This window comes from Erythrolamprus reginae, chromosome 6 (genome assembly GCF_031021105.1).
Source record: "Erythrolamprus reginae isolate rEryReg1 chromosome 6, rEryReg1.hap1, whole genome shotgun sequence".
In the NCBI taxonomy this organism is placed as follows: Eukaryota; Metazoa; Chordata; class Lepidosauria; order Squamata; family Dipsadidae; genus Erythrolamprus; species Erythrolamprus reginae.
Genome location: NC_091955.1, coordinates 97,808,291 through 97,869,238, shown reverse-complemented (window position 1 = coordinate 97,869,238; position 60,948 = coordinate 97,808,291). Strand labels below are relative to the sequence as shown.

Below are 60,948 nucleotides of genomic sequence, written 5' to 3'. Positions count from 1 at the left end.
CTCCCACTTTGATTAATTTCCCAGTACAGTATCTATTAAAATTTTGGTTGCTTTATAATTTTTTCTCCATACCTTATCTTTAATCTTGATTCTCTATCCAATTATATAATTTGTTCCAGGTTTTGCAATAATCCGTTTTTAAAATTGTTTTGGTATGTATGTTTGATTGATTGGACAGTTTTATTGAGGTTTAGCATTTCATATTTGACTTTTTATTATTGTATTGTATTGTACATTATTTTAAGCTGCCATGAGGCCCATGGGATTGGGTGGCATAGAACTCAACTAAATTAAATTACATTTTAACATTGCAGCCATTCTGGGCCTCTACCACTCCCGTTCTTTGTTTTGTTTGTTTCCTACACCACTGCTCAACTGTTGCTCACACCCCACATCTAAATTCTGAACCTTACTTTGAGCTGTCTCTTTGCTTTGGGATGATGGAATCTCGGCTACGAGACAAATGTTGCTTGCAGGTTCTTTAGCAAACAGGTAGAACAACAAAAGTGCAGGAACCACTGATTTTTCATTAGGATTCAAGGTCCACTTTCTCATGTCCTTACAACAACTGTGAGAGTTTTTTCCCCTCCTTCATGGAAACAACATCAACATTGAGAAAGTACTATCCTATCTTCCAACACCTGAAGAAGACCTTCCTCAGGGCCCCCTTCACCTCCTTGTTGCGGAGGCTGTAGATCAAAGGGTTCAGCATGGGGGTGACGATGCAAAATGATGTGGAGATTAGAGTGTCAATTTCTATGGAGTAGCCAGCACTGGGCTGGTTGTAGTTCAAGAGCCCATTTCCAATGTATAGAGTTACCACAGCAATGTGTGACGCACAGGTAGAGAAGGCTTTGTGCCTGCCGGTGTTTGAACGAATCTTCAAAATAGAGACCAAAATAAAAATATAGGAGAAGATGATGAAAAGGAAGGGACCAAAACCCCCAAAGATGCTGGCGATATGATTGGTAAATTCGTTGACCCAGGTATCACTACAAGCAATTTTCAGTAATGGAGGAACATCACAAAAGATGTGAGGAACATTGCTGTTTCCACAAAATTCCAACTTGGAGGCCAGAGCAATGTGGATAGCTGAATCCAGGAAGCCCCAGAACCAGATGGCCACAGATATCTGGACGCACAACTTGTTCCTCATCAGGTGGGCATAGTGCAAAGGTTGGCAGATGGCAGCATAGCGGTCATAGGCCATGACGGCCAGTAATGCTGGCTCACAGCCCGCAAAGCCCATCAGGAAGAAGGCTTGGGCCAGGCATTGGTTGTAGGAGATGATGTGTTGCTGTTGTAGGAAGTTCACCAGGATCTTTGGCACCACCACAGAAGAAAGGCAGATATCGAAGCAGGAGAGCTGGCTGAGGAAGAAGTACATGGGGGTGTGGAGACGGGAATCCAGGAGAACCATGGTGATGATCATGACGTTGCCCAGCAAAGTGACCAAATAGGCAGCCAGGAATGCCAAGGAAACTTGGACCTGGTGGCTCCGAAGTCTGGAGAATGGCAGGAATATAAATTCTGTCCTCTGTGTTTGGTTGTTGGAATTCATGAGGATCTCTATCTAACAAAATGAAATTCAGTGGTGAGAAAAGTCAGATTCTAGATTTAGGCAAGAAAAAATGAATGCAGAGGTTTAGAATAGGGGCTACCAGGCTAAATAGCATTAACTGTGAGAGAGATCTTGGAGTCCTAGTGGACAATCACTTGAAGATGAACCTGCCTTGTGCTGCACCAGCCAGAAAGGGCAATGCGATCCTAGGCTGTATTAACAGAGGGATAGAGTCAAGATCATGTGAAGGGTTGATATCACTTTATAATGCCTGGAATAGTGCATTCAGTTTTGTTCATAACATTATAGAAAAGATGTCGATACTCTGGAAAGAGTGCAGAAAGGAGCAACAAAGGCAATTAGAGGTCTAGAGACTAGAACATTTGGAGAACTGTTGCAGGAATTGGGTAGGTCTAATCTAGTGAAAACAAGGACTAGAGACAACAGGATATTTGATGGGCTGCTATAAAAAGTGGAGGTCAATCTATTTTCCAAAGCACCTAAAGGCAGAACAAGAAGCAATGAATAGAAACGAATCAAGGATTAAGTCCCTGAGTCCTTTGGGATTGGGCAGAAGTCGAATAACTAAAAATAATAATAATAAAAATTAGACATTTCCTAACAGTAAAGACAATCAACCAGGGAACAGCTTGCCTTCAGAAGGTGTGAGTGCTCCAAATCTAACAAAGTCCCGCCCCCCCCCATCTCAAATAAATAAACACATCAATACGAAGAGTCCTTTGTGCCCTCTGGGCTTGTTTTCTTGGACATGTTTCATTACCCAAAGTGATGGTGATATTATTCAGTCAGTTAGTCAAGTCTGACCTTTGGGCATTCTATGGTCCATGTCTCTCCACGTCTTCTGGTCTTTAACTGTTTGTTTGAACTTAAAGTAGCTAATTTCATTTGAGTCATAAAACATCTGCAAAAAGAACAAAGATCATAGATCATTGAGAACCCTTCATCCCAACCCTGACCTACAAATATTCTCCTTTATTAGTTAGTTGACTTATATTGCGTGCAGATACTGTCAGTTGACTATCTTGAATCTGGAATCTCCTCAGTAGTTTCCTTCTCTGCCCATAAGAAAAGAAGCGGGAATGACTACCTGTACATTTCTGGCTCCTAACTTTCAACCACGGAGCTCACTGGTCCAAGCAGCAGATACAGCTAACAAGGAGGGCAGATGCTGGATTGGTGTTTGTTACAAATTGTGGTCCATTATGAGTTTCAAACAGAAGGACTTGGCCACCTCTGAGATTCCCTGAATGTAGATTCCTGGTTTGAATTTTCCATCCCTGATATCTCCCCTCTAAAGCTCCAAATCTTACAAAGCCACCTCATCCCAAATGGAAGGAGAATCCTTGATGGACCACAAAGCAGCTCACCTTTATTTATTTATTTATTTTATTTATTACTTAGATTTGTATGCCGCCCCTCTCTGAAGACTCGGGGCGGCTCACAACATGTAAAAACAAATCATAAGCAATCAGACAAATTTAAAATATTTAAATATTTAAAAAAACCCATATGCTAACAGTCACACACACAGACATACCATGCATAAATTAAACGTGCCCAGGGGGAGATGTTTCAGTTCCCCCATGCCTGACGGCAAAGGTGGGTTTTAAGGAGTTTACGGAAGGCAGGAAGAGTAGGGGCAGTTCTAATCTCCGGGGGGGAGTTGGTTCCAGAGGGCCGGGGCCGCCACAGAGAAGGCTCTTCCCCTGGGGCCCGCCAACCGACATTGTTTAGTTGACGGGACCCGGAGAAGGCCCACTCTGTGGGACCTAATCGGTCGCTGGGATTCGTGCGGCAGGAGGCGGTCTCGGAGATATTCTGGTCTGGACCTTTGCTGGTTTTCCCACCTGCAGAAGATCAGTTGTGGATGAAGCAGAATCATTTTCTCCCCAAGTTCTCCCAAGGTTGGCCTCCAATGCAATGAACTTAGAGTCAACGCTCTGCCAAGAGAGAAGGAAGGGAGGTGTGTGGACATCCATCCTTAGAACAGAGCAAGTCTGGTAGCTGCCTGAATTATCCACAGCAGGTGGTACTCATGGGGGAGATTGTGCCTTGGCATGAGGGCCTGGCAGTATTCCTGCCTGGGATCCTTCAGGGAGCAGAGCTGGGAGGGCAGACAGCAGAGATCCTTGGGGAAAAAGCTGACTTCTCTGGGACTTTTTAGCAGGCCCAGGAAAGTTTTATTGTACAGTGATCCCTCTATTATTGCGAGGGTTCCGTTCCAAGACCCCTCGCGATAATCGATTTTTCGCGATGTAGGGTTGCGGAAGTAAAAACACCATCTGCGCATGCGCACCCTTTTTTTTCTATGGCCGCGCATGCATAGATGGTGGAGTTTGCGTTCCCCGCTGTTGTGGTTCAGCCTGGGACCCCTCCGGGAATGGCTGATTTGCTGTCGGTGTCCGGCTCAGAGGCTGAGGACCAGGAGGGGCAGACTGATGAAGAAGCTGAATCCCAGGCTGAAGATGAAGGACAGCCAGAGTTCCACCAGGGGGAGCTCTCCCCAGCAAGCAGCCTGGATTCCCTGGGGGAAGATGCTAGTGACTTCATAGATATGCGACAGAGGAGAGCTAACGAGAGAAGAACGCAATTGGCCAGATATTTCCAGCATTAGGGGTCGCAGCTGGGTTTGGGTGTGGTGCTTGGGAAAGGATAAAAGGCGGCCCCACCCTTCCTGGCTTGTGGAGTTTTATCTTGGAGATTCGTGAGACCTGTTTGTGAACTTTGGTGGCTACAATCCTGGTTTGTGCCTTGGACTCTTGAAACCTTGGGGGGGTGTGCCAGCAAGAAGCTTTTGGAATTGACTGGACATCAGGACCCTGTTGTAAAGTATTGTAACCTGTCTGCTGTGAAGACAGGTTTTCCTTTGTGCTTATTTTTTCCTGCTATAAATTACTTTTGGATTTTACCAGAGTGTCTGGCTATTTTTCAGTGGGTGTGGAGGTCTGGGAAAACCCAGACAGAACACCCGCCGCCCACGCAAAGGGGAAACCCCATTCGGCTCCTCGCTGCTGCTGCGCTACCGAGCAGATCAGCTGCTGGGCGGCCGAAGGAACCTTCCCTGGGTCTTCCCCCTCTTGCTGGCGGGCGGGCGAGCGGCGGGCATCAGCGAGGAGCCGGGGTTTCCCCTTTGCGTGGGCGGCCGGGAAGACCCAGGTTGGGGGTTCGGGGGGGTGCTGGGAAGCCCCCCAGGCCGGCTGCGACCTTTTAAAACAGCCGCGCCGCTTCCCAGCTGAGTCCTGAAGCGAAACGCGGAAGTTCGCCTTTGGCGTTTGGCTTCAGGACTCAGCTGGGAAGCGGTGCGGCTGTTTTAAAGGATCGCAGCCGGCCTGGGGGGCTTCCCAGCACCCCCCCCCCGAACCCGGGTTTGGGGTTCGGGGGGGTGCTGGGAAGCCCCCCAGGCCGGCTGCGACCTTTTAAAACAGCCGCGCCGCTTCCCAGCTGAGTCCTGAAGCCAAACGCGGAAGTGGTTTTTTTAAAAATTAATATTTTTTTTAAAATCGCGATATAGCGTTTCGCGAAGATCGAGATCGCGAAACTCGAGGGATCACTGTATTACATTCAGGGGATAATGTTAGAATTCTGTACAAGGCAGTTGAGTTTGCAATATATAAACAAGCAAACAATGAATGATTCTTTGTACTGAAGTACTATAGCTTTAAGAGGTAGTGTTGCAAAATTGCCATAAGAGGGAGCCAGAAAGCCTGATTCTCTCTCTCTGCTCTCTCTCTGTTCTTTCTGCTGATTCGCCGTGACCGATGTTGTAAGCTCTGTTTGTTCAATGATAATTTAATGTATTTGTAAGTTGTAATGTATGTCTGGAAAAAGAGTATTATGTAAGCAAATTAACCTAGACAACCTGCTGTTCACAAAGCACTTATTGGAATTTGTCAAACAAAAATAAGAACAAGAATAAAAGAATAAACATGATCAGAGGATGTACTATCACATGTGATGGACATGTCCAGAAGCAAAAAGAATATATTGGAGAAAGATTCAAAGGTGGATAGAGGAAATTATAGAATAAAAAGTAGAACTAAAACCAGAATTGTTCTGTTCTTTTACATTACATTATGTTTTATGTTATGTTATGTTTTATGCTATGTTATGTTATGTTACGTTACGTTACATTATGTTTTATGTTATGTTGTTTTATGTTTTATGTTATGTTTACATTATGTCATGTCACATCACGTCATTTAAAACTGTTTAATAAAAACATTTTTTAAAATAAGAGAATAAACATACAATGACAGGGATGATAGGCACATTAATACACTTGTGCATGCCCCCTCTACTAACCACTTAAGTATGAAGTAAGGGCCAGAGAAATCAATTTGTGACTGAAACTGAAAATAGCTGAGACAACTGAATCAGGTAGGGCATTCCAGATTTTGACCACTTTATTAAGTATTGTTTACAGTCAAATTTAGAACGATTTACATTGAATTTAAAACACATGTACTATTGTGAATAAAACAGAAAAGGTCTATTACAGGTAAAACATAACTATATATTATTTAGTATGCAATACCTAGGTCTGACTGCAAGTGATGCAGTTCTAATAAGTCCAAACTGAGAATTTTGAGCCTCGAAGCATAAGGAATTCTTTTTTGTACAGAAGAGGGCAAGACTTTTCTCGTGAAATACGTCTGAATCCGCTCGATTGTACTGATGTCAGATATATGGTGGGGATTCAGCACAGCTGAACAATACTCTAAAATTGGTCTAGCAAAAGTTTTATAAGTGCTAGTCAAGGTCCCTTGACTTTTGCGGGGGATGTGTTCCAAGACCACCTGCGAAAGTCAAATTTCAGCACCGGTGCTCAGGATCAGGGCAGAGGAATGGGAAGCTCAAGGCAAGAGGGATCCAGTCCAGGACTCAAAGCCAGGATTCCAGGCCGGTCAGCTGGGAGGTTGGACACTACCACTAAGGGAGACGGCGGGCGGCAGTAAGCAATGACGGCGGAAAGCCATCCCCGCAATTAGTGTGTGGCTGCGCATGCACAGAAGCAAAATCTCATTGGGATGCATACACGTGGACTCCAGTGACCCGAAGCTGCATGCACATCACACTGGTAGTGGTGGTAAGCAACAGTAGTAGGACTATGCTCACCGTGATTTGTAGGAGAGGTTGATATCCTTAGGAAAAGGGGATTGTGTGACTGTTGTTTGTTTGTTTGTTTGTTTGTTTGTTTGTTTATTTATTTGATTTGTACGCTGTCCTCTCCGAGGACTCGGGGCGGCTCACAACATATATAAATACATAGTAATAACATCACCTTTAAGGCCCTAACTTAGCCCATGTAGGGCTTTAAAGATGATGACCAGCATCTTGAATTGCACTCAGAAGAAACTAGAAGTTGGTGCAAGAAGCTCACACAACCAACGAGCTACATGGGAGACCCAAGGCAAGCCATCCCAGTGCAAAGCTGCTGCATTCTGGACCTGTTGAAGTTGTTGATGATGATGATGATGATTATTGTTGTTGTTGTTGTTGTTGTTGTTGTTGTTGTTATTATTATTATTATTATTTATTAGATTTGTATGCCGCCCCTCTCCGTAGATGGAGGCTCTTCAAGGGCTGCTCCAGGTAGAATGTATTGCAGTCACCCAAAGAGGAAGTGACTGTTCTGTCCAAGTGATGACCCCCCCCCCTCCAAAGAAATAAGTCCACACAAACGGAATTGACAAGATTTAAGCATGTAATTTCTAATAGTTTAGTAGCAAGCTGGGTTAAAATAAAAAGCCAGAATTAAGATTGTTTGTCACAGCTGCACACTAGAGTCTCACACAATAATGTAAACTCCCAAATAGTCTCTCTTTGCTCACAGATCTTTAATTAACATGATTCACTCTGTGTTGGTGGGAAGCCTGGAGACGCAGATTTCAGCTTCTTGCTTTGTAATTCACAAAAAAAGTCCCAAAGCACAATCATATCAGCCATTTCTCACATTCAGACATTGACTTCAGCACTAGCTCATCACAAGGCTCACCCTTAAGTAACCAAAAGGCATGGCCAAGTGTTCTAGAGATCTATTCATGCAGAGACCTCCTCCTGCTCAGCCATTCATGTCATCTGACAGTCCTGCACACTCTGGCATTGAGAAGAGGTTCTTCCTCTTCCTCTGAGTCACTCATGGGCACCTCTGGAGGTGCAACAGACCTTGGTTGTCTTTCAGCCTCTGACCCCACATCCTCTCCGACCTCCTTGCTATCAGACTAGGATACCAACCCACATCCATCCCTCAATCCTCAGAATCCGTGATCAGCTGTGCAGGATGTGGACGGGCCACAACAGTGATCAGGATTTCAGAGCTGGATCGCAGAGAACCAATAGGAAAGAGACAAAGAAGGTATTAAAGGCTGGAAATAAGATCAACAGAAGCATGTAATTCAATGCAATATATACCTTGGTCATTCAGTAATCATACTCTCCATTTTTTTTTTAACATTGCAGCCATTCTGGGCCTCTGTCATGCCCGTACTCTATCCATCATCTATCTATTATTTACTTATTTATTGTCCTTTTGTTTGTCTCTTTGTTTAACCGCTATGCCGCCCAATCCCATGGGACTCAGTTTCTTATGTCCTTACAACAACTGCGAGAGGTTTTTTTCTCATGGAAACAACATCAACATTGAGAAAGTACTGTGCTCTCTTCCAGCAGCTGAGAACCTTCTTCATGGCTCCTTTCACCTCCTTGTTGCGGAGGCTGTAGATCAAAGGGTTCAGCATGGGGGTGACAATGCAAAACGATGTGGAGATTAGAGTGTCAGTTTCGATGGAGTAGCCAGCACTGGGCTGGTTGTAGTTCAAGAACCCATTTCCAACATAGAGGATTACCACAGCAATGTGCGATGCACAAGTAGAGAAGGCTTTGTGCCTGCCGGTGTTTGAACGAATCTTGAAAATAGAGACCAAAATAAAAACATAGGAGAAGATGATGAAGAGGAAGGGACCAAGGCCAACAAAGATGCTGGTGACGTGACTCGTTAATTCGTTGACCCAGGTATCACTGCAGGCAATTTTCAGTAATGGAGGAACATCACAAAAGATGTGAGGAACATTGCTGTTTCCACAAAACTCTAACCTGGAAGCAAGAATAGTGTAGATTGCTGAGTTCATGAATCCCCAGAGCCAGATGGTCACAAACAGCTGGACACACAACTTGATCCTCATCAGGTGGGCATAGTGCAAAGGTTGGCAGATGGCAGCATAGCGGTCATAGGCCATGATGGCCAGCAGTATTGGCTCACAGCCCGCAAAGCCCATCAGGAAGAAGGCTTGTGCCAAGCACTGGTTGTAGGAGATGGTGTACTGTTGGCATAGGAGGTTCACCAGGATCTTTGGCACCACCACTGAAGAAAGGCAGATATCCAAGCAGGAGAGCTGGCTGAGGAAGAAGTACATGGGAGTATGGAGACGGGAATCCAGGAGAACCAGGGTGATGATCATGAAGTTGCCCAGCAGGGTGACCAAATAGGCAGCCAGGAACGCCAAGGAAACTTGGACCTGGTGGCTCTGAAGTCTGGAGAATGGCAGGAAGATAAATTCTGTCCTCTGTGTTTGATTGTTGGAATCCATGAGGATCCCCATCTAATAAACAAACAAATGAAATGAAATTCAATGGAGAGAAAAGTAAAATCCTACACCTAGGTAAGAGAAACCAAAGACATACATAAAAAACAGGTGAAACCACACTCAATAGCAGTGGCTACAAGAAGGATCTTGGAGTCTTGGTGGACAACCAACTAAATATGAGCCAGCAATGTACATTCCTAAGTTACATTAACAGAGGGATACAATCTAGGATTATGGAGGTATTCATACCACTCTATAAAACCTTAGTTAGACCACACCTACAGTACTGCTTTCAGTTTTGATCACCACACTACAAAAAAGACATTGAAACTGTAGAGAAAGTGCAGAAGAGAGCAACCAAGATGACAAGGGGACTGGAAACTAAAATGTACAAAGAGAGGTTTCAGGAACTAGGCACAGACAGTCTGGCGAAGAGAAGGACCAGGGGAGACATAATAACGGTGTTCCAATACTTGAGGGGCTGCCACAGAGGGGAGGGGGAGTCAGGCTGTTTTCCAAAGCACCAGAAGGCCAGACAAGGAATAACGTATGGAAGCTGACCAAGGAGAGATTCAGCCTGGAAATAAGGAGGAACTTTCTGATGGTGAGAGTGATCAACCAGTGGAATAGAAGTTGCCTGCGGAGGTTGAGAGAGCTCCAACACTAGAAGGAGATTGGACTGCCTGAATTTGTCTGGATGGATTTGTCTGAAATAATATAGGGTCTCCTGCTTGAGCAGGGGGTTGGACTAGATGACCTACAAGTCCCTTCCAACTTGAATGAATGAATGGATAGATAGATGATAGATAGATAGATAGATAGATAGATGATAGATAGATAGATAGATAGATAGATAGATAGATAGATAGATAGATAGATAGATAGATAGAAATTCAGTGATGAGAAAAGTCAGATTCTACACCAGCCAGAAAAGGCAATGCGATCCTAGACTGTATTAACAGAGGGATAGAGTCAAGATCATGTGAAGGGTTGATATCACTTTATGATGCTTTGGCAAGACCACATTTGGAATATTGCTCCCGGTTTTGTTTGCTACATTATAGAAAAGATGTTGATACTCTGGAATGAGTGCAGAAAGGAACAACAAAGAAGATTAGAGGACTAGAGGCTAAAACATCTGGAGAACTGTTGCAGGAATTGGGTAGGACTAGTCTAGTGAAAACAAGGACTAGGGATCAGAGTAGATTTGATAGGTTGCTACAAAAAATGGAGGTCAATCTATTTTCCAAAACTCCTGAAGGCAGGACAAGAAGCAATGAATAGAAACCGATCAAGCAGAGAAGTAACCTGGGATTAAGCAGACAATTCCTAACAGTGAGGACAACCAACCAGTGGAACAGCTTGTCTTCAGAAGTTGTGAGTGCTCCAAATCTTACAAAGCCCCCCCGCATCGCAAATGGAGGGAGAATCTTTGATGGACCACAAAGCAGCTCACCTTTGCTGGTTATCCCACCTGCAGAAGATCAGTTGGTGGATGAAGCAGAATCATCTTCTCCCCAAGTTCTCCCAGGGTTGGCCTCCAATGCCATGAACTTAGAGTCAATGCTCTGCGTTGAGAGAGAAGGAAGGGAGGTGTTTGGATGTCGATCCTTAGAACAGAACAAATCTCTTAGTTGCTTGCATTATCCATAGCAGGTGATGCTCGTGGGGGAGATTAATCCTTGGTATGAGGGCCCGGCAGTATTCCTGCCTGGGATCCTCCCAGGAGTAGAGCTTGGAGGGCAGACAGCAGGGATCCTTGGGGAAATAGCTGGTTTCTTTTGGACTTCTTAACTTTTCTTGTAGCATATTCAGGGGATGGGGAGAAATTGAGAGGGCAAAGCCGAAGAATCCGTTCCAGATCTCAACCTGAAATCAATGGTCTCATTTGCTTCTAGCTGGAAATAAATCAAGAGCCCATAGTGGTTAGAATTCAGTATTGCAGGCTAATTCTACTGTCTGCCAGCAGTTCGATCCTGACTGGCTCAAGGTTTACTCAGCCCATCCTTCCCTGGTCAGTCTGCTAGAGTCTTCGGAGAGGGGCAGCATACAAATATAATCAAATAATAGATAGATAGATAGATAGATAGATAGATAGATAGATAGATAGATAGATAGATAGATGATAGATAGATAGATAGATAGATAGATAGATAGATAGATAGATAAATAAATAGATAAATAGACAGACAGACAGACAGACAGACAGACAGACAGACAGACAGACAGACAGACAAGAAAGAATGCAAATTGTTGGGGGCAATGGGCTGACTCTGTAAAGCGCTTAGAGAGGGCTGGAAAAGCACTATGAAGACTATATGTCTAAAGGCTAGTTCTAGGAAGGAAGGGAGAGAGGGAGGGAGGGGAGGGAGGAAGGAAGGAAGGAAGGAAGGAAGGAAGGAAGGAAGGAAGGAAGGAAGGGGCATGGTGGCATAGTGGTTAGGGTGCAGTATTGCAGGTTGACTCGGCTGCCCATTCTTGGGAATTCGATCCTGACCGACTAAAGGTTGACTTAGCCTTCCATCCTTCCAAGGTCAGTCAAAGGAGAATGCAATTTGTTGAAGGCAATGGGCTGACTTTGTAAACTGCTTAGAGAGGGCTGGAAAAGCACTGTGAAGAGGTATATGAGGGCTATTGTCAGGGTTCCAAATACCATCGAAGCTCAAATCAGAGTCCGAGGCAAAAGTATTCGTCAGGCTCATTTAATAAAATGAAATCCATCCATCCCTTTCTGTACCTACTTGTATTTCTATTTACATTATTATTGTAAGCCGCCCTTCAGGATTAAGCAGCATACAATTAGAATAGATAGATAGATAGATAGATAGATAGATAGATAGATAGATAGATAGACAGACAGACAGACAGACAGACAGACAGACAGACAGACAGACAGACAGACAGGGAACCCCCACCTTCCCCTTATCCCAGCCCCTCCCCCTTTACAAACCTGTATCGGCCCCTCCTCTCCCCAAATTGAATGGGGCAGTCGGGCATTTGGCCATGCAGAGCTAGTGTGGCAGAATGAGAGTTGTGACAGTGTCTTTCATGTGTCTTTCCTGTCCTGACCATACTCAGGGGGGGGGGGGGAAGAATTGGCCTTCAAAGTTTGTCTTTAGAACTTCCGAGAAGAATCCCACTTTTTCCTGTGTCTTTCCAGGACCTTCCCCAGGGCCCCTTTCACCTCCTTGTTGCGTAGACTGTAGATCAGGGGGTTCATCATGGGGATAATAATACAATACATGGTGGAAATCAGGGTGTCGATCTCCAGGGAGTAGCCAGCACCGGGCTGGTTGTAGTTGACCAATCCATTCCCGAAGTAAAGGATGACCACCAGCAAGTGAGAAGAGCAAGTGGAAAAGGCTTTCTGTCTACCTAACTTAGAACGGATACGCAGGATGGATGCAAGGATGTAGAAGTAGGAGATGACCACCAAAAAGAAAGGGGCCATTCCTGCAAATATGGTGGCTATGTGTAACGTCGTCTGGCTCACGTGTATGTCACCGCAGGCAATTTTCAACAGCGGTGGGAGGTCACAGAAGATGTGGTGGATCTGATTATTTCCACAGAAGTGTACTTTGGAAGCCAAGGCTGTGTGAACTGCTGCATCCAGGAAGCCCCAGATCCAGATGGTCACAGCTGCTTGCATGCAAACATGTGGACTCATGAGGTGTGAGTAGCGCAAAGGCTGACAGATGGCAGCATAGCGGTCGTAAGCCATGATGGCTAGCAACCAGCATTCTGAGCCAGAGAAGGCCATGAGGAAGAACATCTGAGCAAAGCAAAGGTTGTAGGAGATGGTGTGTCTTTGGAGAAGGAGATTTGCTAGGATCTTGGGGACTGTGACTGTTGAGTAGCAGACATCCAAGAAAGATAAGTGGGTGAGGAAGAAATACATAGGACTGTGAAGGTGAGAGTCCACTAGGATGAGAGAGATTATCGTGCAGTTACCCAGAATGGTGACCAAATAGATGGTGAGGAACAACAGGATGAGATAGACCTGGCCAGGTGTGCTGTTGGAGAACCCCAGCAAAACAAACCCACTAACAAGAGTGTGGTTTCTGAAATCCATGGGAATTCAGGGATCCTGGGTAGCGAAGATCTTATATTACAGCAGGGAACAATTTGTAACACAATTTCTGTTGAGTTTGATTTTTGAGCTTTTTTTATAGTCAATTAGGCATGCTGGTTTCAAAACAGTAGTTAGGTTTTTCCTACCACGTCAAGTTATTTCTTCTCTACACCTTATATATATAATATATAATTAATTAAGCAATATGAGCATCAAATTGCATTGTTTACATAGCCCTCTTGCTCACTTCCCAGAAAATCTTGGTGCAGTTAGTGATGAGCAGGGTGAGCAATTCCACCAAGATTTGAAGGTCATGGAGGCACAGGATCAAGGTAGATGGGATGGACAGAGGATGGCTGACGACTGTGGGAGTGTGAAGTGAGAATGTCCACAGATTAAACACTCCAGGAAAAGCTATAAGCGAAATTTTTCAGCTTAATATGTATAATTACCATTCGACAAAAAACCCCAACTATTTCTATGAACACAATTTAACTTGCAGTAACTATTATAGCCTTTGTATGAATAAAATTATTCTTTGTTAACAGTATATTTGGTAAGTTTTTCCTTTCCTTTCCTTTCTATGCGCAATTTGTATGACTGTAGCTGAAAAAGTTGACATTATAGATAAAAACTGTGGTTATTTTTGGATCCAGAGGCCAAAGGTTAGTTAAAAACAAGTCACAGATTTAAGACAACAAAGTTGTGGTTCCCCAGTGTTATTTCTACATAAATGCCTTTTGCATAATATTATATCTGGAATCTTGAGGTTTTGTAGTGCAAGAAAGAGGCGATAGAAATGGTGGAAGGTCCACCTTCGTCTCATTTGATCCTCTCAGCTGAAGGATTCCACTTTCAGACAAGCGGCTGGGATGTTCCAGAGTCCAACTGGTGCCAAAATCAAAGACATTATTGTGTTTCTCGCTGCTTTGGAAATGATCTTTCTTTTGATAAAAGCCCACGCGTAGAAGCATTGTGACCTACCAGAAGAAAGAAAGAATAGTAAAACAATGTAATGATAATTGATTAGGAACCATGTTAACTTCTACCTCCTGGCCAGGTTAAGGATAAAGACATAATAGAATGGATATAAAATTAAGAAATTAAGAATTATAATTATGAAAGGTGCAAAGCTAAAGGTTAAGCTAAGTTTCAGCAAGGTCTTAGCACGAAGTGGGAAGCATCAACCTGAAGATGACAAGTGGGACCTCGTTAAAACATCACCAGGATTCTATCAACCTTACATGGGAAAAGACATGTGTGTGTGTGTGTGTGCGTATTCACATCATTGGCCTGAGCCCAGTTGTCTTTTGGAAAAGCACCTTAGGGACCCCATGACATGAATGATTGGGAATGACCCTATCTAACAAAATGAAATTGAAAGGGGGGAAAATGTCAGGTTCTACATTTAGGCAGGAAAAACCAAATGGCCAGGTAAAGGATTGGTGGTATCTGGTTCAATAATAGTAACTGTGAGAGGGATATTAGTGGACAATCACTTAAATGTGAGCCAGCCATGTACTGCAGTTGCCAAAAAGGCCAACATAGTTCTAGGCTGCATAAACAAAGGGATAGAATCAAGATCACATGAAATGTTAATACCACTTTATAAGACCTTGGTAAGACCAATTTTAGAATATACTGCATTTAGTTTTTGTCACCAGGATGTAAAAAGGATATTGAAACTCTAGAAAGAATGCAGAGAAGAGCAACAAAGGTGTTTGCAGGGGGTGAGGGTGGGTAAAACATACAAAGAATGGTTGATGGAATTGGGTATGGCTAGTTTAATGAAAAGAAGGACCTAGGGAGACATGATAGTAGGGATCCAATATCTCAGGGGTTGCCGCAGGGAAGGAGTCAACCTATTCTCCAAAGCACCTGCAGGTAGGACAAGAAGCAATGGATGGAAAGTAATCAAGGAGAGAACTAACCTAGAACAATTAACCAGACTTGCCTCCAGAAGTTGTGGGAGCTCCATAACTGGAGGTTTTAAAGAAGAGACTGGACAACCATTTCTCTGAAACGGCATAAGGTTTTCTAACTGAGGAGAGAGTTGGGCTAGAAGACCTCCAAGCTCCCTTCCAACTCTGTTATTCTGGAAAGAACTTCAAAAGGATGCTGGATGGGCCATAAAGTGACTCACCTTTGCTGCAGGAGACCAGCTGTGGCTGAAGGAGAATCACTGTCGCTCCATGTTGCATTCTGACACAATGAGATCTGATGTGACTTAGTCCCACAGAGCAGGAAGGGAGATGACTAGAAGCTCATTCTTGAAACAGAAGCCTCACTCGTGGTTCCTGCATTGTGCAAGGCATGTAGTGATCGTGGAAGAAAATGTGCCTTGGTGTGTGTATACTCTGGGGATACTCCTGCCCTGGATTCTACAGGGAGTAGAGCTGGGAGTAGAAACAGCAGGGATGCTCTGGGGGAAAATGATCTCTTGTAGAACTTACCAACCAGGTCTAGCTAAACTTTATTCATTCATTCATTCATTCATTCATTCATTCATTCATTCATTCATTCATTCATTCATTGGATTTTTGTAGCCACCCAACCAAGTGACTCTGGGTGGGTTACAATTCTAAAAATATCATAAAACCAATGAAAACAGATTTTAAAAAAACATTCACATGATTTAAAAAATGCTCAGCTTAAAAATAAAAATATTATTTGCTGTCATCCTTGGTTTTGGGCCTGGCCATCAGGCCATCAAGGTTACCAGCTCCTTGAGTTGCATCCTGAAACCTATTAGCTACTAGTGAGAAGAGAGGAGTAATCTTGCAGTGCTATGGATGATCCCTAAGGATCCATTTCATGGCATCTTGGACCTTCTGGAGGTCTTTTATTTTGATCAGGTGGGCTATGGCTTCAAAGGATTCCTAAGCAAACAGGTTAGCTAGACTCACTTCAGTTGGGTTTCCATATAGGGGCAACACTTATCATGTTCATTGGCTATCTCTGGTGGAATCAGGAGGAAGGTAGTCAACCACCATGGTGGTATCCTTCTGTATTTTGATGAAAACCACAAATGGGGATGGCATATTTATTTATTTATTTATTTACTGGAATTTTTTTTATGCCGCCCTTCTCCTTAGACTCAGGGCAGCTTACAACATGTTAGGACTTTTTAACAGAGCCAGCATATCGCCCCCACAATATGTTGTATGGTTTGCTGTATTTCCCCTTATGATTGTTTCTAGTTATTAGTGGGTGGGTGATTAGCATTGAGCTTGAATGTCTATATCAGGGGTGTCTAATCTTGGCTACTTTAAGACTTGTGGACTTCAACCCTCAGAATACTTAAAAAGGTTTCCAAGGTTGGGTAAGGTTATCCATTGATCCGAGGTAATTTTTTGATCCAGAATATGGTGGCAAGAGTAGTTTTTGCCTCTTTCCCTGAACCCCAGAGGGCTCCCTTCCTCTTCCTAGATGGCAATATATTGGTCAAAAATGTTCATAGCATAAAATGGCTAAAGGGTAAATTATCAAAAACTAGGCAGCTGTTCATGGCTAATGACCTCCTCAGGCCAGAATTGAAGAAATCAATAAAAAGTCTCTTTGAAGAGTCTATTAATCACTCAAACTCTTTGCAGACATTGTGGGGAAGCAGATTGCTGATATTTAAAGCTGCCTTGTAGCAGAGAATCTCTCTAAAACCTGGAGGCCACACCCTGAATTCATTGCAAGACCGCCCCTTATAAAACCACAAGGCGTGGCCAAGTGTTCTATAGATTTATTCACATCCAAACCTCTTCCTCAAATATTCCTGCCTGCTGATACTTCTCCTCACACTTGCATCTAGAAGGGACTCTTCGTCATCTCCTGAGTCACTCAATAACACCTCTGGAGGTGATGGTTGTCTTTCAGCCTCTAGCTCCACATCCCCTCCACTCTCAGACTTGGGTGGCAAGTATACTGGCCTAGGATGCCAAAACACACCTGTCTCTTGAGCCTCAAAATCCATGATCAGCTGAGCAGGATGCGGATGGGCCAGAACAGTTTCCCCAAAGCTTTGGTGCACTAGACTGGACTACTAAAGCTGACCTTAATTCCACCCACACCCAAACTGGAAGCCCTGATGGGGGGGGGGGTAATGGAAGAGGATGCTAAAATATGTCCCCCCACACCCTTAAAGCTCCATCACCAGAAGTCTGAGGAAGCCACTTAGGTCTTCTAACCTCTAACTCACCTAGTCACAGATGACCTGTTCTCTGTCCTACAGAAAGGAGCTTCTCTCTGCCACTACTACAAGGAAATGCCCTTTGGGAGGGCAAAGACTGCTAATGAATCTCTGGGCAGAGGCTGATGAGAGGATACAGTGATGAAGGACCAGAATATGATGGATGGGGAGACAGGGATGAAAGGTTCCCCCCACCATGGTTGCAATCCTATATCTCCAAGTGCAGGAACGGCCCCCTCCTTGATTCTTGGATTCAGAAATAACAGGGGGAGATGCAATGGAAGGGATGGGTCACTTTGAGGAGATGCTGGCTAGGAAACCATCAGATAAGAGAGGGACAAGCCCTTGGTGGCATAATGATTAGAAGAAGAAACTTAGAAGAGACTCACCCTAATGGATCAAGCAGTTACAAACAGAGGGCAGGAACTTTGTACTAGGAAGATTCCATTAATGTTGCCTTCATATAAAGTGGATTTAGGTCACCTAGTTGTGTTTACTCTGATTGGCCGATAGTACCCACAATTTGTGCTTCTTGTTAGGACTCTGTCCATATCTGTTGGGTTGGCAATATATTGACGGGAGGTGTTGCAGACTGCCACAAGAGGGAGCTAGAGTTCATAGCTTATTTCTCTGAGTCACTCTCCATGTTTCCCTTTATCTAAGTAACTCACTGTTAATGGCTACTCACTGTTAGGTTTGCTCTGCTTTTTCTCTGCAATTTCTCTATATTGTAGTCATATATTATAACTAAAATGTGTTTAAGCTTGATATCCTTGTTTACTGATTATGACAAAGACAACTGGTAAGAAAGACAATGTAGTTAATAATATTTGGATTGTTTTTCTGACTGATGTGTGTGACTTTAGACTGTTTATCTGAAGATATTATTTCTCATGTTAGTTAATTCAAGTTAGTATATCTGTGTATGGATGAGTATTTATTCACAACTAATCTCATTCTAAACATTTGTGTGTGCACAATCTTTGTAAACAAGGATAACTCTGCTCATACATCCATACATTGTCTGGATTAGGCCAAAAAGTTGACATCAGTGCTTAAATCAGGATGAAAATCAATTTTTTCAAAGTGGATGTTCAAGAGGAAAATGTATCAAAGAAGAAAGTTTTGATCTGTGCATGTAGGGAAGTGAATTCAACATAATGAATCCCTCTCGAGGGTCATTAATTGACTGCTGTTTCATAGCAAAGCAAAGATTATGACATTTCTGATGTTTGTTATAAATGGTTTGTGATGACAAAGAATTGCATTGCAGCCTCCATGGCGTGATTGTTTGGGCACACAGACATGTAACGAGGTCCCTTAACTCTTAATTTCATCATTCCAATTACTGTAACTAGCCATCTTTCTCTCTCATCAATGCTGGTTATTCCCACCGGCAGCACCTTCTCCTGGGAGATCAGTCTCTGCTCTCGGGCACAGTTGAGCCCTAGAGTGGCAAAACTTTCGATTTGGTGTGCAGTGCTTTATAGCATCATGTTGAGGGTAGGAATTGAAACAGTTTATGTCCAGGACACGAGTGGTCAGTAAATATTTTCACGTCCCTCTTTTTGACTCATGCAGTATACAGGTCCTCAATGATATTCCCAATAAATCTGTTCTTTGAGGAATCTACCTGCCTTGGAGTTTGCTATTACTTGGAACCCTGGCAAATTGTTGTCTCTTCTGCTAAGGCCTCTCTTGAGTGGCAGTTGCTTATTTCTGTGCTTCCAAACAATAGAAAAATCTGGAATCCGTGGAATGTTGCCTGTCCCAGCAGATTTTGAACCAATGAGAAGTTACATATCACCAAACATGTCTTTTCATGTAGAAAACAGGATTTTGTTTTAGGCTTGAGATAAAACCTCAGCAGGGTCTGAGACAGTCATTAGCCTACTAGGAGATTGATTGAGTTTTCAGGAATTTCTCTCCATCTCTTAAAACAACCCACCCTAAAATAATAATCTTTCAAAACCTGTACCTGTTAATTAGATCACCAATATTAAAATTGGATTTTGCTTCAAAAATATTTTTTATAATGTTTTTTGTAAGGTGTTTTTCCCCCCCCAATGTTGTACTATTATAACATTTTTTATCCTCATTGAAACCAAACAAACCACATTCAGTCTAGGCATGGTTTGAGCTGAGATATACTAAGGTAGTTTCAGCTTTTAAATTTCAAACGGTCTTCTCACATGTAGTTATAAAACTTTTTACCTGAACAATAGTTGACTGTTAAGCTCCTGAAGGTCAGGAGTACATGAGCTACTGAATCATCAATATAATTGGATTCACAACCTGAGAGTTCACAAAATATACTAAACTCAACAAACAAACAAAAAACTGAAAATGAGGTAAGCACTAACTACCTTTTGTTCTGTCTGGATGGATCACCAATTAGAATAAAAATCACACAAACACACACACAAAAAGGATCATCTATACATTGCTTCTAAAATGTCCATGTAAAAAAAGGTCAATAGTTTCAACTCAAAATTAATCCATTCTGGCAGTGTTCCCAGTTTAATTGTCTCTGAGATAAGAATAGGTCTTGGGATGGAAGCCAAACGCATTAGGGGAAATACCTTTGAAGTGATTCTGTCAATCAATTGAACTTACATTTTCTCCAAAGTCTTTTCAGAGATGCAGATTGCACGAGTTAGAGTGATCTGAAAGCATAAAGTTCTCCTGGAACTCTGGAGCTCACACACGGACCTGATTTTTTAATGTTGTTCACCATGCCCACTTATCCCCAGACTGTCCCTTACATAGTGACAAAGCATGGACAAGTGTTCCCTAGAGCTACTAACGCCAAGACCCCATTCTTTTCAGATACTCTTGTCTGGACATAGTTGTCCTCACTCTGGCGCCTAACATGAGCTCATCCTCTAATTCCTCCTCTGAGTCACTTAATACCATAACTGGAGTGCTACAGTCTCTAACTGATCCTCACCCTCTAACTCCACATCGCTCTCATGCTCAGACTCAGGTGACAAGAACACTGGCCTAGGATACCAATGCTTTGTCCAGGTTGGAAATTGCTCTCTGGGAAGAGCAGCTTCGTGGTTCAAAGCTCTGATTTTCTTGGACTCACAATTTATTTTTTATAACAAAATTCTCATGTGTACAATTACAATGATTTACTTGCCTGAAGATAGCTAACTAGTAACAGATGAACACACAGCATACAGGTAAATCATGCTAAGCGAGCAGGTGAGCCTATGATTGCTAGCATAACTTTTTTCTCTTAGCTAGAACAATAGAAGAGATGAATAAGCAAGTAACCTTTACCCTAGATACACAGAAAGTAGGCAAATGTCTTTTTAGACTTAAATAAGGCAGAAGAGGGAGATGCTTTATTAGCAAAATAGGTTTGCCTATCATTGCAATAACTGGCAATGGCCTACATCCTGGTGTTCTTCATGTGTCTTTTCTGTCCTGTTTATATTCAGGAAAAACAAGAATTGGCCTCTTGATGTTCCAAGAAGGGCTTCAAAGTTTGTCTTTAGAATTTCTCAAAAGAATCCTACATTCTCCTGTGTCTTTCTAGGACCTTCTTCAGGGCCCCCTTCACCTCCTTGTTGCGCAAGCTGTAGATTAGGGGGTTCATCATGGGGGTGACAATACAATACATGGTGGAAATCAGGGTGTCAGTCTCCAGGGAGTAGCCAGCACTGGGCTGGTTGTAGTTGACCGAACCATTCCCGAAGTAAAGGATGACCACCAGCAAGTGAGAAGAGCAAGTGGAAAATGCTTTCTGTCTACCTGAGTTAGAACGGATACGCAGGATGGATGCAAGGATGTAGCAGTAGGAGATGACCACAAAAAGAAAGGGACCCAAGCCCACAAATGCGGTGGCTATGTGGATTGTTATCTCACTGACAGATTTGTTACCGCATGCAATTTTCAACAGTGGTGGGAGGTCACAGAAGATGTGGTGGATCTGATTATTTCCACAGAAGTGTAAGTTGGAAGCCAAGGCTGTGTGAACTGCTGCATCCAGGAAGCCCCAGATCCAGATGATCACAGCTGCTTGGATGCAAACATGTGGACTCATGAGGTGTGAGTAGCGCAAAGGCTGACAGATGGCAGCATAGCGGTCGTAAGCCATGATGGCTAGCAACCAGCATTCTGAGCCAGAGAAGACCATGAGGAAGAACATCTGAGCAAAGCAAAGGTTGAAGGAGATGGTGTGTCTTTGGAGAAGGAGATTTGCTAGGATCCTGGGGACTGTGACTGTTGAGTAGCAGACATCCAAGAAAGATAAGTGGCTGAGGAAGAAATACATGGGACTGTGAAGGTGGGAGTCCACCAGGATGAGAGAGATTATCATGAAGTTACCCAGAATGGTGACCAAATAGATGGTGAGGAACAACAGGATGAGATAGACCTGGCCAGGTGTGTTGTTGGAGAACCCCAGCAAAACAAATTCACTAACAAGAGTGTGGTTGCTGAAAGCCATGGGAATTCAGTGATCTTGGGTAGCGAAGATGCTTGGTTATTGAAACAGATGTCCAAGTGCCACCTCTATGTTGGTTAGGGCAGGCAGGGTTCCCTTGGGTCCCATTTGTTGGGGGTCCAGGGGAAGGGAGGGTTTTGCCTTCTCTTTCTACTCAAGATCCCCATGGACAATTGGTGGGCCACTGTGGGACACGGAATGCTGGACTCGAGGGGCTTTGGCCAGATTCCGCAGGGCTTTTCTTAGGTTCTTACAGGTTCTTTTGCTAAAGGAGAGCAAAAAGATAATTGAACGAGGGTTTTTTGTTTGTTTGTTTTAATCTCCAAATATCCACCATTTTTACAAAGCAAATATGTTGACTTAGGTTTTGCAGTGGATTAAACGGTCTATAAAATATAAATCGTGCACTTAAATCAAAGTTGACAGAGATATTAAGTTGTTATTTTTTTGTTCCTATCAATTGGAATCTTTCAAAGAATCTCTTGTGATTGTTCTGGCTCAGAACGGACACTTGTTTTAAGTTCTGACCTTTTGCAATTTTGGACCAACTTACCCTTCAGAATAATAAAAAAGACACAACAGTGAAAAGTGGAAGTACTTTCCTCAAATAGGAAGGATATTAATGTTAGTGTTTAGGAAAGCATCTTGTGATCCCTGAGGAAAGATCAAACCATACCCATCTTTGCTGCTAGATTAGAGCCTTGGTGGTGCAGTGGTTAAAGTGCAGTACTGCAAGCTGCTTCTGCTGATTGCTGGCTGTAGTTCACCAGTTCAAATCTCACCACCGACTCAGCCTTCCATCCTCCTGAGGTGGGGTCAAATGAGGACCCAGATTGTTGGGGGCAAGAGGCTGATTCTATAAACCACTTAGAGAGGGCTGTATAGCACTAGGAAGTGGTATATTAGTCTAAATGATATTGCTAATATCCATTGTCAACCCTACAGGGGCCATCAAACATTGAACAGAATAAGAGAATTGGAAGGGGCCTTGGAGTCCAACTCCCTCCTCAATCAGGAGACTCGATACAATTCTGGACAAAAGGCTGTCCGATCTCTTCTTAAAATTTCCAGTACAGAGCACCCACAACTTCTGGAGGCAAGTCATTCTCCCAACCCTTTAAAGGAACTCAAAGATTCATCTTGGGTGTAGAGAACATGTGATAATTCCACATTCAAACTTTGGCCAATGAAAAGTAAATGAGGCACCTTTCAAATCTCCCATAATGATGACTAGTCAAAACTATTATTTATTTATTCTGTCAAGTACATATTGGTAGTATACACCGAGATAACACTGTTTATATATACATGATATTGGTACTAATAAGAGAGAAACTTAGGACAGGGATGGTAGGCACGTTGGTGCGAGAATGCACGCCCCTTGAGGTCAACAGTGGACAGTCTAAAGGTAAAGTTATGGGGATTTAGTGATGAAACAACAGAGTCCAGTAGTGAGTCCCATGCAGTAACAGCTCAGTTGCTGAAGTTATATTTTCTACAGTCGAGTTTGGAACGGTGTATTGTTGTGGCTGAAGCTGAAGTAGTTATTGACAGGAAGGACGTTGTAGCAGATGATTTTATTGATTGATTGATTGATTGATTGGACTCATATTTATGCCATATTTTATGGTCTATGCTACAATGTATTATGTAGCAGATGATTTTATGGGCTATATGGAACTGAAGAGGCTACAAACATGGCTTTACAAGCAGGAGGATTCAAGATTCTGCTCCGGGTGTCTTGCAGTGTCACTTGAAGAGGTTCTGTACTCTAGACTTGAGCCTGAATGCTTAATGCATCAAGAGCGTACAAAACATCTGCTAGACCAATCCTCGAATACAGCTCTCCTGTCTGGAACCCTCACTGCATATCGGACATTAAGACAATTGAGAGAGTCCAGAAATGCTTCACAAGAAGAGCCCTCCACTCCTCTGCTCACAACACAATACCTTACTCCACCAGACTTGAAATATTGGGCTTAGATAGCTCAGAATTATGTCGTCTTCGATCTGATCTAAATGTAGATCATAAAATCATCTACCACAATGTCCTACCTGTCAATGACCACTTCAGCTTCAACTGGGCACACAATAGTTACAAACTCAATTGTAAACCGCTCCAAACTCAAGTGCAGAAAATACGAATTCAGCAACAGAATGATCAATGCCTGGAATACACTACCTGACTCCGTGGTTTCTTCCCTGAACCCTCAAAACTTTAACCTTAGACTGTCTACTGTTGACCTCTCCCCATTTCCAAGAGGTCTGTAAGGGGCGTGCATAAGCATACCAATGTTACTCCCGTCCCTATCTTAATGTCCTATGGTCCTCATTTATTTGTACCTACTTTCTTATGTTTATGATTATATCAATACCTGATATCTTGTACATGTTTGACAAACAAACAAACAAAATAAAATAAATAAATACATAAATAAAATGTTCACATTACACTAGTTTACTGGATTGCTTACATTTCAGGTTGTCATGTTGTACCTTCAATGATTAATTTCTCTCCTTTGGTTTGTTCATCTCAGGGACTTCTTCTCAACAAGATCTAAGTATCACCCACAAGATCATATGCTGCAACGTCCTGCCTGTTGGCGACTACTTCAGCTTCAACCACAACAACACAAGAGCACACAACAGATTTAAACTTAATATTAATCGCTCCAAACTTGACTGTAAAAAATATGACTTCAGTAACCGAGTTGTCGAACCGTGGAACTCATTACCGGACTCCATAGTGTCATCCCCAAACCCCCAACACTTTACCCTTAGATTACCCACGGTTGACCTATCCAGATTCCTAAGAGGTCAGTAAGGGGAGAGTACAAGTGCACTAGAGTGCCTTCCGTCCCCTGTCCTATTGCTCTCCTGTATCTCCTATTCCTTTCTTCTATTCCTATATCTTCTCTTCTATTCTTTCATAGATATATTTTACTATGAGTATCTCCTCTATAAACTTCATCATGTATTTTACTATGTGTATATAGATATATACCCACTAAAACCCTCATTGTGTATTGCACAAAATAAATGAATGAATGAATAAATGAATGAATGAATAAATAAATAGTTCATTTGATGTCTTCAGCTGAGGTTTTCTCTTCCTGAAAGCAGCATCTTCATCCAGCCAACTAAGGAGAACCTCTTTCTGATAAGGAGCAAAGTGAAGAATCTTAGCCATGGTTTCCCTCTGCAGTTGGGGACTGACTTGAACAGAGATTCCCTCCCAACAACCCATGATGGACTCTCATCTGAAAGTAAGCTTTGAGGAATAGCTGCCTTTGCTGCTCAGAGGTGTAGTAAGACCACAAGTCTTAAAGTTGCCAAGTTTGGGGACCCCTATTTTAAAGCATGGAGGATAGAGCACTACCTGAAAACAGGTGAGGGGACACTACTGACCTGGTAGTGGGTGGGCTGCTGCTATCTTGCTCCAGATGTGGTGATGAACCCTCACCTCTGCATTGTTCTCAGTCCAGTTTACTTTTTTGAAGGGAGGGAAGAAGTATTGGCTTCACTTGGGTCTTCTCCAGCGTCTCCTGTGGAGAAGACAAATGAATGGAAGGCGTTTGGTCTGCAATGTCTTTTTTTATATATAAAAAAAATCAGTTTTAAAAGCAAAATACAAAGACAAGAACCACCCATAAACATATTTACATTTTACAATTCAGTTTACATTCTTTAGGCATTCATGTCATTCTATTTTCTTTTCTTTTCAAGCCAATTATAAAACTATGGAGGGAACATTACAAAATGACATTATCGGTCCCATACAAAGAAAATTTATGTAAAATGTTTTATCGCTGGCATTTTGCCTCTGCCAAATTAGCCAAAATATACCTAAATGTAGACCATAAATGTTGGAATTTATGGTACATATTATCATATATGGTGGGCATGCTCAAAGACAAAAAAATGGAACAGAATTAAAAATATGATGAAAGAAATAACAAAATAGGAAGTAGAATTAAAACCAGGAACATGTCTATTAGGGACAACACAAAAAAGTAAACTATTATTTAATTATACATACTTTAACAGTGGCCATAATATTTTTCACGCAGATACAGAAAAATGAAAACATACCGACAAAGAATATGGTGATCAAAAAAATATTGGACTGCGCAACAAGTAAGTAGACTTACAAAATTGGCAAGAAAAAGAATTATTTACTGTATGTGAATAAATATATATAATTGGTCTCCAATGTCTTGAAGGCATCACACAACCTCCTTGGCCCAAGAGTGGCATTCTTTATGGCGAGAGTCAGGCTGAGGGCTGGAGAAGACTACAGTTGTGTGTGAAGAAGACTGAAATAACTGGGGACTATTAATCCAGAGGGACCGTGACACCTTTAAGCTCACAGGCATAAAGAAATGATGTTATGTTCAGATATCATGTACTGTCCCATTAAGGAGACCATGAGATGACCAAATTTGGCAGATGGAGCCTGTTTTGTTTTCCATGGTAGCCTGATCCACAATATGCCCATTGTAGCCAAAGTTAGCAGGCCCCCCAAACCACTGAGGATGGATGGATGGATGGATGGAGGGAGGGATGGAGGGATGGAGGGATGGATGATAGACACAGATGATAGTAGTTAGAGATAGATAGATAGATAGATAGGTAGGTAGGTAGGTAGGTAGGTAGATAGATAGATACATAGATAGATAGATAGATAGATAGATAGATAGATAGATAGATAGATAGATAGATAGATAGATAGATAGGCACATCACAAATTGTCCAATTTTTAAAAAAATGTTTTGTTTGTCTTGCATGTGTTTTCGTCTATAAATAAAAAAAATATTTTTATTTTTTTAAAAAGCAACATTTTTCTGAGTGTTAATTGTATGAGCAAAGTAATCCTTGTTTACTAAGGTTGGGCACACACAGAAATGTTTATCCACACAGAGATATGCTAATCTGGATTAAAGTTTACTTTGAGAAATAACATCTTCAGATAAACAGTCTAAAGCCATACACATAATAAGTCAGAATCACAATCCAATTGCATATAAATCCAATTAAATAAATAAATAATAAATATATCCAAATATTGCCAACTACATAGTCTTTCTTACCAGTTTTCTTTATCATAATCAGCAAACAAATATATCAAGCCTAAACACATTTTACCTATAATACATGACCACAATACAGAGAGATTGCAGAGAGTTGCAGACCATACATACAGTGAGTAGCCAAACAAAGAGAAATAGAGAGGGTGACTCAGAGAAATAAACTATAAACTCTACCCCACCCCCTTGTGGTAGTCTGCAACACCCACAGTCAATATACAGTATTGCCAACCTAACAGTTATGGACAGACAGACAGAGTCCTAACAAGAAGTGAAACATTTTCAAGGGAAAACCCCAGAAACTCAAGTTGTTTTTTGGAGAAACCATTTTTGGGAATTCCTGAGTTCCTTTATCAGAAGATGGAACTCAAGTTGGCCTCTCTTGATGTTGTTGGAGCTCCTACTGAGTAGATTTTCTGGAAGATCCTTTGGGCTCCAGCATTTTCCTCTTGGCAAGGGTAGGAGACAGAGAAATTGTCCTATCAAATTGATCAGTCATTTTGATTGGTTAGAGGTATAATCGGTTTTCAGGCCATTCAGAAGTTTTTGTAGGGCATCCTTGACCTCCTTATTACGGAGGCTGTAGATTAAGGGGTTCAACATAGGGGTGAGGATACAATAGAGGGTGGAGATTAAGGTATCCACCCCTAAGGAGTAGCCTACCCTGGGACGGTTGTAATTCACATTGGCCATGCCAAAGTAGATCGTGACCACAACCAAGTGGGCAGTGCAGGTGGAGAAGGCTTTGCTCCTGCCGGTATTGGAATGGATCTTCAAGATGGCGGCGACTATATACGTGTAAGAGAATAGAATAAAGAGGAAAGGACACAATCCCATGAAGATGCTGGCCAAGTGGAGAGTGAGCTCATTGACGTAGGTGTCGCTACAGGCAATTTTCAGGAGTGGTGGAACATCACAGAAGATGTGGTCGATGTGGTTGGCCCCGCAGAAGTCCAAATTGGTGGCCAGGGTTGTGTGAAGTGATGAATCAAGGAAGCCCCAGATCCAAGAAGCCACAGCCAGCGGAACACGCACCTGACTGCTCATCAGAGTATTGTAATGCAACGGTTGACAAATGGCGGCATAGCGGTCAAAGGCCATGATGGCCAAAAGGGCACACTCCGATCCCGCGAAGGTCATCAGGAAGAACATTTGAGCCATGCACTGGTTGTACGAAATGGTGTTTCTCTGGCGCGAGAAATTGATCAGGATCTTAGGGACCGTGACGGATAAGTAGCAAACATCTAAGCAGGACAAATGGCTGAGGAAGAAGTACATGGGGCTGTGGAGACGTGGGTCCACCTGGATCAGGGTGAAGATGGTGACGTTGCCAATTAGGGTCACCAGGTAAATGGCTAGGAACACTACGAAGAGGTAGATCTGGCCACGCGAAACACCTGAGAAACCAAGAAAGATGAACTCAGCCACCTGGGTGTCATTGCTGGCCTCCATGGGATCCACAGGGTCAACCTGCACAGGGAGGAACAAAAGAGAAGGGTGTTTAAGAGCATGGCGACAAATTGGAGATCGTGAGAATTAATTGATTTATTTATTATTTCTACATTTATATGCCACCCGTCTCACTAGCCAAGTAAGATAGCTGCTTCAATGAGAACCATCCCAACTGCTGCACAAATGAGCAGGAAGAATGTGAACTCGTAAAGTCCATTGTCCACCTGCATTAAGAACATAAGAACACAAGAGGAGCCAGGCTGAATGGGGCCACAGCCCATCGAGTCCAGCATTCTGTGTCCCACAGTGCGCCACCAATTGTCCATGGGGATCTTGAGCAGAAAGAGAAGGCAAGACCCTCCCTTTTCCTGGACCCCAACAAGTGGGATTCCCCAAGGGACCCCTGCCTGCCTCCACCAACATAGAGGCGGCACTTGGACATCCGTTTCAATAACCACCTATGATACACTTGGCATCCATGAATCGGTCCAATCCTGCCTTGAAGCTATCTAGGTTGACAACTGTCATGACCTCTTCTGGGAGGGAATTCCATCAACCAAGGACCCTCTGGGTGAAGAAATATTTCCCTTGACTTGTCCTCACATTCTTACCTCTGAGCTTTAGGGAGGGCCCCCTCATCCTCGTATTGGGTGAGAGAGAAAAGAATTTTTCTCTGTCCACCTTTTCTATTCCATGCAGGATTTTATACATTTCAATATTTTAACTTGAACTCTCAACTTGGGAACAGGTAGAATGGGAACCCGTTACTATCGTCCCCATGTATTAAGAGCTCAGCTCAAGAATGAGTTGGTTCCAAAGAAACGAGAATAGTGGGAAAATGGGGTTTCCCCTGTATGCACTGTATATACTCAGTGAGTTAATTTGAAGTAGCATAGAGTAGAGTTCCTAGCTGGCTGAGGAACTCTGGGAGTTGAAGTCCACAAGTCTTAAAGTTGCCAAGGTTGGAAAATCCCTGGCATAGAGAACATTGGGTTAAAATAGACAAAAGAAATACGGCAGTAAGGATAGAATAAAGATGGTAGGGATAGAATACAGAACATAGAATAATAGAGTTGGAAGGGACCTTGGAGGTCTTCTATCCAACTCCCTGCTTAGGCAGGAAACCCTACACTATTTCAGACAAATGGTTATAGAGACATAGAAACATAGATGATTGACGGCAGAAAAAGGCCTCGTGGTCCATCTAGTCTGCCCTTATACTATTTCCTGTATTTTATCTTAGGATGGATCTATGTTTATCCCAGGCATGTTTAAATTCAATTCCTGTGGATTTACCAACCACGGCTGCTGGAAGTTTGTTCCAGCAGACGTGGTTGGTAAATCCACAGTAACTTATCCCACATCTCCTTAAAAACTTCTAGTGTTGGAGCATTCACAACTTCTGGTGGCAGACTGTTGCACTGGTTTATAATTCTCACTGCCAGGAAATTTCCCCTTAATTCTGGGTTGAATCTCTCTTTAATGATCATCCACCCATTATTTCTTGTCCTGCCCTTAGATGCTGCACAGAATGGGTTTCCTTCCCTCTTCTTCCTCTTTTTGACAGTTTATTTATGCATTTTCACATGACATACATATGTGCTTAGTGCAGTGTTTCAACTTGAAGATATCTGGACTTCAACTCCCAGAATTCTCCAGCCAGCATTTGCTGGCTGAGGAATTCTGGGTGTTGAAGTCCAAATATCTTCAAGTTGCCAAGGTTGGGAAACACTGGCTTAGTGAACAGAATATTGTCTGGATCATTTTGCTTACATAATAATACTTTTCCCTCTCCTAATTTCTACATCCAATCATTTGTAAATCAAACTCCATGTTCAAAAATACTATGTGTCATAAACATTTAAAAAATGGACAAGTGTGAGCCAAATCTGTATAACAGTACTAACTATGTACATATTCTATTGCCTATTTTGAATAATGATTAATTATTAAAAAGAAAGAAAAAATAATAGTCTTAATTGATATATATGTATGTATATATGTATGTAAATAAAATTTATTTAAAAGAAAAAAAATATTATGTATCTTATTTTCCTTTCATCCTTAATTTCAATATCTCTCCATTACTGCACAATCTAAAAAAAAAATCTTCTTCTGTAGGTGTTTCCACATTTTTCTAGTGCAATTCTTGTTGTTGTCAATGCATGTAATGTATTGTGAATGTATTACATGTTAATACATGTATTATTATTATTATTACTATATATACATTCACTTTGTCATACTTTTCTGGTGCTATGCCTAACAAAAAATACCTCTGGTTTATCATCTAAGTGTTACTTTAACTTTTTTTTTCTAAGCAGGTATGTAACTCCCCTCTTCTTTGTGTCAGTTCTGTACCTCTACTACTACACAAACAAAAAGTGGCTGCTGCAGATATTTTAATAGCAATAGCATGTGCAATAGCATTTAGACATATCTACCACTTCACAATGCTTTTACAGCCCTCTCTAAGCGATTTACTGAATCAGCCTCTTGCCCCCAACAACCTGGGTCCTCATTTGACCCCCTTGTAAGGATAGGAGGCTGAGTACATGAGGCTGTGAAGATGTGGAATGCAACTCACATGTCTGGAAACCTCATTGCTTATCAGACATTAATGCAATTGAGAGAATCCAGAAATATTTCACAAGAAGAGTCCTTCACTCCTCCGCCCGCAACCCAAGACCTTATTCCACCAGACTTGCAATACTGGGGTTAGACAATTGACAACTACATTGCCTCTGATCTGATCTAAATGTAGTTCATAAAATCATATACCAAAATGTCCTTTCTGTTAGTAACTACTTCACCTTCAACCGCAGCAATACATGAGCACCTAATAGATTCAAACTAAATGTAAACTGTTCTAAACTCGACTGCAGAAAACACAACTTCAGCAACAGAGGGATCAATGCCTGGAATGCCCTACCTGACTCTGTAGTTTCTTCCCCAACTCCCAAAAACTTTAACCTCAGATTGTCTACAGTCAATATCTCCCCATTTCTAAGAGGTCCATAAGCGCACCACTGTGCCTACCGTCCCTGTTCTACTCTCCTATTGTCCTTTTTTATCGTTACTTTTTACTTATGTTATGTTTATACAAAGTACTACTATCCTATACATGTTTGACAAATAAATAAATAAAATTTACCAATATAACTGGATACAGAAATGGATCAGATGGGAGGATGATAAATTAAATCTAGAAGACTAGAAGACCTCCAAGGTCCCTTCCAACTCTGTTATTATTATTATTAAATCTGAACGCAATCAAAAGAGGTCAGGGAAGAGAACCTCCCACCCAGAAACAAAGACGGAGCCTCGAGTTCATGATCTAGGAGGCAGATTTGGATCTGGATAGTCAGATGGAGAAGGACATGGACCAGGGCAGACACACCTGGTGGTTTCCACCCAAGTGTCTCTTCTCTTTGCAATCACACAATTTCTCCTGATTGCACAGAAAGCTCAAGATCTTTGTCATGGACCAGCCAACAAATCTAGGGTGACTGTCACTCATTGTAGCCTCTCACAATTTAACAAAGGAACACAACAAGGCAATGTTTCTCCAGCCCCTTGAAGACCAAACGCTCCCAGCAATGAATGTTGACCTTCATCCTTTGTTGACCCAGTCTTACCTGCAAAGTACCTGGTTCTTGCACCATCAACATGATGAATCTGGTTGTGAAGACTGTGAGAGAGAAGACATTTAACGCTCAACTTGCCTGGCCCCGAGGGACTCCTTGCTTACAAGGAGGGTGAAAGCTCAGTGTGAAAACTTTGAAAAGTGAAGTTTTACACTTGGGCAAGAAAAACCAAATTCACTGTATAGCTTGGCACATGGTTCAACTGCAATAACTGTGAGAGGGATCTCAAGAGTCCTGGTGGACAATCCTTTAAATATGAGCCAGCCATGTGCTGCAGGAACCAAAAAACCCAATGCCATCTTAGGCTGCATTAACAGAGGGAAAGAATCAAGATCACATGAGGTACTAATAACTCTTTATCATGCCTTGGTAAGGCCACACTTGGAACCCTGCGTCCAGTTTTGGTCATAAAAAAGATGTTGAGACTCTAGAATCATAAAAAAGATGCTGAGACTCTAGAAAGAGTGCAGAGAAGAGCAACAAAGAGGACTAGGGGACTGGAGGCTGCAGGAACGGTTGCAGGAACCGGTTATGAAGAATGGTTGCAGGAACGGGGTCTGTCTAGTTTAATAAAAAGAAGGACTGCGGGGGGGATAGAATAGGATGGGATGAGATAGGGTAGGGTATAGTATAGTAGAGTAGAGTAGAGTAGAGTAGAGAGAGTAGAGTAGAGAGTAGAGTAGAGTGTAGAGCAGAGAGTAGAGTAGAGTAAAGTAGAGTAGAGAGTAGAAAGTAGAGTAGAGTAGAGAGTAGAGTAGAGTAGAGAAGAGTAGAGTAGAGTAGAGTAGAGCAGAACAGAGTAGAGAGTAGAGAAGAGTAGAGTAGAGTAGAGAAGAGTAGAGTAGAGTAGAGTGTAGTGTAGAGTAGAGTAGAGTAGAGAAGAGTAGAGTAGAGTAGAGAAGAGTAGAGTAGAGAGTAGAGTAGAGAAGATTAGAGTAGAGTAGAGAGTAGTGTAGAGTAGAGTAGAGAGTAGAGTGTAGAGTAGAGCAGAGAGTAGAACAGAGTAGAGTAGAAAGTAGAAAGTAGAGTAGAGTAGAGAGTAGAGAATAGAGAGTAGAGAAGAGAAGAGTAGAGCAGAGCAAAGCAGAGTAGAGAGTAGAGAGTAGAGAGTAGAGAGTAGAGAATAGAGAATAGAGAGTAGAGAAGAGTAGAGAAGAGAAGAGTAGAGAAGAGTAGAGTAGAATAGAATAGAGAGTAGAGTAGAGAAGATTAGAGTAGAGTAGAGTAGATTAGAGCAGAGCAGAGCAGAGTAGAGAGTAGAGAAGAGTAGAGTAGAGTAGAGTAGAACCTGGGGAGGATGAAACACGAGCCTACTGGGCCCACCAAAAGTTGGGAAACAGGCCATTTCCGGCCTCCAGAGGGCCTCCGGGGGAGGGAGCTGCTTTGGCCATCTCCAGGCATTAAATTATGGGTGTGGGCACTCGCGCATGCACAATATCATGCACACATGCTTTTTCGGCACCCAAGGGAAAAAAGGTTCACTATCACTGCCCTAGTACATTCTTAAATGCAATTATAGCTCTTATAGACCAACACTTTGAATTGCGTCCGGACACCAATGTTGCACTTAATGACCCCTGGTGATTCACCTAATGACCCCAATGGAACTAACACCACAGGTTTGGCATGGTCACATTACTGGCTTAATGACGGAGTTGTTGCACTCCATTGCAGTCAGTAAATGGGGACTAAAGAAAAGCTTATCTCCTGTGTCCAGCTTTAAGCAGTGGTGCTCATGTCCAATTCACTGCCAAGGAGTAAGCCTTGTCCAAAGAAATTTCATGGTCATTTGAGCAACAGGACTATTAGGCAAGGCATGCCGAAAGCTATTACCTTCCCTCTGCAGGTCTACCTGTTTATCTACTTGCATTATTGTGCATGCTTCCGAACTGCCTAGTGGACAGAACGTCAGCTCACCCTGCCATGAGGTGCCTGGGTCTTAAACTGCCAAACTTTCTAAACCGTGGACTGCCTGTTTGTAAATAGAAAATCCATTAAAAAAAACAACCAGAAGGGACCCACTCCACTTACCCCCCAATATATGGGGGGAGAGCCAGGTCTTCACTGCTTAACTTAGATGAGCGATTTTGGCACCTTTTGGGAATTATCTCTCTATCATCTGCCTGCCTGCCTGCCTGCCTGTCTGTCTGTCTCTATCCTCAATCATCAGTGTCTATCATCTCTCCTTCTCTGACCTCAATCATCTGTGTCTGTCTGTCTGTCTGTCTGTCTGTCTGTCTGTCTATCTATCTATCTACCTATCATCAATCTATCACAATCTATCACCTATCTATTTATGTATCTATTTATCTATCTATCTGTTATCCATCCATCCATCCATACCTATCTATCTATCTATCTATCTATCTATCTATCTATCTATCTATCTATCTATCTATCTATCTATCGAGCCTTGGTGGTGCAGTGGTTAGAGTGCAGTACTGCAAGCTACTTCTGCTGATCACTGCCTGCTGGCTAGTTTGGCTGATTGAATCTCAGTAGGCTCAAGGTTGACTCAGCCTTCCATCCTTCCAAGGTCAGTAAAATGAAGACCCAGATTGTTGGGGGCAATATGCTTACTCTCTGTAAACCACTTAGAGAGGGCTGTAAAGCATTGTGAAGTGGTATATAAGTCTAAATGCTAATTCAATTGCTATCTCTATCTATCCATCCATCCATCCATCTATCATCTATCATCTATCATCGATCATCTATCATCGATCATCGATCATCGATCATCGATCATCGATCATCGATCATCTATCATCTATCATATACAACTATTTATCATATATAACTATCTATCATATATTTCTTTCTATATATCTGTCTAGTTGTTAGCTGCCCATCTTACTACATAGTAACACTGGGTGACTTACAAGATTACAACCTATCGTCCAGAGCCCCTGAAGACAAGGCAAGAAGCAACAGATGGATTCTAACCAAGGAGAATGAAGGAGAAATATCTTGACAGAAAGGGAAGAATTAAATAGTGGAATGGCTTAATTCTAGAAATTATGGGTGCTCCCTTACCAGAGTTTTTTAAGACAAACAAACAAATAAAATAAATAAATAAAGAGACTGGACAACCATTTGCCTGAAATGGTATTGGTCCCAAAGGTTCCCAGAAAGTCCAGTTTCCTCTTGAAAAAGCACCTTTGAGGCAACCATGTCTTGGAGGACTGAGAATCTCCATTGACAGTGAAAAGGTAGAGGGCAGTTGGGTTGGACTAGCAGACCTCAAAGGTCCCTTCCAACTCTGATATGCTGTGATTCCACTTTCAACAGAGTGCAACTTTCAACTTTGAAAAGAGAGTCGAAAGTTTTACCACTCTGGGGCTCAACTGTGCCCGAGAGCAGAGACTGATCTCCCAGGAGAAGGTGCTGCGGGTGGGAATAACCAGCATTGATGAGAGAGAAAGATGGTTAGTTACAGTAATTGGGATGATGAAATTAAGAGTTAAGGGACCTCGTTACAAGTTTGTGTGGCCAAACAAGCACACCATGGAGGCTGCAATGCAACTCTTGTCATCACAAACCATTTATAACAAACACCAGAAATGTCATCATTTTTGCTTTGCTACAAAATTAAATTAATGACCCTCAAGAGGGATTCATTATGTTGAATTCACTTTCCCACATGCACAGGTCAGAACTTTCTTCCTTGATACATTTTCTTTGAACATCCACTTTGAAAGAAGGCATTTTCACCCTGATTTCAGCCGTTTGGGCTAATCCAGACAAGAAGTGTTGATGTATGAGAAAAACAATCCTTGTTTACCAATGTCAGGCACACAGAAACATTCAGGTTGAGATTAGTTGTGAATAACTACTCAGCCACACACAGATATACTAACTTGAAATAAAGTTTCCTTTGAGAAATAGCATCTTCAGATAAACTGTCCAAAGTCATACACATAATAAGTCAGAATAACAATCCAAATATTACCTACATAGTCTTTCTTACCTATTGTCTTTGTCATAACCAGTAAACAAATATATCACCCTAAACAAATTTTAGCTGCAATACATGACTACAATACAGAGAGATTGCAGAGAATTGCAGAACAAACCAAACAATGAATAGCTTAGATAAAGAGAAACAGAGAGAGTGACTCAGAGAAATAAACTATGAACTGTAGCTCCCTCTTGTGGCAGTCTGCAACACCTAAAGCCAATATAATTGCCAACCCAACAGAGCCCTAACAAGAAGCACAAACTGTAGGTACTATCAGCCTCCCCAAGTAAACCAGATAGGAAACACAACTAGGTGACCTTAATTCACTTTATAGGATGGCAACATTCATGGAATCTTCTGAGTACAAAGTTCCTGCCCTCGGTTTGTAACTGCTTGACCTATTAGGGTGAGTCTCTTCTAAGTTTCTTCCTCTAACCACTATTCCACCAAGGGCTTGTCCCTCTCTTATCTGATGATTTCCTAAACAGCATCTCCCCTCCCCTCATCCCTGTCTCCCCATCCATCAGATTCTGGTCCATCACAGTTTCCTCTCATCAGCCTCTGCCCAGAGATTCATTAACCTCCTTTGCCCTCCCAAAGGGCATTTCTTTGCAGAGGTGGCAGAGAGAAGCTCCTTTCTGTAGGACAGAGAACAGGTCATCTATGACTAGGTGAGTTAGAGGCTAGAAGACCTAAGTGGCTTCCTCAGACTTCTGGCGATGGAACTTCAAAGGGATGGGGACATGTGTTAGCATCCTCTCCCATTCCCTCCCATCAGGGCTTCCAGTTTGGGTGTGGGTGGGACTAAGGATCAGCTTTAGGCTGAGTAGTACCAAAGCTTTGGGGAAACTGTTCTGGCCCATCAATGTCCTGCTCAGCTGATCATGGATTTTGAGGCTCAAGAGACAGATGCATTTTGGTATCCTAGGCCAGTATACTTGGCACCCAAGTCTGAGAGTGGAGGGGACGTGGAGTTAGAGGCTGAAAGACAACCATCACCTCCAGAGGTGTTATTGAGTGACTCAGGAGATGACGAAGAGCCCCTTCTAGATGCAAAGGTGAGGAGAAGTATCAGCAGGTAGGAATATTTGAGGAAGAGGTTTGGATGTGAATAGATCTATAGAACATTTTGCCATGCCTTGTGGTTTTATAAGGGGCAGTCTTGCAATGAATTCAGTGTGAACATCAATGCTCGAGCAATGGCAGGGTGTGGCCTCCATGTTTCAGAGAGATTCTCTGCTACAAGGCAGCTCTAAATATCGGCATCAAAATACAGAAGGATACCACCAGGATGGTTGAACTGCCTTCCTCTTGACTCCACCAGAGATAGCCAATGAACACGATAAGTGTTGTCTCTATATGGAAACCCAACTGAAATGAATCTAGCTAATCTGTTTGCTTCAGAATCCTTTGAAGCCACAGCCCACCTGATCAAAAAAATCTCCAGAAGGTCCAAGATGCCGTGAAATGGATCCTTAGGGATCATCCATAGCACTGCCATATTACTCCTCTCTTCTCACCGGTGGCTGATAGGTTTTGGGATGCAATTCAAGGAGCTGGTGACCCTAATAAAGCCCGATGGTCATGCCCAAAACCAAGGATGACAGCGATATTTTTTTTTAAGTTGAGTTCTTTGTTGTTTCACACTTATAGACAGAATCTGGCTGGACTGAAGACTCCACGACGACATCTATCATAGAGCCCCGTGGCACAGTGGTTATAGTGCAGTACTGCAAGCTACTTCTGCTTGATCACCGGCTGCCTGCAGTTTGGCAGATTGAATCTCAGTAGGCTCCAGGTGGACTCAGCCTTCCATCCTTCCGAAGTGGGTCAAATGAGGACCCAGATAGTTGGGGGCAAGAGGCTGATTCTGTAAACCGCTTAGAGAGGGCTGTAAAGCACTGTGAAGTGGTATATAAGTCTAAATGCTATTTCTAATGATATTGCTATCATCTATTTATTTTGAGTGTTTGAATGTTTACAACTGTTTGGATGTTTTTTAAAAAAATCTGTTTTCATTGGTTTTACAATTATTATTATTATTATTATTATTATTATTATTATTATTATTATTATTATTAGAATTGTAAACCACCCAGAGTCACTTGGTTGGGTGGCTACAAAAATTGAATGAATGAATGAATGAATGAATGAATGAATGAATGAATGAATGAATGAATGAATGAATGAATGAATGAATGCCTAAAGTTTAGCTAGACTTGTTTGGTAAGTTCTATGAGAGATAATTTCCCCCCAGAGCATCCCTGCTGTTTCTCCTCCCAGCTCTACTCCCTGGAGAATCCCGGGCAGGAGTATCCCCAGAGTATACACACACCAAGGCACATTTTCTTCCACGATCACTACATGCCTTGCACAATGCAGGAACCACGAGTGAGGCTTCTGTTGCAAGAATGAGCTTCTAGTCATCTCCCTTCCTGCTCTGTGGGACCAAGTCGCACCAGATCTCATTGGGTCAGAATGCAACTGTGGGAGAACATGGAATGACAGTGATTCTCCTTCAGCCACAGCTGGTCTCCTGCAGCAAAGGTGAGTCACTTTATGGCCCATCCAGCATCCTTTTGAGGTTCTTTCCGGAATAACAGATTTGGAAGGGACCTTGCAGGTCTTCTAACCCAACTCTCTTCTGATGCAGGAAACCTTATGATTGTCCAATCTCTTCTTTAAAACCTCCAGTTATGGAACACCCACAACTTCTGGAGGCAAGTTGTTCCACTGGTTAATTGTTCTAGATTACTTTCTCCTTGATTAGTTTCCATCCATTGCTTCTTGACTTGCCTTCAGGTGTTTTGGAAAATAGCCTAAATCCCTCGTGTTTGTGGCAACCCCTGAGATATTGGAAGACTGCAATCATGTCTCCCCTGGTCCTTCTTTTCATTAAAATAGACATATCCAATTCCATTAACCGTTCTTCATATGTTTTAACCTCCAGTCCCCTTATCATCTTTGTTGTTCCTCTCTGTACTCTTTCTAGAGTCCCAACATCCTTTTTACATCATGGTGACCAAAACTGAATGCAGTATATTCTGAAGATGGACTTACCAAGGTCTTATGTTTTGTATAATGTAATACATGTATTTTCTAATATTATCTTTTATTATTCCCAATAGAAACGGTTCTGGTCTCATCTCAATTTTTTGTTCCATTACTTCCTCAATCCAATTTTTAATTTTCTTCCAATATTTCCTTGTGCTGGGACATATCCACCACATGTGGTAGAATGCCCCTTGTACATGATTGCATTTCCATTGGGTGGTATAGCTGAATACATTTTGGCCAATCTTGCTGGTGGTAGATACCATCTATAGAACATTTTAAATATGTTTCCCATACATGCGGCCAACATTGCTATTTTATAATTTTTCCCCTAATTTGTTCCCAGTACTCAATGTTATACTCCAAAAATTTTACCCATGCGAGCAGTGCTTCATTTTGTCATCTGTACCTGTTAGAATCTTATCAATTTCTTGTTGTTCATTTTGAAAGCCATATTGCTCTAAATCCTTTTTTATATTTTGTGTGACTCTGTATGTAGGTAGACCAGTGTATCTTGATTCCTTGATTTGATTTTAACTTCCCTCATTCCTCTAGTATTTCATTATATGTAACTATTTTATCTACGGTAAGACTATGACATTTGGATAGACCAATGCTTCGACAGTTGAGATCCATCGTGGAATTTTTATATTAAAAATTTGTTTAATTTTCCTCCAGACCTCCATTAATGCATCTCTTATTTGATGTCTTTGGAAATAATTGTGTATTTCATTCTTTCTTTCCCATAACCATCCCGAACTTCAAAAAAGGAGATCAAAGTAATCTTGAAAATTACAGACCAATCTCTTTATGTTGCAACACCGGAAAAGTCTTATTTATCATATTTATCTATTTTCAATTGTCATTATAATTTATATATCTCTAAGGATCTTAATTATAATACCTTTACTTGGTATATATATTTCTCTGTATTGATATAATATAGTATTCTGTTCATTTGTCCTTACAATCTAAATGCTAATATCCTAACACTTAATATATTATATTTATTTTCTTCTGTCAAGTCACTCATACAACAAATTCCATGTTTTATAATACTGTATTCTATATGTGCAATATTATATAATGTTTTTCTACGTTTTGGTTTAAGTATCCCAAGGAGGAAGGTTTCTGGTTTTTTTAATGGTTATTTCTTCTAACCACATTTTTATTTTGTATCATAGTTTTTAATATCATTGGGCAGGTCCACCTCATATGATAATAGGTCCCATTTTTATAGCCACATTGCCAACATTTTTGGGGTCAAATTGGGGTACAGTTTGGCCAATCTTGGTGGGGGTAAATACCATCTATAATATGTTTTGTAGATGTTTTCCTTATAAGCAGTTGATTTTGTCAGTTTGTAGTTTTATTTCAAATTCTGTTCCATTGATCTAATTACACATTATAGACCAATGCTTCCATAGTTGAAACCCATTGTGGAATTTTTATATAAATTCTTTGCTTAATTTTCCTCCAGATCTCCATTAATGCATCTCTTATTGATGTCTTTGGAAATAATTTTGTATTTTATACTTTCCATCCCATAACCATCCCGATCTTCAAAACAGGAGATCCAAGTAATGTTGGAAATTACAGACCAATCTATGTTGCATCACCTACTCTCTAACAATGTACTCTCTCTTTTTTTCCATTTTTTTAATTTTTCTCTACATTAAAACTATACACAACCTCACATATACCTTTAATACAAGTCATTAAACATATGTTATCTCTTAAATACAATAACCTAAATTTACATTCCAGTTTTTCATTTTATTGTTCAGTCTGTCTCAATCTTTCCTCTTCCCACTCCCTTCTTTTTTTAATCTCAGGTGGCTATTCCACCTCTGCTACCTACTTTCTTACTCCCCTTTTCTTCTCACCTCTCCTCTTCCTTCCTTCCTTCCCTCTTCCTTCTCTATCTCCCTTTCTACACTTCTCTTCTCTCTCCTCCTTTTCTACTTCCTCTTACACCCTCTAAATCCTTCCCTTCCCTCAGTGGCTAATTCTAACTCTGTTACATGACAGACCGAAAGCCTTCTCTAGCTTTTATAATCATAGTTTTATAATTTTTTAATATATAGTTTTATAATTTTTATAATTTTATAATCATAGTTTTTATTTTTTTTAATTTTATAGGCATTCTATTATGCCTTTATCCTTAATGTGGTCAGGAGGTAGAACTTAACATGGTTCCTAATCAACGATCATGACGTTGTTTTAATATTCACCCTTCCTTTCTTTCTCCTGGTAGGTCACACGGCTTCTACGCATGGGCTTTTATCAAAAACAGAGATCCTTTCCAAAGCAGCGAGAAAGACAATGATTTCTTTGATTTTGGCATGAGCTGGACTCTGAACCATCCCAGCTGCTTCTCTGAAAGTGGAATCCTTCAGCTGAGAGGATCAAACGGGACGAAGGTCGACCTTCCACCATTTCTACCACCTCTTTCTTGCACTACAAAACCTGAAGATTCCAGATCTAATATTATGCAAAAGGCATTCATGTGGAAATAATAGAAGGTCTTTGATACCCAGTGTTCTGCCTAAGCTAGAAGGCCACCAAGAATTGAGTCCACACACAACCAGATTGTCCACTTTTTCCGCATATATTTTTTAAAAACAAATCATAGCAGAAATAGTTTAATGTAGCAAGAGATAAGAGCAAAGGCTGGGCAGCAATCCATATCCAATTATTGTCTGTTGTCACAGGCCGGAAGCCAAAAGGTCATTAAAATGTTATCTTAGCTACAGTCTGTAATACAACACACTCACAGTACTTTGGCAGGAATCCCAGAAAGGCAAATTGCAATTTCCACATTGCTTTATTTTAACAAAAAGACTTCCTGATCACCAGGGTTAAAACCATCTTTAGTCAAATGTTGATATTCCCAAAGAGCACATCACTAGATCTCCCCTTACATAGCCACAAGGTGTGGCCAAGTGTTCTATAGAGCTATTCACACATAGATCTTTTTCTCCTCAGCCATTCCTGACTGCTAATATTCCTTCGCACTCTTGCATTGAGAAGAAGCTGAGTCACTCAAGGGCACCTCTGAAGGTGCAACAGTTCCTGGTTGGATTTCAGCCTCTGACTCCACATTCTCTCTGACCTCCTTGCTTTTAGACTTGGGTGTTATGTACACAAGCCTAGAGTAGCAAAATACACCCGTCTCTTGATCCTCAGAATCCACGATCAGCTGAGGACAAGTCACAGCACCCAGTATCCTGAATTCTCATGGATTTTAGCAACCACACACTTGTTAGTGGGTTTGTGTTGCTGGGTTTCTCCAGCAACACACCTGGCCAGGTCTATCTCATCCCTCTGTTCCTCACCATCTATTTGGTCACCATTCTGGGTAACTGCATGATAATCACTCTCATCTTGGTGGACTCCCACCTTCATAGTCCCATGTATTTCTTCCTCACCCACTTATCTTTCTTGGATGTCTGCTACTCAACAGTCACAGTCCCCAGGATCCTAGCAAATCTCCTTCTCCAAAGATACACCATATCCTACAACCTTTGCTTTGCTCAGATGTTCTTCCTGATGTCTTTCTCTGGCTCAGAATGCTGGTTGCTAGCCATCATGGCTTACGACCGCTATGCTGCCATCTGTCAGCCTTTGCACTACTCAAACATCATGAGTCCACATTTTTGCATCCAAGCAGCTGTGATCATCTGGATCTGGGGCTTCCTGGATTCAGCAGTTCACACAGCCTTGGCTTCCAAGTTACATTTCTGTGGACATGATCAGATCTACCACATCTTCTGTGATCTACCCCCTCTGCTGAAAATCGCCTGTGGTGACAAATTTGTCAGTGAGATAACAATCCAGGTAGCTACCGCGTTTGTGGGATTGGGCCCCTTTCTTTTTGTAGTCATCTCCTATGTCTACATCCTTGCGTCCATCCTGCGTATACGTTCCAACACAGGAAGGCACAAAGCCTTTTCCACTTGTATTTCTCATGTGATGGTGGTCCTTCTTTATTTTGGGAATGGTTCCGTTAACTACTACCAGCCCAGTGCTGGCTACTCCCTGGAGACCGACACCGTGATTTCCACCATGTATTGCATTGTCACCCCCATGATGAACCCCCTAATCTACAGCCTACGCAACAAGGAGGTGAAGGGGGCCATGAAGAAAGTCCTAGAAAGACACATGAGAAAGTAGGATTCTTCTGCGAAGTTCTAAAGACAACTTTGAAGCCCTTTCAGGCTCTGCATGATATCCTACAACACCTTGAATCTCCAAAGACCTATGCTAGGGTCCTCTTTGTAGACTTTAGCACCATCATACTGGACATTCTTCTAAACTAAATCAGTTAGCACCGATATTTGAACACCCTTGTAAGTGGATCACAAGCTTCCTAACAGACAGGAAGCATCACATCAGATATCTGTACAATTAGCCTCCCCCCAAGGCTGTGCACTCTCACCACTTCTCTCTATACACCAATGACTGGATCTCAAATGATCCATCTGTTAAACTACTGAAGTTTGCACATGATACAACAGTGATTGGTCTCATTCGAGACAGTGATGACATCTCATACAGACGGGAGGTTGAACAACTAGTGTCATGGTGCGACTGGAACAATCTGGAACTGAACACACTCAAAGCTATAGAAATGGTGGTAGACTTTAGGAGAAACCCTCCCATCTTACCACTTCTCACAATACTAGACAACACAGTATCAACAGTAGAGATCTTCAAATTTCTAGGTTCTATCTTATCTCAACACTTAAAATGGTCACCTAACATAAAAGATACCATCAAAAAAGCACCAAAAAATTGCTGCCAACCTGCCTTCCATTGAGGACAGTTTTCCCCCCGAATGCCACCACTCTGTTAAACAAATAATTCCCTCACCACTGTCAGACTATTCACTAAGGGCGCATTACAATTACTATTAGTCTTGTCATCATTGCTATCACTGTATGACTGTAACTCATTGCTTGTATTCTTACAATTTATATTAATATTGATTATTCCCTGATTGCTTACTTGTACCCTATGACAATCATTAAGTGTTGTAACCTCATGATTCTTGACAAATGTCTCTTTTCTTTTATGTACATTGAAAACATCTGCACCAAAGACACATTCCTTGTGTGTCCAATCACACTTGGCCAATAAACAATTCTACTCTACTCTACTCTTTTCTATTCTATTCTATTCTGCTCTACTCTACTCTTCCTGGAACATCATCAAGAGGCCAATTCTGGTTTTTCCTGAGTATAGTCAGGAGAAGAAAAGACATGTGAAGAAGATCAGGAGTTTGGTTGATTTTCATAATTAATAGCATTCAGATTCACCACTTTCCTTAAGATTTTCTACAAACAGAAATGATTTGTCTTCTGCAACACTTTAACCAATTAAACTCTAGCAGAAACATTGACAGAGGTAGTGAAGGAAGTTAGTGCTGACCTCATTTTGAGTTTTTGTTTGTTGAGTTTAGTGAGCTGCCCCAAGTTTTCAGAGAAGGGTGGCATACAAATCTAAATAATAATAATAATAATAATAATAATAATAATAATAATAATGTGTACTTTGTGAACTCTCAGGGTTGTGAATATTGATGGTTCAGCAGCTCATGTACTCCTGACATTAAAGAGCTTAACAGTTAATATTGTTCACGTAAAAAGTTTTATAACTACATGTGAAAAGACCGTTTTAAATTTAAAAGCTGAAACTACCTTAGTATATCTCGGCTCACACTATGCATAGGCTAAATGTGGTTTGTCTGGCTTCAATGAGGATAAAAATATGTTATAATAATACAACATTGGGGGCAGTACGAATCTCCCAGGGGAGTTGATTCAAGAGGGCCGGGCCACCACAGAGAAGGCTCTTCCCCTTGCCCCCGCCAGATGGCATTGTCTGGCTGATGAGACCTGGAGAAGGCCGACTCTGTTCTATAGCTATTGCTAAATATCTGCTCTTCATTGGTTATGCTTCAAGTCTGAAAAATTACTATGCTTTGCTCCCTAGTTCTACACAATTAAACCTCCCTGTTTGGCTTCACTCGTCTCTAAGCAACTCCTACACGAAAGAGTTTGGCCCCCGGGGACTTCTTCCTTGTTCTATTCGCTGCAGGATCCAGGACAGGAATATTCCCCGGGCCCACATGCCAAGGGACATTTTCCCCAAGCCCACCGTCTACCATGGTTCATGCCTAGGCAACCGAGTGGCTTTCTTCTCTTTGTAAGATCTGCCTTCCTGTCTGCAAGTGGACTTTTGGCTGAGCCGGCTTTCATCTCATTGCGTCCAACAGTGGGAGAAGATGGGGAGAACATGACTTTGCTTCACCTCCAGCTGGTTCTCCTCCAGCTGGAGTAACCAGCCAAGAGGAGCTGCTTCTGTGGTCCATCCAGCATCCTCGTTTGGAGAGAACAAGGAGCAAAGGAGAATTAACACGGGGAGTGAGAGGAACCCGATTCCTCCTCGGAATTTCTGTTTGGGGCAGCACAGGAATGGCAAATATTCTCCTTTGCTGAGAGAGAGAGAGAGAGAGCTGTAACTACTGACAGCCCAGACCAGCCTTCAAAAAATGTAGCATCAAAGGGTTGGAAGAGAATTTGACGGTCTTCTAATCCAACCCCCTGTCCAGATCAGAAATCTTCCAACCGTCTCACACAAAGGGATGTCCAAACTTTGCTTGAAAAGCTCCCGAGATAGTCTCCACAACTCCAAGGGTGCAGCTGTCCCACTGCTTCATAGCTCTTGCAGTCAGGAAATTCTTCTATTTTGATTTTGGATTTCTCTATTTTCAACTTATCTCTGCTGCTGTCAGATGTTCTCATCCTTAACAGGATAACAAGGTCGGAAGGGACCTTCGAGGTCTTCCAATACAATTCCTTTCTCAAGCAGGAGACCTCATACCATTCCATGCAAATAGCTGTCCAATCTCTTCTTAAAAACTTCCAGTGTTGGAGTAGCCACAACCTCTGGAGGCAAGTGGTTCCACTGGTTAATTCAGGAAATTTCTCCTTAATTCCAGGTGGCTTTTTTCTCTCTTTGATTAGTTTCCATCCATTGCTTCTTGTCTTTGGGTAGTTTGGAGAACAGGTTGACCCACCGTTTCCTGTGGAGAATGTCTCCTCACCCTCTGCCCTGGGGTCAGCCCTTCACGAATTGAAAAATTGCTCTCCTATTTCTGCTCAACATTCTCTTCTTTAGGCTAAAGATGTTCAAATCTTATAAATAATGCTATCACAACTCTTTGTTATTATATCTTAGATCAAATCTGAGTACAGTGTTCCCTCGATTTTCGCGGGTTCGAACTTCGTGAATAGCCTATACCACGGTTTTTCAAAAAATATTAATTAAAAAATACTTCTTGGTTTTTTTTCCTACACCACGGTTATTCCCACCCGATGACATCATACGTCATCACCAAACTAATAATTTTTGCAAATAAATAACAAAAAAATAATTATGTTTATAAATATCAGGACCACTAAGTGTCTTATTCAATGGTGAGTACCAGTAATAATGGTGAGTAAATGGTTGCTAAGGGAATGGGAAATGGTAATTTAGGGGTTTAAAGTGTTAAGGGAAGGCTTGTGATACTGTCCATAGCCAAAAATGGTGTATTTACTTCCGCATCTCGACTTCGCAGAAATTCGACTTTCGCGGGCAGTCTTGGAACGCATCCCCCATGACAATTGAGGGAACACTGTACCAGAAATTTATCCAGATATGTTTTCTTACTCTTTGAAGGTGCAGAAGAAATTTCTAGTGTTTATTCATGCTTATATACACTGCTCAAAAAAATAAAGGGAACACTTAAGCAACACAATATAACTCCAAGTCAATCAAACTTCTATGAAATCAAACTGTCCACTTAGGAAGCAACACTGATTGACAATCAATTTCACCTGCTGTTGTGCACATTCAACTTTGCATTCAATGAGAATATTTCATTCACTCAGATCTGGGGTGTGTTATTTGAGTGTTCCCTTTATTTTCTGGGGCAGTATATATTTTTACTCTTTACTCTTTTATAATAAAAGAGAGAAGATAAAAAACTGATAATTGTTTTCCAACCCTTTTTAACATTGAAATAGTATAAATGCTTTGAATATGATAAATATTGTATTGGACTGGAGGCAAAAGCATATGAAGAATGGTTGCAGGAACTGTCTAGTTGAATGAAAAGAAGGACCAGGGGAGACACGGTAGCAGTCTTCCAATATCTCAGGGGTTGCCACAAAGAAGAGGGAGTCAGGCTATTCTCCAAAGCATCTGAGGGTAGAACAAGAAGCAGTGGGTGAAAGCTGAACAAGGAGAGAAGCAACTTAGAACTAAGGAGAAATTTCCTGAGAGTTAGAACAATTAACCAGTGGAACAGCTTGCCACCAGAAGTTGTGAATACCCCATCACTAGAAGTTTTTAAGAAGATGTTTGATAACCATTTGTCTGAAGTAGTGTAAGGTTTCATGCCTAAGCAAGGGGTTGGACTAGAAGACCTCCAAGGTCCCTTCCAACTCTGTTGTTGTTGCTGCTGCTGCTGCTGCTGTTAGAAGTAGAAGTAGAAATAATAGAGTGAGAGGGGAGAGCAGATACCTAGTAGGCAAGAAGATCTAACTTCTTGGGAATTAGATTCCTAGCACATTCTTATTACAATAGTTCCCACACTTCCTACACTTCATTGGAGGGTCTATAGAATACAGAATAACAGAGTGAGAAGGAACCTTGGAGGTCTTGTAGTCGAACCCACTGCTCAAATAGGAGACCCTGTATGATTCTGGACAAAGGGCTGTCCAGTCTCTTCTTAAAAGCCTCCCGTGATGGAACATTCACAACTTCTGAAGGCAAGTTGTTCCATTGGTTAATTGTCCTCACTGTCAGGAAATTTCTCTCTACTTCTAGGTTGGTTCGCTCCTTGATTAATTTCCATCCATTGCTTCTTGTCTTGCCTTCTGCTGCTTTGGGGACTTGATTGACTCCCTTGTCTCTGTAGGAGCCACTCAAACATTGGAATGTCACCCCATAGTCCTTCTCACCAAGTTCTCACCAGGTTCATCATACATCAGTCTCCTAATCATCTTGGTTGGGCTTTTATGTACTTTCTAAAGTCTTAATCTCTTTTTTTGATATAGATATATATCATGACAACCAAAACTAGATACACGCATCCTGAACTTGGACCTTCTTCACAACCTTGTCCATGAATGGTTGGTACTCCTTGGAAGAAGATGTTTGTTTGTTTGTTTGTTTGTTTGTTTGTTTGTTTGTTTGTTTGTTTGTTTGTTTGTTTGTTTGACTAGACTAGACTAGACTAGACTAGACTAGACTAGACTAGACTAGACTAGACTTGACTTGACTTGACTTGACTTGACTTGACTTGACTTCTATGCCACCCAATCCCAATGGGACTCAGGGTGTCTTACAACAATAATAACACACTATAGAATTACGAAGTCAAAATCAAAGCCACGTTGTCGGTGAAAGGAGTAGAACTCACCGAAAAATAAAAAAAATATCCCACTATCTTGTTTATCTGTAGCCTGATGGCTTCCTCAGGGATTAAAGTAAAAAAACATTTTGGTCCAATTTACAGAGTCATAATGTCACCTTCAGGACACAAGAGTTGGAGAAGGCAGGGTTGAAGAATTGCTACTTCCTCCACAGATCTGTATTCTATACTGTGTCCTCCTAACCACGATAAGTCACTTGGCTTCTTTATGGAATGCAGGTGCAGAACTTGGAAGGGATTTCTGCAGATCTTCTCAGCAGGCCAAATCCCCCAAAAAGCAGGAGAAGATTAAGGTTTTTTTCTCCCCCAGCTCAGCCAATCTAATTCATTCTGATTTTTTTTCACACGCCCATTTCTCTCTTCCCAGTTGTCCATTGATGGATTCCGACAACCAAACCCAGGAGATGGAATTTATCTTCCTGGCGTTCTCCATATTTCAGAGACACCACATCCAATTTTTCTTGGCGTTCCTGGCTGCCTATTTGGTCACTTTGCTGGGCAACTTCATGATCATCACCTTGGTTCTCCTGGATTCCCGTCTCCACACCCCCATGTACTTCTTCCTCAGCCAGCTCTCCTGCTTGGATATCTGCCTTTCTTCTGTGGTGGTGCCAAAGATCCTGGTGACCCTCCTTCGGCAACATCACACCATCTCCTACCACCAATGCCTGGCACAAGCCTTCTTCCTGATTGGCTTTGCGGGCTGTGAGCCAGCATTACTGGCCATCATGGCCTATGACCGCTACGCTGCCATCTGCCAACCTTTGCACTATGCCCACCTGATGAGGGGCAAGTTGTGTGTCCAGATATCTGGGGCCATTTGGCTCTGGGGCTTCCTGGACTCAGCCATCCATGTTGCTCTGGCCTCCAGGTTGGAGTTTTGTGAAAACCGCCAGATTCCTCACATCTTTTGTGATGTCCCTCCGTTCCTAAAAATTGCTTGCAGCGATACCTGGGTCAACGAATTGACCGACCACATCACCAGCCTCTTTGTGGGCCTTGTCCCTGTTGTCTTCATCATCTTGTCCTACTTTTACATTTTGGGCTGCATTCTGCGGATGCGTTCTAACACCGGCAGGCGCAAAGCCTTCTCTACTTGTGCCTCACACATTGCTGTCGTGATTGTCTGCCTTGGAAATGCCTTTGTGAACTACAACCAGCCCAGTGCTGGCTACTCTCTAGAGGTGGACACCTTGATCTCCACCATGTTTTGCATCGTCAACCCTCTGCTCAACCCCTTGATCTACAGCCTTCGCAACAAGGAGGTGAAGGGGGCCCTGAGGAAAGTTCTCGGCTGCCAGAAGGTAGAATAGCCCTCATCTAGGGCGGGGTGTGTGTGTGTTTCTGCTCCCTAAGAAAAATGACACTTGTATCCATGAACTGCAGTAGAAAAACATTCTTCTCTCGTTAGTTTCAAGGTTTTTTAAAAATTGCATGGATCAATGTGAGAACAATGTGGCATCTGGGTGTGATACATTCTAATACAAATAAAACTAGTAGAATTAATGATAGTTATTACATTTAAACCAATGGGGGTTATTTCTTCAAGGGTTATCTGGAAAGTGAGGTTATGAGGCCCGTAGCTCTCATGGGGAATATTTGTGGAGAAAGTTGGTATTACAATCGTGTAGCGGGAAACCAGCGGAAGAGACCAAGCTGTGCCAATGGTCAGTAGATCATGGACTGGCCTTGTGGGGAAGGTTAGAGATGAGCGTCCTCATTCCGTTTCCCTCCAAGTTATAATACGCTACCTGAATGCTAAGGGCATGGATGGGTGCCCAAGATTTTTCTTGCCAATTGCTGAGTTTTGAATTTTTTTGGCTGAAGGAGATTGACGTTTGCTCTCTGAAATATGGTGATCAGCCCAAATTTCATCTCCTGTCACTGTACGGTTGAGAAAAGCTTCGCCTTCAATCTCAAAACAGTCAAGAAATTCTCAGGCAGCACTGACTCTGTCAATGTTGTGCACTTCAGGAAGCATCTTGGGTACCCATCACAGAAAACTTGATGGAAATGAACTTGAAGATGACCTTCACTCTGTCAAAGACCTTGGAGTACTCTTATGCAATGACCTAAGTGCCAGAGCCTACTGTAACAACATTGCCAAAAAGGCACTAAGAGTTGTTAATCTAATATTGCATAGCTTCTTCTCCAAAACCATTGAACTGCTAACCAGAGCTTGCAAAGCTTTTGTCAGACCAATTCTAGAATACAGCTCAGCTGTATGGAACCCGCATTGCATATCAGACATAAATACAACCGAGAGAGTCCAGAAATATTTCACAAGAAGAGTCCTTCACTCCTCCTCTCGCAACAAAAGACTTTACCCCATCAGAGTTGAATACTGCAATTAGACAATTTACAACTACATGGCCTCCGATCTGCTCTAACAGTAGTTCATAAAATCATATTAAATTCAATTCAATTTATTAGATTTGTATGCTGCCCCTCTCCGAAGACTCGGGGCGGCTCACAACAGTAATAAAAACAGTATAACAATGGAACAAATCTAATAATAAAATATATAAAAACCTCAACAATTAAAAACCATACAGCACATACACATCAAACATGAAATATAATAAGCCTGGGGGAGATGTCTCAGTTCCCCGATGCCTGGCGATATAGGTCGGTTTTAAGTAACTTGCGAAAGACAAGGAGGGTGGGGACCATTCTAATCTCCGAAGGAAGTTGATTGCAGAGGGCCGGGGCCGCCACAGAGAAGGCTCTTCCCCTGGGGCCCGCCAAACGACATTGTTTAGTCGACGGGACCCGGAGAAGGCCGACTCTGTGGGACCTTATCGGCCTCTGAGATTCGTGCGGTAGAAGGCGGTTCCAGAGGTATTCTGGTCCAGCTTCCTGTTAGTGACTACTCCACCTTCAACTGCAACAACACACGGGCATGTAATAAATTCAAACTTAACGTAAACCACTCCAATAGATTGCAGAAAATACGACTTCAACACCAGAGTGATCAATGCCTGGAATGCACTACCTGACTCTGTGGTTTCTTCCCCAAACCCCAAAATCTTTAACCTCAGATTGTCTTCAGTTGATCTTTCCCCCTTTCTAAGAGGTTTGTAAGGGGTGTGCATAAACACACCATTGTGCCTACCATCCCTGTCCCATAGTCCTATTGTCTTCTTTTATCATTATTTACTACTTATGTTATGCTTATACAAACTACAATCCTATACTTGTTCGACAAACAAACAAATAAAAGGTCATTCACACAACCCATTAGTCCACTGCTCTGACAGGAAAGCCAAATTAGGTATGTGACCACGATCCCAGGCCAAGGCCTGGGAGAGCTAGGATAGGTCATTGGTTATCATTGATTGATTGATTGATTGATTGATTGATTGATTGTTAGAGTTGAAAGGGGCCATGCAGGTCATTGAGTCCAACCCCCTGCCTGAGCAGGAAATCCTATAGCACCCCAGCCAAATGGCAGTCCAATCTCTTCTTAAAAATGTCCAGAGTAGGGGAGTTCACAACGTCCGCTGGAAGGCTCTTCCACTGGTTGATCGCTCTGACCATCAGGAAATTCTTCCTAATTTCCAGGTTGAGTTCCAGGTCATGGTAGCCATGATGTCCTAAGTCAGGGGTCTCCAACATTGGTAACTTTAAAACTTGTGTACTTTAAGTCCCAGAGTTCAACTCTCGGACTTGGAATCCACAAATCTTAAAGTTGCCAAGGTTGGAGATCTCTGTCCTAAGCAACACCTGACCCCAGAGAGGACAGATGGGCATTAAGGCCATTAATCTGGGATATTCCACTTCTAATGCAGAAATGGCACCAGAGACTCAGGCAGGGAGGCTGCTATGCAGCAGACAGGCAGGCACAACACCAGAAAGTCCCAACACATCTCTAGAGTCCAATTTAATGGACAGGATCTCACATCATGTCCCTGACAGCCTTAAGAAACGTTCAGGTGACAATGGTCACAATTCCACCTGTCAGTGAGCAAGAGACCAGGAGCAGGAATTGAGTTCAAGTGTACTGCAAGTTTATTTCATGCTACCTATGCGTACAAAATGGTATTCTGGCCTCAACTCCTGCCCACCTAGCAGTATGAAAGCATGCAAATGCGAGTAGATGAATAGGTACCACCTTGGTGGGAAAGTAACAGCGTTCCATGCACTTTTGGTGTATAGCTGTGTTGGCCCCATGACCATGAAAATGTCTTTGGATAATGCTGGCTCCCTCGGCTAAGAAACTGAGATGAACACTGCCCCCTAGAGTCGGACACAACTGGACATAAGAAACATTTATCTTTATACACAAGAATCTGATCTATTCATGGTCAAGGCACCAGATAAGAGTCGTTGCAATTCACGGAGGGCTGGGCTTTGGTTTCTTATGCGAGCGTAGCAACTCCAAATAGATGGTGCCCTTGACCTCACCCGAGTAGTCTGGAACTCACAACCTGACTCTGTAGTATCATTACCAAACCCCCAAAACTTTACCCTTAGAGTATCACTGTTGACCTTTCCCAATTCCTAAGAGGTCAGTTAGGGGCCGGCGTGCCTTCCATCCCCTGTCCTAATGTTTCTCTTTCCCTGGCATCATGTATATAAATATTATTATATGTCTCTATACCACCAATACGTGCTTGACAAAACAAACAAACAAATAAAATAAATAAATAGGATCTCTCAAGCAAACAGCTTGGCGATGCTTTGTTCTTCTGCTTTGTGATGCAAGTCATCTCCAGGGATAAGTCATGTGTCATAAAAATTGTCTCTCTTTTTGTTGTTGTTGTTGTTGTTGCAAGAAATTGGCTCTGTGTGTGACACAGGATGAATGCAGGGCAGATATGGGACCTACAATGTCTCATGGAGCTTGAGGACACAGAAATTAAGACCCTCCTCAAGACAGAAAGGTCTACTGGGGAGTTTCCAAGCAGTAGCAAAGGGAGAGGAGGAGGAAGAAGCTAGAACCTTGTAGCTTCATCCAGGTGAGCCTCTGATCAGGTGAGGAGCATGAGGGACAAAGGAATCACAGATCAACTTGGTGAACAGGTGTGGGGGAGGGCGATTAATGCAGGCACCAACCATTTCATTTTATTTCATTAAGAAGTTTTTTATTTATAAAATATTTTTAAAATGTAATGTATTCATCACAATGTAACACAATACAGACAGATAACCAAAAGAAAATGTATATGAGGGTCCATTCAGTATTTACATTGGTTATTCCCCTCCCCCCCCCTCTATTAATTTCCCAATATCTGTGTAAGTTTCAATTGATTTAGAATTTCTCCTTCGTACTTTCCAGCCTTTAATCTTGGTTCTCCTCTCTATGCAAGTATATAATTTGTTCCAGGTTTCAAACTAATCCGTGTCTAATTTGTTCTTTAACTCTGTCCACCTATGTGCATGTTAAAATTTAAATAAGATTATTTCTTCTGAAGGAGCATCTTTCTTTCTCCATTTCTGGACATATGCTCTCCTTGCCGCATTTAAAATATGTAACATTAAATGTACTTTGTTTTTCTCGTATTTGTCGATGGTTATTCCTAATAAAAATAATTCAGGTTTCAGATTGAGTGTCATCTCTAAGATCTCTTCCAGCCATTGTTTAATTTTCTCTCAATAATCCCTGGCTTTCTGGCATTCCCACCACATGGGATAACATGTTCCGATAATCTTTTGTCCTTTCCAGCATGTTCCTGGTATGTTTTGATTCATTTTGGCCAGTCTGACTGGAGGGAGAGGCCACCTATAAAACATTTTATAGAGGTTTTCTTCATAAGAGGTAGTCAGTGTTAATTTTCTATTTCTTTGCCATAAATCTTACCAAATTATCTAAATTAATATTGAACCTGAAGTCTCAGCACCATTTTATCATTGTCTCTTTAACTTATTTTATTTTATTTATTTATTATTTAGATTTGTATGCCGCCCCTCTCCGCAGACTCGTTCCTCCCATAATAGGCACCAACCATTTCGGTGCAGTCAACATCACCCATTGTGTGGAACAGGGGTCTCCAACTTTGGCAAGTTTAAGACTTGTGGACTTCAACTCCCAGTTGAAGTTGCCAAGGTTGGAGACCCCTGGTCTGGAAGATGCATAAATTGCATGTTGTTGGTGAAATGAAGCTCCCCACTTTTTCTTGCCTGATGGAGCAAAGCTTTCTCTCCCTTTCCTCTCCCCTCAAAAAGAGAAAGTGTGCTTTTTAAAATAGTCTTTATTAAGCTTTCCTTTAAAAACAAACACACACACACACACACATACAAAAGCATACAACATAGACTAACATATATCTAAGACAAGAACAAGTAGAACATGAACAGCTTTTACAGCTTCTCCGTACTATTTTCTTCAGTATTTACAAAATACAATATTACCATTCTTAATATTATCATTATTAATACAGTGTAAAAATCTTTTTTCAGTAAATTGACTCACCTATTTCTTTTTCAACAACTATTTCATTTGTTTTACTTACATAGATGCTTAGTTATTTTCATATGAAATACACAAGAAGTAGGATAACATAATTCTGTATAATTTCTTCATTTATACGTCTATTTCATAGTAAAATTTTGGTATTTGTTTTGTTTTAGCCAATTATACCACTTATCCCATGCTTCATAGAAATCTGAGTCATTTTTATCATGAAGTTCCATTGATAATTCACTCATTTTAGCACATTCCATGGTCGGGATCAAGTCAGTTTTCCAACTCTCTGCATATACAATTCTCGCAGCAGTGATAATATGAAGTATTAGACATCTATCTACTTTCTTCATTTCCCCCTAAAGAGACCCAGCAAGAATAACCCTAGTTTCAGCTCAATCTCATGCAAGATAATTTATTTTAAACAGTTTTTAATTTTATTCCAAAATAGCTTCATCTTAGGGCAGGTCCGCCAGAGATGATAGTATGTCCCCTTTCCCTTTTTGCATTTCCAGAAATTTGGGGAGAGAGAAAAGGTGATTTTGTTGACCACTGAGAAAAAGTTGGGAAAGGTTTTTATCTTGATGGTACTATAGGCAAGTGTCGGAGGAGAGACATGAGTCCAGAGGATGACCAGAATGCCACAAAAAGACAAGTGGACTTTCTTCTTTTCTTTTTTCATTGAAAATGTTTTACTTCTCATCCGAGAAGCTTCTTCAGTCTTCTTCAGAACTGATGGAGCTTCCTAGGTGAGATGCAAAATGTTTTCAAGGAAAAAAATGAATGGAGTTCAATTGCCTTTAGAAAAGTACCTTTGGCCTGCATGATTGAGTATCTCTAAAGATATTTTACTGAAAGAGTAGTAGATCCTTGGAACAAACTTCCAGCAGATGTGGTTGGTAAATCCACAGTCACTGAATTTAAACATGCCTGGAATAAACATATATCCATTGTAAGATAAAATACAGGAAATAGTATAAGGGCAGACTAGATGGACTATGAGGTCTTTTTCTGCCATCAGTCTTCTATGTTTCTATGTTTCTATATTTGGACCTGGAGAGAAACTCAAAAGAGACAGTCCCACGATTAAAAAAAAAGGAGGCAGTTCATTACTTACTTACTTACTTACTTACTTACTTACTTACTTACTTACTTACTTACTTACTTACTTACTTACTTACTTACTTACTTATGTACTTACTTACTTACTTACTTACTTACTTACGTACTTACTTACTTACCGTACTAACTTACTTACTTATGTACTTACTTACTTACTTACTTACTTACTTACTTACTTACTTTGTTTGTTTGTTTGTAATTATTTATCCTATTTGTTACAATAGGATAGTAGTAGTTTCTATAAACATAAGTAAAAAGTAACAATAAAAGAAGACAATAGGACAGTAGGACAGGGATGGTAGGCAGAGTGGTGCACTTATGCACACCCCTTACACATCTCTTAGAACAATGATCTTCATTCTGGAACTTTGCACAGGGTTGCAAACTGGGGGATGCTAAGTCACCCATAGCACGTGTGCCAAATGGCTTTTTGGGGAAAGTTAACCAGAGAAATGCTTCCACCTGCCTGAAAGATTCCAACCCAGAAGCATTTCTCCTACTTGATCATTATTTTATTTGTGCAAAACATTTTTAATTATCCCAGATGGTCTTGAGGAAATCCAGTGGTCCACTCATGAAGCATCTCCTTCATGTTGTGGTTTGAAAGGAACGCCTACTCCTAAATTCTTCTGTATTCCACAGCTTGATGGACCTCATGGAAGATGTCAATCAGACCTTGCAGGTGACTGAATTCTTGTTCCTGGGTTTCTCCGGCATGCCCAGAGGTCAAGCTTTCCTCTTTCTGCTCTTTCTGGCCATCTACCTCATCACCTTGGTGGCCAACTCAATGATACTCATCTTGATCCAGCTGGATTCACACCTCCAGAGTCCCATGTACTATTTCCTCAGCCACCTGTCCTGCTTAGACATTTGCTACTCCTCAGTCACAGTCCCCAAAATCCTGGTGAACCTCTTGCGTCTGCAGCCCACCATCTCCTACAATGAGTGCATGGCCCAGATGTTCTTCCTCATGACCTGTGCTGGATCTGAGTGCGCGATGCTGGCTGTGATGGCCTATGACCGCTATGCGGCCATCTGTGAACCTTTGCACTATTCTCAACTGATAAGTAAGGAGGTGCAAATTTCTCTAGCTACAGCTTCGTGGATCTGGGGCCTTATTGATTCTGCCATTCACACTGCCCTGGCCACCGATTTGGTCTTCTGCGGGGCCAACCAGATCCATCACATCTTCTGCGATGTCCCACCACTCTTGAAAATTGCTTGCAGTGATACCTATATCAATGAGATGGCTCTTCACACAGCAAGTGTGTTTGTGGGTCTGACCCCTTTCCTCCTTGTTGTCATTTCCTACGTCTACATCCTATCCACGATTCTGAAGATCCGTTCTAGCACTGGAAGGAGAAAGACCTTCTCCACCTGTGCTGCCCATTTGATTACGGTCATTGTCTACTTTGGGATGGCCAACTTGAACTACAACCGTCCCAGTGCGGGCTACTCCTTGGGAGTGGACACCCTGGTCTCCACTCTGTATTGTATCATCACACCCATGTTGAACCCCCTAATCTACAGCCTCCGAAACAAGGAGGTCAAAGGAGCCCTACAAAAATTTCTGAGCCTTCAGGAGAAACAAGATGTCTCTCCTGGGAAGCATTGAAGGAAAAATCAGATCACCTCTGTGCCCTGTCTGCATATTCTTTTCTTCTTCAAAAAATTTTATTGAACATTTTTTAAGTGATAAAACAAACACAGAAATGTATACAATGTCCTTGTTTCCAACAATTTTGTATTGCTAAACATTTTAAATTTTACAATTTTTCCTCTTCTATTTTCCATTCCATTTTATACATATACACACCAAGACAACTAGACACAAGAAGAGTTTTTCCCCCGAATGCCATCACTCTGCTAAACAAATAATTCCCTCAATACTGTCAAAGTATTTACTAAGTCTGCACTACTATTACTACTAGTTTTTTCTCATCGTTCCCATCACCCATTTCCTCCCACTTATGACTGTATGACTGTAACTTCTTGTTTGTATCCTTAGGATTTTTATTAATATTGTTTCTTCATTGCTTATTTGGCCCCTATGACAATCATTAAGTGATGCACGTCCTGATTCTTGACAAATGTCTCTTTTCTTTGATGTACACTGAGAGCATCTGCACCAAAAAGACAAATTCCTTGTGTGTCGAATCACATTGGGGCAATAAAGAATTATAAAGATGGCACGCGGAGCTATATAGGTGGGCACATGGGATGTTGCCTTATGTCACCCCCAGTTTGCATGTGCCGCACTGGCCAGCTTATTTTCTAGTTTGGGGGAGGCCATTTCACCCTCCAGAGGCTTCAAGGAAGCTTCTCTGAAGTCCTGGAGTGCAAAAACAGCCCAACAGACAAGCCAGAAGTTCAGAAAATGGACCTCTGTTTCCCCGTTGTGCTGTTTTTTGCACTCAGGAGGGTTCAGGGGAGTCTCCTGAAGCCTCAGAGTGGAAAAACAGGCCAACAGACAAACCAGAAGTTCAGAAAATGCACTTCCAGGTTGCCAGCAGTGATGTTCTTCGCACTCCAGGGCTTCAGGAAAAAAGAGCACAATGGGCAAACTGGAGGTCCGTTTTTCCGAACTCCTGGTTTGCCCATTGTGCTGTTTTTTCACTGTCCCAGGCTTTAGTGAGGCCTGTGCACATGTGTGGGAAGCAGGGGGTAATTCTGTGCATGCGCAGGGGCAGCGAGGTGGGTGCACATGTCTGGGGGGGAGGGAAGGTGTGTGGGCACATGCACACATGGTAAAATTCCTACACACACCTTTTGGGCACATGAACCAAAAAAGGTTCGCCATCACTGCCCTATACCATTCTGGACAAATTGTTGTCCAATCTTTTCTGGAAAACCATCATTGATGAAGCACTCACAACACTGGGAGAAAGGCTGAACAATTCCCCCCCCCCTTTCTCTTTCTCTTTTTCTTTCTCTCTCTCTCCCTCCTTTCCTCCCTCCCTCTGTTTCTCTCTCTCATCTATTGCTCCTCTGCCTCCCATCCTACCTACCTACCTATCTATCTACCCATCTTTCATCTATCTAATCATTCTAATAGAATATAATTATAGGCAGTAATGGGCAGCCAAAGGTTTTACTGCCACACTGTGTGTATGGCTTAATTTGTGGGTGTGGCTTAATGGTCATGTGACTGGGTAGGAGTGGCTTGAATGATCATCATGGTTCAAGTGAACTGTTAAGTCCTTGACGTAGCACCTTACCACTGTCGCTCGCTGGGGTGAAAATTTTCTTCACACACCCCCACCTCAGGCTGGGTAGCTAAGGGAACGGATGCTGCCAGGAGCATCAATGCTGCCAGCGCTGCTTCCAACCACATCTTCTTCTTGCACCTCAGGCGGGAGGTGGCCGTGTGAGGCTGGAGGGGAGCCGGGCAGGAGAGAGGGAAGCTCATCCAAGGCCAGGAAGGAGGAAAGAGGAAAAAAGCAAGGAGCCCAGACACAGCAGCAGCAGCAGGGGGGAAAAGGAGAGCTGAGCCTCAGGTGGGAGGTGGCCGTGTGAGGCTGGAGGGGAGCCGGGCAGGAGAGAGGGAAGCCCGTCCAAGGCCAGGAAGGAGGAAAGAGGAAAAAAGCAAGGAGCCCAGACTCAGCAGCAGCAGCAACAGGGGGGAAAAGGAAGAGCTAAGACGAGACCGGTAATCCCGTAAGTGACAGCTGCCAATCAGCTTGAGCTGTGCACACATCTTCATTTCTGCCAGTGGAACTGCGTTCCAACCCGTTCTGCCTGCTGCCCACCCCTGATTATAGGTCTGGAAGGGACCTTAGAGGTCTTCTAGTCCAACTCCTGCTCAAGGCAGGAGATCTTATAACATCCCAGTCAATTGGCAATTGTAGCCAATCAGTTCCCAGCACATTGGAGACAGGGCCCTCTGAGTGATGCTTTCAGGAACAAGGAAGACCTTTGATTAATGTTTCTAGTTCTTTGAACTAACACGAAGAATGAGAAATTCTGATAAGGACCAATTCAAACCAACCAGAGACAAGAATTGCCCCAAAACTCATTATAATGTAAACACACACACACACCACAGAATGTAGATGATTCAAGAAACTCCCTGTCCCCACACACTGCAAATGTTCCAGCAATCCAGTGGCACAAATGAGCCAGGGTGGCGCAATGGTTAGAGTGCAGCACTGCAGGCTACTTCAGCTAACTGCTAGCTGTAGTTCAGCAGTTCAAATCTCACCACCAGCTCAAGGTTGACTCAGCCTTCCATCCTTGAGGTGGGTCAAATGAGGACCCTGGTTGTTGGGGCAATATAATGACTCTCTGTAAACCACTTAGAGAAGACTGTCAAAGCACTATGAAGCGGTATATATGTCTTATTGCTATTCCTTCCTTCCTTCCTTCCTTCATTCCTGCCTGCCTGCCTGCCTGCCTGCCTAAAATGAGGACCCAGATTATTTATTTATTAGATTTATTTATTAGATTTGTATGCCGCCCCTCTCCATAGACTCTGAAAAAGAAGGGTTAGGGTTAGAGTTAGGGTTTTAGGGTTTTAGGGTTAGGGTTAGGGTTAAGATTTTAGGGTTTTAGGGTTAGGGTTAGGGTTAGGGTTAGGGTTAGGGTTTTAGGGTTAGGCTTAGGGTTAGGGTTTTAGGGTTTTAGGGTTAGGGTTAGGGTTAGGCTTAGGGTTAGGGTTTTAGGGTTTTAGGGTTTTAGGGTTAGGGTTAGGGTTAGGGTTAGGGTTTTAGGGTTTTAGGGTTTTAGGGTTAGGGTTAGAGTTAGAGTTAGGGTTGTAGGGTTTTAGGGTTAGGGTTAGGGTTAGGGTTTTAGGGTTAGGCTTAGGGTTAGGCTTAGGGTTAGGCTTAGGGTTTTAGGGTTTTAGGGTTAGGCTTAGGGTTAGG

The 60,948-nt window shown here is 42.1% G+C and overlaps 8 protein-coding genes across 8 annotated transcripts; 3 read left to right on the top strand and 5 right to left on the bottom strand.

Annotated features, from left to right (window-relative positions):
* Window positions 1–622: 622 nt before the first annotated feature.
* Window positions 623–1,561, bottom strand: LOC139168899 (olfactory receptor 5V1-like). Its single transcript, XM_070754668.1, has one exon. It carries the CDS (start codon window positions 1,559–1,561, stop codon window positions 623–625), a length of 939 nt encoding a protein of 312 aa, XP_070610769.1.
* Window positions 1,562–8,166: 6,605 nt separating this feature from the next.
* LOC139169171 (olfactory receptor 5V1-like) lies at window positions 8,167–9,168 on the bottom strand. The gene has a single exon (XM_070754999.1). The coding sequence runs from the start codon at window positions 9,166–9,168 to the stop codon at window positions 8,167–8,169; it is 1,002 nt and encodes a 333-aa protein (XP_070611100.1).
* Window positions 9,169–12,280: 3,112 nt separating this feature from the next.
* On the bottom strand, window positions 12,281–13,237 carry LOC139169170 (olfactory receptor 5V1-like). Its single transcript, XM_070754998.1, has one exon. The coding sequence runs from the start codon at window positions 13,235–13,237 to the stop codon at window positions 12,281–12,283; it is 957 nt and encodes a 318-aa protein (XP_070611099.1).
* Window positions 13,238–20,940: 7,703 nt separating this feature from the next.
* On the bottom strand, window positions 20,941–21,876 carry LOC139169169 (olfactory receptor 5V1-like). The gene has a single exon (XM_070754997.1). It carries the CDS (start codon window positions 21,874–21,876, stop codon window positions 20,941–20,943), a length of 936 nt encoding a protein of 311 aa, XP_070611098.1.
* A 5,579-nt stretch (window positions 21,877–27,455) lies between these two features.
* LOC139169102 (olfactory receptor 5V1-like) lies at window positions 27,456–28,415 on the bottom strand. The gene has a single exon (XM_070754919.1). It carries the CDS (start codon window positions 28,410–28,412, stop codon window positions 27,456–27,458), a length of 957 nt encoding a protein of 318 aa, XP_070611020.1. The 5' UTR covers window positions 28,413–28,415.
* Window positions 28,416–42,311: 13,896 nt separating this feature from the next.
* LOC139169168 (olfactory receptor 5V1-like) lies at window positions 42,312–45,416 on the top strand. Its single transcript, XM_070754996.1, has 3 exons — window positions 42,312–43,243; window positions 45,174–45,244; window positions 45,352–45,416. Exons 1-3 carry the CDS (start codon window positions 42,312–42,314, stop codon window positions 45,414–45,416), a joined length of 1,068 nt encoding a protein of 355 aa, XP_070611097.1.
* A 3,519-nt stretch (window positions 45,417–48,935) lies between these two features.
* On the top strand, window positions 48,936–49,871 carry LOC139169101 (olfactory receptor-like protein OLF3). Its single transcript, XM_070754918.1, has one exon. It carries the CDS (start codon window positions 48,936–48,938, stop codon window positions 49,869–49,871), a length of 936 nt encoding a protein of 311 aa, XP_070611019.1.
* Window positions 49,872–56,741: 6,870 nt separating this feature from the next.
* Window positions 56,742–57,701, top strand: LOC139169167 (olfactory receptor 5V1-like). The gene has a single exon (XM_070754994.1). It carries the CDS (start codon window positions 56,742–56,744, stop codon window positions 57,699–57,701), a length of 960 nt encoding a protein of 319 aa, XP_070611095.1.
* The last annotated feature ends 3,247 nt before the right edge of the window (window positions 57,702–60,948 follow it).

Excerpts from the sequence above, each read along its gene's own strand:
- LOC139168899 (XM_070754668.1), bottom strand. The coding sequence starts at position 1,561 with ATGAATTCCAACAACCAAACACAGAGGACAGAATTTATATTCCTGCCA.
- LOC139169171 (XM_070754999.1), bottom strand. The coding sequence starts at position 9,168 with ATGGATTCCAACAATCAAACACAGAGGACAGAATTTATCTTCCTGCCA.
- LOC139169170 (XM_070754998.1), bottom strand. The coding sequence starts at position 13,237 with ATGGATTTCAGAAACCACACTCTTGTTAGTGGGTTTGTTTTGCTGGGG.
- LOC139169169 (XM_070754997.1), bottom strand. The coding sequence starts at position 21,876 with ATGGCTTTCAGCAACCACACTCTTGTTAGTGAATTTGTTTTGCTGGGG.
- LOC139169102 (XM_070754919.1), bottom strand. The coding sequence starts at position 28,412 with ATGGAGGCCAGCAATGACACCCAGGTGGCTGAGTTCATCTTTCTTGGT.
- LOC139169168 (XM_070754996.1), top strand. The coding sequence starts at position 42,312 with ATGGATTTTAGCAACCACACACTTGTTAGTGGGTTTGTGTTGCTGGGT. Across the intron at positions 43,244-45,173 it reads CTAGAAAGACACATGAGAAA|GATCCAGGACAGGAATATTC; the intron begins GTAGGATTCTTC and ends TATTCGCTGCAG. Across the intron at positions 45,245-45,351 it reads CAAGCCCACCGTCTACCATG|TGGGAGAAGATGGGGAGAAC; the intron begins GTTCATGCCTAG and ends TGCGTCCAACAG.
- LOC139169101 (XM_070754918.1), top strand. The coding sequence starts at position 48,936 with ATGGATTCCGACAACCAAACCCAGGAGATGGAATTTATCTTCCTGGCG.
- LOC139169167 (XM_070754994.1), top strand. The coding sequence starts at position 56,742 with ATGGAAGATGTCAATCAGACCTTGCAGGTGACTGAATTCTTGTTCCTG.